Below are 72,089 nucleotides of genomic sequence, written 5' to 3' on the forward strand. Positions count from 1 at the left end.
TCTACCCACCACCAGTCACTCCCATCAGGAAACCTGCACAAGCTTCTTAGATAGCCTCATCCACCAGAGCACAGACAACAGAAGCAAGAAGAAGTACAATCCTGCAGCCTGTAAAACGAAAATCACATTCACAGAACGACAAAATGAAAAGGCAGGGGCTTCCCTGGTGGCGCAGTGGTTGAGAGTCCGCCTGCTGATGCAGGGGACATGGGTTCGTGCCCCAGTCCAGGGGGATCCCACATGCCACAGAGCAGCTGGGTCTGTGAGCCATGTCTGCTGAGCCTGCGCGTCTGGAGCCTGTGCTCTGCAATGGGAGAGGCCACAACTGTGAGAGGCCCGCGTACTGCAAAAAAAAAAAAAAAAAAAAAAGCAGAGAACTATGTACCAGATGAGGTAACAAGATAAAACCCCAGAAAAACAACTAAGTGAAGTGGAGAGAGGTAACCTTCCAGGAAAAGAATTCAGAATAATGAGAGTGAAGATGATCCAGGACCTTGGAAAAAGAATGGAGGCAAAGATCAAGAAGATGCAAGAAATGTTGAACAAAGACCTAGAAGAATTAAAGAACAAACAAACAGAGATGAACAATACAATAACTGAAATGAAAAATACACTAGAATGAATCAATAGCAGAATAACTGAGGCAGAAGAACAGATAAGTGACCTAGAAGACAGAATGGTGGAATTCACTGCCACAGAACAGAATAAAGAAAAAAGAATGAAAAGAAATGAATACAGCCTAAGAGACCTCTGGGACAACATCAAATGCACCAATATTCACATTATAGAGGTCCCAGAAGGAGAACAGAGAGAGAAAATACTTGAAGAGATTATAGTTGAAAACATCCCTAACATGAGAAAAGAAATAGCCACCCAAGTCCAGGGAGCACAGAGAGTCCCAGGCAGGATAAACCTAAGGAGAAACATGCCAAGACACATAGTAATCAAAATGACAAAAATTAAAGACAAAGAAAAATTATTAAAGGCAACAAGGGAAAAATGACAAATATAGAAGGGAACTCCCATAAGGTTAACAGCTGATTTCTCAGCAGAAACTCTACAAGTCAGAAGGGAGTGGCATAATATATATTTAAAGTGATGAAAGGGAAGAACCTACAACCAAGATTACTCTACCGGGCAAGGATTTCATTCAGATTTGATGGAGAAATCAAAAGCTTTACAGACAAGCAAAAGCTAAGAGAATTCAGCACCACCAAAACAGCTCTACAACAAATGCTAAAGGAACTTCTCTAAGTGGGAAACACAAGAGAAAAAAAGGATCTACAAAACAAACCCAAAACAATTAAGAAAATGGTAATAGGAACATACATATCATTAATTACCTTAAATATGAATGGATTAAATGCTCCAAGCAAAAGACACGGGCTTGCTGAATGGATACAAAAACAAGACCCATATATATTCTGTTTACAAGAGACCCACTTCAGACCTAGGGACACATACAGACTGAAAGTGAGGGGATGGGAAAAGATATTCCATGCAGATGGAAATCAAAAGAAAGCTGGAGTAGCAATTCTCATATCGGATAAAATAGACTTTAAACTAAAGAATGTTACAAGAGACAAGGAAGGACACTACATAATGATCAAGGGATCAATCCAAGAAGATACAATTATAAATATATATGCATCCAACATAGGAGCACCTCAATACATAAGGCAAATGCTAACAACTATAAAAGAGGAAATCGACAGTAACACAATAATAGTGGGAGACTTTAACACCTCACTTACACCAATGGACAGGTCATACAGAAAGAAAATGAATAAGGAAACACAAGCTTTAAATGACACAATAGGCTAGATAGATTTCATTGATATTTATAGGACATTCCATCCAAAAACAGCAGATTACACTTTCTTCTCAAGTGCACATGGAACATTCTCCAGGATTGATCACATCTTGGGTCACAGATCAAGCCTTGGTAAATTTAAGAAAATTTAAATCATATCAAGCATCTTTTCCAACCACAACATTATGAGAGTGGAAATCAATTACAGGCGAAAAAAACCCACGAAAAACACAAAAACATGGAGGCTAAACAATACGTTACTAAATAACCAAAAGATCACTGAAGAACTCAAAGAGGAAATAAAAAAAATACCTAGAGACAAATGACAACCAAAACATGATGATCCAAAACCTCTGGGATGCAGCAAAAACAGTTCTAAGAGGGAAGTTTATAGCAATACAATCCTACCTCAAGAAACAAGAAAAATCTCAAATAAATAATCTAACCTTACACCTAAAGGAACTAGAGAAAGAATAACAAACAAAACCCAAAGTTAGTAGAAGGAAAGAAATAGTAAAAATCAGAGCAGAAATACATGAAATAGAAACAAAGAAAACAATATCAAAGATCAATAAAACTAAAAGCTGGTTCTTTGAGAAGATGAACAAAAGTGATAAACCTTTAGCCAGACTCATCAAGAAAAAGAGGAAGAGGACCCAAATCAATAAAATTAGAAATGAAAAAGGAGAAGTTACAATGGACACCGCAGAAATTCAAAGCATCATGAGAGACTACTACAAGCAACATTATGCCAAAAAAATAGATAACCTGGAAGAAATGGAAAAATTCTTAGAAATGTATAATCTTCCAAGACTGAACCAGGAAGAAATAGAAAATATGAACAGACCGATTACAAGTAATGAAATTGAAACTGTGATTGAAAATCTTCCAACAAACAAAAGTCCAGGACCAGATGGCTTCACAGGTGAATTCTATTAAACATTTAGAGAAGAGCTAATACCCATCCTTCTCAAACTCTTCGAAACATTTGCAGAGGAAAGAATACTCCCAAACTCATTCTACGAGGTCACCATCACCCTGATACCAAAACCAGACAAAGATACTACAAAAAAAGACAATTACAGATCAATATCACTGATGAATACAGATGGAAAAATCCTCAATAAAATACTAGCAAACAGAATCTAACAATACATTAAAAGGATCATATACCATGATCAAGTGGGATTTATCCCAGGGATGCAAGAATTCTTCAATATACGCAAATCAATCAATGTGATGCACCACATTAACAAATTGAAGAATAAAAATCATATGATCATCTCAATAGATGCAGAAAAAGCTTTTGACAACATTCAATACCCATTTATGATAAAAACTCTCCAGAAAGTGGGCATAGAGGGAACCTATCTCAACATAATAGAGGCCATATATGACAAACCCACAGCAAACATCATTGTCAATGGTAAAAAAACTGAAAGTATTTCCTCTAAGATCAGGAACAAGATAAGGATGTCCACTCTCACCACTATTATTCAACATAGTTTTGGAAGTCTTAGCCACGGCAATCACAGAAGAAAAAGAAATAAAAGGAATACAAATTGGAAAAGAAGAAGTAAAACTGTCACTGTTTGCAGATGACATGATACTATACATAGAGAATCCTAAGAATGCCACCAGAAAATACTAGAGCTAATCAATGAATTTGGTAAAGTTGCAGGATACAAAATTAATGCACAGAAATCTCTTGCATTCCAATACACTAACAATGAACGATCAGAAAGAGAAATTAAGGAAACAATCCCATTCACCATTGCAACAAAGAGAACAAAATACCTAGGAATAAACCTAGATAAGGAGGTAAAAGACCTGTACTCATAAAACTATAAGACACTGTTGAAAGAAATCAAAAATGACACAAACAGATGGAGAGATATATACCATGTTCTTGGATTGGAAGAATCAATATTGTGAAAATGACTATACTACACAAAGCAATCTACAGATTCAGAGCAATCCCTATCAAATTACCAGTGGCATTTTTTTGCAGGACTAGAAAAAAAAATCTTAAAATTTGTATGGAGACACAAAAGATCCCGAATAGCCAAAGCAGTCTTGAGGGAAAAAAATGGATCTCGAGAAATCAGACTCCCTGACTTCAGACTATACTGCCAAGCTACAGTAATCAAGACAATGTGGTACTGGCACAAAAACAGAAATATAGAACAATGGAACAGGATAGAAAGCCCAGAGATAAACCCATGCACCTATGGTCAACTAATCTATGACAAAGGAGGCAGGGACATACAATGGAGAAAAGACAGCCTCTTCAATAAGTGATGCTGGGAAAACTGGACAGCTACACGTAGAAGAATGAAATTAGAACACTCCATAACACCAAACACAAAAATAAACTCAGAATGGATTAAAGACCTAAATGTAAGACAAAACACTAAAAAACTCTTAGAGGAAAACATAGGAAAAAAACTCTTTGACATAAATCACAGCAAGATCTTTTTTTGACCCATCTCCTAGAATAATGGAAATAAAAACAAAAATAAACACATGGGACCTAATGAAACTTCAAAGCTTCTGCATAGCAAAGGAAACCATAAACAAGACGAAAAGACAACCCTCAGAATGGGAGAAATATTTGCAAACGAATCAACAGACAAAGGATTAAACTCCAAAATATATAAACAGCTCATGTAGCTCAATATTAAAAAAACAAGTAGCCCAATCCAAAAATGGGCAGAAGATCTAAATAGACATTTCTCCAAAGAAGACATACAGGTGGCCAAGAGGTAAATGAAAGCTGCTCAACATCACTAGTTATTAGAGAAATGCAAATCAAAACTACAATGAGGTATCACCTCACACCGGTCAGAATGGCCAGCATTAGAAAATCTACAAACAACAAATGCTGGAGAAGGTGTGGAGACAAGGGAAAACCATTCATCTGTCGATGGACACTTAGATTGCTTCCATGTCCTGGTTATTATAAATAGAGCTGCAATGAACATCGTGGTACACGATTCTTTTTGAATTATTGTTTTCTCAGGGTATATGCCCAGTAGTGGGATTGCTGGGTCGTATGGTAGTTTTACTTTTAGTTTTTTAAGGAACCTCCATACTGTTCTCCATAGTGGCTGTATCATTTTACTTTCCCACCAAGAGGGCAAGAGGGTTCCCTTTTCTATTCCTGGCTAGCAGACTGATGCCTTCTTGCTAAGTCCTAACATGGCCTTTTCTCTGTACATGCACCCTCCTGGTGTTTCTTCCTCTTATAAAAAAATAGTCCTATTGGATTAGGGTTCCACTTTATAACTTCATTTAACCTTAATTACCTCCTTCAAATTCCTATCTCCAAAGACAGTCACACTGGAAGTTAGAGTTTCATCCCATGAGTTTTGGGTGGACACAATTCAGTCTCTAACATATACATAAAAGCATAGTAAAAGGATATACAGTTGACCTTTTGTATCCATGGTTTCTGCATCCACAGATATGATGTATCAACTGTACTACACCATTTTATATAAAGGAATAGAGCATCTGTGGATTTTATTATCTGTGGGGGATCCTGGAACCAATTCCCCACAGATAACAAGGGACAATTTTGTAATATGTGTGTGTACAATTTTCTGGACTTTTCTATGTGGGTATTCTGCAGAGAAATAAAATAACAAAAACATTTTACAGTCAAATGTTAAGAATTATATTAATAACTGCTGCTTCCAGAGTTCTATCTTTTAAAATTAATAAATGACTTTTAGAGCACTTCTAGGTTCACAGCAAAATTGAGCAGAAAGTAGAGAGATACATCCTGTATGTCCCCTATATCCTGTTCTGGCATGTGCATAGGCTCCCTCACTATTGACATTTTGCACCACAATGGTACATTTGTTAGATGTGAAGAGAGCCTAGAGAGGACCAGCAGAGGACAGTCCATACTGAGCAGTAAGGCAGTTGTCAAAGTAACCACATCAACAGGGAAGAGGACCTTGGATAGTTCAACTGTCAGACAATACCCACGGATCACTACAGCACATTCAGAGAAGAGATTCACAGAGAACTCTTCCATAGAGACTCATCAGGGGGACACTGGGAGGCTGTGGCATATTTGGGGTTTCATTTCACTGTAATTTTCCTGCTGCAGGGTAGAATTATTTATTGAATATTTTTAATAATAATGTTCTGCGACATTATTGTTAACACACTTGCAAGCTGGGATTCAGGATGGTGTCATATACGAGGCTGTCAACTGGTGAAATGACTCCAGGATTCTGGATAAGGAACTGATCTGAGTTAAGGCACCTTTCTCAAGTAATTGAGTTTTGTTCATTTCTTTCTCTTTTTGTTTGTTGTTTTTGTAATATTGTCACCTTTGATAAGGAAGATTCGTAAGTAGTGACTGCAGTTGCCCAAAGATATGAATCCCTTTTAATAAAATATTTTAACTACACTAACAGACTACTTATACTCTATACTACAGAATAAAATTCATTTTGACAGCACCCAGTAAATTGTACAATTATGTGACTTCTTACCTAACAAAAATATATTAATCTGCAAGTAAGAAATAAGTTTCCGTAAGAGCCTAGCATAATTTGGGAGTTGGCTGGCATTAGAGTAATCTGTCTAAATATATTGAATTTGTGCTATGCTTTTCATTCTCTGTTCATAAGCCTGATTTATGAGAAACATCATCTAGGAAACACTAATAGCCTTCCCATTTTACAGACAGAAAATTGGAATTGTGAGGAAATAAAATGCCACACCCTAATTCATCTTAGAAAAAGATGGAGAAATTGAATAATAAATGTAGGTGTCCTAATTCTTATTTAGTTTATTTTTAGTTTTTAGTGCCAGGCTCTGTCTTTGCTTGTATATTACAATAAACCACCTCAGAACTGCTGGCTCAGGGAAGCTATTTCAGAAAAATTTAATATCCACAAAGAAAATTAATATTGCTATCTTACTAGGAGGATTTGAATGTAAAAAGGCTTAGAAGACATGTATTGAACTAGCCACTCAAAGACTAAATTAAAACTAATAAAAGGGGGCTTCCGTGGTGGCGCAGTGGTTGACAGTCCGCCTGCCGATGCAGGGGACACGGGTTCGTGCCCTGGTCTGGGAAGATCCCCCATGCCGCGGAGTGGCTGGGCCCGTGAGCTATGGCCGCTGAGCCTGCGCGTCCAGAGCCTGTGCCCCGCAACGGGAGAGGCCATAACAGTGAGAGGCCCGTGTACCGCAAAAAATAATAATAATAAAAATAAAAGGGATTATTCAGGACATATTTATTTACTTAATGCCCTCCACTTAAAATCTTGATAAAGACTCAAACTCTGATCATATAAACGGCCTTTATTATTAAACTTCTGTTTCCTTTAAAAATAAAGCTTCCTCTATTTTATTATATCTAGAGAGCAGTAAATATGATTTAGATAAATGTAATATTTATAAGAACCAAAGTTGCATTTTATAAACTGTGGACCATGGAACACTGAACCTGTATATTGACCTTACTATATCAGCTATGAGTTCTGTGAGTCTCTTGAATGACTTTCAGGCTATTGCTCATAGGCAGCTGGAGAATTGGGGGCAGCTCTGTGATATGGGAGTGGAAAATACCATGCTTGTCCATACAAAGTTGTTTAGCAATGCTGGATTTAAAGCAGATGAAATAAGGTTACCAGGATAGGAGGAGATGAGATTTGAGCAGACATAAAAAGACAGGAAAGAGAGGGAGAAATAGGTTATTGGAATTGGAGAAGTTAAAGGAAATTTTAACTCTGGAGGTAGAGCCACTAAAGCCACTGTCAAATGAGCTAGAGGCAGCTGCCCCAGAGCAGCTTTAAAGGAGAGGCAGAACTTCTGCATTAGTTTATCAAGTACCTTTCCCTATCTCCCAATTAAAACTGAAAAAAAAAGAAAGAAAAAGCTATTGCCATGTACTTAGCATCATTTAAAGTGGCAAAAAGATTACAGCAAAAATAGATCAATGGAACTCCAAGTTAAATAATTTAGGGAAATTGTAGAATCTTTCCAAAACATGATGTTTCAATTTATATGATTAATGAAAAAATTGAAGACCAGGGGGGGCCTAGCACATTCTTCCTATAAAGAATTGCCTATAAAGAATTTCAAATTCAGGTTCCAGGTTTGTGACAGTGACAGGAGGAAGACACTGAATTCACCTCCTCCTATAGCCACACTGAATCTACAGCTATATATGAAGCAATTTCCTCTGAAAAAATCAAAAACAAAGCAAAACAAAAAAATGAGATGAATGACTCATACACATCTGGCAAAGGAAGAAAAAAAACACATTGTTGCAGGTAGGAGAGGCTGAGACACAATCTTGCTATAACCCCACCACTGGTGTGGCAAGCCAGAATGGAGAAGGAACTGAAAACCCCAGCTTCTCCCTGAGGAGCAAAGGGATTGGACCCCACACTGGGCACCCCAAATTTTAAGACTTGCACCTGAGAGACCAGACCCCAAAATGTCTACCTTTGACAGCCAAGGGGAGCCTAAGGAGACATGACTGCTAAAGGTAATGCAGTATCCTGGATGGGATTCTGGAACAGAAAATGTCATTAGGTAAAAACAACAGAAATATAAAGAAAGCTAATTTAGTTAATAATAGTGGTAACAATACTGATTCATTAGTTGTAACAAATGTACCAAACTCATATAAAATGTTAATAATATAGGAAGTGGGTGTGGGATGCATGGGAACTCTCTGTACTCTCTTCAAATTTTTTCTGTAAATATACAACAATTTTAGAATAGTTCATCTAAGTAATATAAAAATCCACTCTTCATTATAAGGTAGTGAAATTTTAGAATGTTAGAGATAATTAAATGGCTCTGAAATCTTCCAGAAGGAAAAAAAATATCAATTCCCATAGAAATAATAAAAAAGCAGAGTGGCATATTGGATTTCTCTAGCTGCAACATTAGAAATCAGAAGTCAGTATGAGATTAACAGATACAAACTACTATACATAAAATAGATAAGCAACACGGATTTACTGTATAGCACAGGGAACTATATTCGATATCTTGTAATAATCTATAATGGAAAATAATCTGAAATATATATATATGTATATATATATACATATATATATATATAAAACTGAGTCACTTTTCTGTACACCTGAAATACAATATTGAAAATCAACTATATTTCGATTAAAAAAGAAATAAATGAAACAATAATTTCACAATTCTGAAGGAAAAGAATTCCCAAACTAGCATTATTAAATAATCATACTGTCATTTACTGATAAGGATAAAATGAGCAGTTTATTAGACATGCAATTTCTTGAAAAGTTATTTGCCCTGAATCCTTTGTCAAGAATCATGATCATTCCATCAAAATAAGGAAGAAACTGAATGAACTGGAAGGCACTGGCTCCGGGATACAAGGGCTCTGACCCATGAGAGAGATGAAGGAAATTCCAGGACGACATTTGTGCAACAGACCCAAAGATCATCTATACTAGACCAAATCAAGAGGACAGAGGGCTTCAGGAGGAATATCTTTAAGAAAAAGAAAAGATGCATTTTATTAATTTCCAAATTTGTTAGCATATGTTAAGAGGTGATATATATTATTGCAGAGAGTTTGGTGATTACTGATAGAAAGAATTGAGAATTGAGCAAATAAAAAATGAGGCAGCTGTTAACTCCTGGAACACCAAAGGAATAAAGAAAGGAAATAAAATCATCACACACGGTTGGTTCAGTTGTGAATAATATTTATATAATCTTAATAAGGTAAACTTTGAATTGTGACCTAACCAAAATTATGATATAAAACTCATTGGAAAAATGAAAGAAATGAGGAAATTTGTTTGGGGTGGTAGTATAAAAAAATTATATACCCATCATCCATACTGTAAGACAGATACTATCTAAAACTGAAAAATAATAGCAAGATATCATTGTACATATGACATTTAGAAATTTAGAGGCATATATTTAAGGAAACAGCTAGACAGGTGAGAAGTGTTTTCCAATGAATAGTGAAACTCAGAATGGGAGGGACTTGCATTTTGGGCTCTAAGCCCATGCAGATCTACTTACTTTTCTACACTAGAAACATGTGACATTTTCATCAAGAAACCTAAATAAAGTTGAACATGTTGAGGTTAAAAAACCTAGAATTGTGTCAATCCTTAGAGAACAGATATAAATTAGAAAGGAGAATTTAATGTAATGAGGAAATGAGTTCCTTACATTTATCAGCAAGATGTATAAAAAATGAAATTAATGATATACGTTCATCACTTTTATCGTTAAGAAAAAAGGTGGTGGGAGATTTCTTTACTGGGTAACCAGTAAACAACTACTTAGGGCATCAGAACACTGTTTAGTGTCAATTCTTAATAAACAAGATTGTAAAAAACCTCCCATAATATGAGAGGAGCTTTAGGTCACAAGACTTGCAGCATATAATTCCGAATTGACAAGTCATTTTCTTTTTTGCAAAAGTTGAAGGAGTAGAGGAGAAGGGCAAGGAAAATGACACTGAAGAGTATTTTTTGTTGCTTTCATCACTAAATTGAAGAAGCGCACCTCTGGGTAAGGGAAACAAAAGTTCTGACCTAAAAAAATAACAGAATTGCATTTTAAAAGTTCCTTTTATCTCCTAAAATTTCATACAGAAATTTCAGCCTACTTGCATTTCCATTATCCTCCAACACAGTATACAACAACCAGAAATAAGTGCTATTTAAGATAATTATATTTGAAAGCTAAGGAGGAGGTAGAAGTAATTAAATACAGCTTCAAGGAACCACGAAGTTACATGAACCAGCAAAGTATCCAGAGAGATGAAGTTTAAATTATTAATATGTAACCTATGAATATATAGGTATATTATTATTTGCAAAATTATCTAGGTATTTTCTGTATACCCTTTTTGAATCATAAAAGCACTTCTCAGGAAGGTGTATCCATGCATATTCCAATATTCTAAAATTGGTTACACTGACTCTTTTTTTTTTTTTTTTTTTCCAGTAAGGAATGACTTTATTAAGAGGGACTATTGCAGCAGGCAGAAACGCCTATTGTTAGCCAGAATCATTTCGGGGAGGGAATGTAGGAACAAAGCTTTAATATGCAAAGGCCAGTGGCTGGAGAGGGAAGGAGGGACTCATAAAAAAACTGCTTTGTGGGCGGGGCTGGGATGATAGTGGGGTACACTGACTCTTATAACAATTAAAAAACATAAGTTACATTAAACAATTCCTTAATTGTATAATGGGTATACAGAGAAAAATTTTTTTCAAAAAATCTCCAGGATTGAAACTTTGTTTTGGAGAAATATTACTAAATGTGTGCGATTTTATTATGCACTGTCAGACTGAAGTAGTTTTACTGTTTTGAAGTTTATGGCACAGTTACTACCCAGATAGCTTCTATACTGGTTTCTGAATGGTCTCAAATATCACTTTTCTAAAATTCAACCCTTCTAATATCTATATTATATGATTTAGTTATAAATGGAAATGAAGACTTAGATGCATAATATGTCATCTTTTCATGGCTAGGTTTCTCTTCTTATCCATAGCTGTCCAGAGACAGAGGGAGAGAGTGGAAGGGAGTCAAAAATCTAATACAACTAACTACTTCCACAATCACTAAAACCCGAAGTATTTCATTATGTTGCTCCTTTTACCTGGAATACACTTCTCATCCACCCACTTTCCTATTACTGACGGTTTCATTACTTGACAAATCTTTTTATGGCCTCCCTCCACTAAGACCCTTCCCTGACTTTTCTCAGTGGTTTGTTAATGTCTTTGTATTTTAAGTTGTATTTTTGCATTTCTATCTATCTCTAACAAAGTGACCAGATGTTCCTCAAGAATAAGAAACCCACCAAGGTCACCTCCACACCCACAGTGCCTAGCAATATACCTGGCAAATCTGTTATTCAACTAAATATCTGTCAATAGAATGAAAAATTAAGTTAAAAATTATAAACATAATAGGTATCTACTCATGTCATTTTCCCACTTTAACTGTTGGGTTATTGGTGCTGTTCTTACTGTTTGTATGAGCTCACAGTAGAGTGCTACATTTAATCAGAAGGATTTGTTGCAAATATTTCCAAGGGAGAAACATATTAATCCTTTTTATGAAGGTCTAATGTATATTTATGACTTGTGAGAGTTTGGTTTTAAGCACCAAAATGAGTAGTATTTGTTTCATGGGCCACTGGTGCTGTAGACTGGTACCTGAGTCATGGGATGTAGTGAGTTAACTGTTAACTATTGTTTTCTCCCCGGTTCATTCTTTCCTGCTTTCTTACTCCTCTTCCTTTGCCTTGTATCAATGACATCTGTCATCATCGCTTATCTCTCTAACTAATAGTCATGGTGTTGACTGAAAAAAGTGCACAACGTGAGAGCTGTGAGTTAAGTTTTATTTGGGGCAAAATGAGGACTAGAGCCCGGGAGATAGCCTCTCAGATAGCTCTGGGGAACTACTCCAAAGAGGTGGCGGGGGGCGGAAATCAGTATATATGTGATTTTGGTGAAGGAGGATGCATGCAGTCAAGCACACATTTTGGCAGAGACTTGCTGCTAGTCACGGGAAGCAGATGTCACCATAAATGATTTTAGTGCTTTTCTAGATATGAGAAGATGCAAGAAATTGGGCTCATAAAATCTTCTCCTGAAAATACCTAACTATCTGAAGGTCTGTTCTGCCAGTTTTTCCCAGAGCACAGAGTGCCTCATCCCTGATCTCCACCCTGAACTCCTTTCAGGGTATGTTGAAGGTCAGCAACTGCAGTGGCTAGTAACCTCATTCTTACAGAACCAGGTGGCCAAGTGACAATTTTTCGTTGGCAGTGGTTATTAACACCATTCTGGACACTTAAAAGGCCACACAAGCTTCATAAGAGTATTAGAGTGTCTTGTAGGAGGATTTAATGAACTGTAGCAAGAATTTAGTGTACCTAATCGTATACCTTACCTTGGCACAGTCAATTTCATACTAAGCTCAAGGTTTTTCCGAATGAGCTACATGGGCCTCTTATATTTATGTCTGAGCACTTTGATTTCCCTGCATTTATTCTGTAGAATCTATGTTTGGTGAGGACTTAAGAATAAAACAGACAAGCTCTGGTTGTTTCCTTTTCCTACATGAAATGGAATGGTCCTTTCAATTCTATTATTTTACATTTACAAAAGAAACTACTTTAAATAAAGCTGCACCAATGTTAGCCATGTCTACATAAGGAAAATCAATCCAGATTGAATGCACATATGCTTTAACTTTCATCCCCACTTCATTCCATCTTCCTGTAGAGATTCAATGAGCTGTAAAGAAAGTAAATAAATGGGGTTAGTGTAAGTGCTTTCTCCAGTGACAGAGTGCTTCTCTGATGCAATTCTATACACTTACTGGCTCCACTGTTACCCTGCGCTGTGGTATATGGTGTTTTTTACATAGTCCAGTGTTGCTTGGAGTTCACCGAAATTTGTTGTTTTCAGGAAATGTACATATATATTAACTCAGAGTTCAAAGATACTAAAATCCTATATTTCACTATCAGTGCAAAGAGAGTACCACTATAGCTTACTCTTCACAGTCAGTCTCTTTTTGGTCAACTCTAATAACAGGGAAATTAAGTAGACATTCGACATAGAGTGGGAGCCACTCACTAGCTGTTTGGCTCGATTACAAGGTCAACTACTACTAAAATTGAGGAATATTTCTAACTAAGAGACCAAGAAACATATCTTTGCTCTCTTACATAGCCACCGAGTGTTTATTTATTTATTTTTTTACCATTTGCATTATGAAGCTAACAAGCTGTTTAGGCATCAAGGATGTTTAGTAGGTACCTATTGGTCTGATACCTATGAAAGAAGCAAGATTCATTCCTCACAGGCAACATACTGTGACTTCAAAATGTCCCTTCCTTGTAGGCTGCCTTTTGGTTGTTCCATCCTGCTTTGCTTTCTGATTTCAGTGGTGGGCCAGGGTAAAATTTACCACTGGCCTTCTCACTCAGAGCACCTAATTTAGAGTGTTAGGAATGTCCATGTTCATACTCAGTTCACACTCAGAACTTCCTTTCACAATATTGCCTTGTCCATTATATGTGCACACATGTATAGAGTCCCTACTACATTATAAGTTCCTCTAAAGATGGAGCTCCTGTCTAATTCATCTTTGTGTTCACTTCTTCATCAGAGCCTTGGAAAATTATTCATATATACTACACATTGAATATATATAGATATATTATATACATGTATTATACATTTATATCCATACATATTCCAAGCAGTACTGGATTGGTTCTAGATGTGCCCAAAGTAATGAACTCTATTAAAATATTCCCCCACTTAATTCTATGGTTTCCTTAGCATGTCTTTGCTTTGAACATTGTGTCACAATTATGATGTTTCTTTAAGTGCTGTTAATATACCCTGTATTAATTCTGTTTTGTTAGCTATGTTGGCAAGAGCTGCCTGTTTTCCTGTAATGCTTTTAAAAGAGCCCAGAGGCTAAAATGTAATTGGCAGATTCAGTGAAAGGCTTGAACATTGTTAAGTTGCATTGCCATGGCTCTCATTTGGGACTTCCTGGCTCATACATACAGCCTCCTCACATGTGATTTCTTATGTTTCAAGATGGTAACGCATCTCTAAACTGAAATCAATTTGTAAATTCAATTCATATTAAAAATACCAGGAAGCAAAAGCCAAGGCGCAGAATTAGTGAGGCAGATGTAATACAAATATAAAATATAAGTAATTTTGTTCTTGTCACCCTGATCTTCACACATTTTATCTATGTTTATCTTCCTTATTCCAGTTAAGAACATTTGAGAATAATTTAAGCAACAGAGAAGGATTTTATGCTCAGCAATAATAGAGGCAAGAAGAGGATCCCAAGGTGATATGACAACTAAGTGAAATGTGATATCCTGGTTGGGATTCTGGAACAGAAAAAGGACATTAGGTAAAAGCTAAGAAATCTGAATAATATATGAACTGTCAAAACTTTTAAAAAAGAAGACAAGAACTTCCTGAATCAAACATTATACCTCGCCTTGTAAATCTGTATTATAGATCACTGAGATGTTGTTAGATGCCACTTCAATGTTTAGTAAAAGCTATTCCAGTGATTTAATGAAGAAGAGAGAGCTCTGCTTTCTGTTATAAATGAAGGAAATTTTTATGAAAAGTATACGCTCCTATATTATATATAGCCTCCTTTTCCACTTTGATAAACATTAACCTATTGCTCCAGTAAGTTACAGTATGGACTTTATGGTATGAACAATTTCATTGCTTTTTGTCTACAATCAGTTTAGGAAGTAAGACAATGTTTCAGTACCTGCCAAAGCCCTGCCATGTATGGAACTTCCATTCCCATCTAAGAGCAATGCCAAGTCACATATTTTATGTTTCTCTGTCCCACCACTCTATAATATGTTCTTTTTCATTTCCTCTTAAAGATATTTGGCTTGTCCACTCACCCCTAAATCTTACCCTTCATTTAGTTTCTCCAGATTTCAGATTCTCAATCTATAAGAAAAATCAAACATACTTCCAGGGTGGAACAATGAACCTCTTATTATTTTGATTTATAGCTCTCAGAATCACTGTTTTTAGAATCTGCACAGATCATACTTTGCATTAAGAAACCAGGCAGGACTGTAGACTTACTCATGTCAGCTCTGAAATATTTACTCCCTCTATTCCTCTAGAACTTCAAATGCCTTTAGCATCCTTCTCTTCAGCCTTCTGAGGTCAACTAGATATCTACAGAAAAAAGTGTGTGGGCAACATGAATTCTGGCATGGGAAGCAAAAGACCTGGTTTTTAAACAAAACTAGAATAGAATTGGCTGTTTAACCTTGGGCCAATTCTGGTCCCTGGTATTACTTTTATGACCGATTGGCTGAACTAGGTTCCTACTAAATCTAACAATCTATGGATCTGGGGTGCAGAAAGTAGAGAGGAATACGATGAGAGGAGAACAAGAGTAAAATGTTGTTATCAGCAAGGGCAGAAAGGTGTAGATCAACTAGTTCACCTCTACTGATGCTCGAGTTAAGTCATCGCCACCTCGAAAAGCCTCTGTCGGCACACTCCTCAGCACAGCTACCAAGAAAGCCGTTCCTCATGCCCCCTACAAGAAATAAACTCTCCCTTTCTGATCTCACTTAGTGTGCTGTTCCCTTTATAATCAATGAATGGCTTCTACCTTTGATTGTAATTCTTCATGTGTATCTCATCTCAAAGTACATATTAAATAAGCGAAAAAATAAATTAATATATGAAAAATTATTATGTTCATCTTATTTGGGTATAGTAAGTAAATCAAAATGCATCTGGCTATGTTTTCCATGCCTGAGAAAATTAAAAGGTTGAACAAATTGTTTGAAAGGCAGTACAGAGTCTTCACAAAGCAGAGAAGAAAACATTAGTATCCAAGCAACCCAGATAAAATGCTTTTGAGTCTGGCAAGCTTAAAGTAAAAAAAAAAAAAAAAAGAAAAAGAAAATGAGATATACGCTTTAAGAGAAAAAGTACTGGTAATTATATCCCACAGGCAAAACTAGTCTCAGAGCCTTCAGTCTATCACTCAAACATTTATTGAGGTGCTGGGAAAGAGACAAAACTATATAAAACATAGCCCCTCGATTTAAGACAGTTCTCAGCTAATTAAGAAGATAAAACTGAAGACAAATAATTCTTTAAATTAGGTGGAAGGCAGATCAAGTGCCTGAGTACTGTATTAGCTCAAAGTAGCATGACTTTTCAAGGAGTAAGACCAGCTTTAGATCTGGCATGGGGCAAGGCACCAGAAAAGACTTCATAAAGAGGAGCAACTTGAATTCTACCTCGAGTAGAGAGATGATACCCAGGACTTGCCCGAGGGAAGAGGAGTAGTGTGTGTGTGTGTGTGTGTACACACATGCTTTCTTGTTTCCTTTGCTGGATATATTGTTTGCCCCTTTGGATCCAGGCTTAAGCTGCTTTCTGTTGGGAGAATGACCTGACTGGACTATAGCAGAGGATTCTCTCATGCTTCATGTTGGGTTTGGCTGGACAATGGGGAGCCCATGAACAAAATCAGAGGGTCTAGAAGGAGGAAGTCAGAGTATCTATTCCCCTAGATCCTGTATTGAGTGATTGTCTCAGGCTGACAGTGTTGCTGGACCAGAGTCATAGCTATTTTTAAGACAATCCTATTTACACAATTTTGCTTCCAATTTCTAGTAACTACCCTCCCCTAGACCTAAGATTAGTTAATAACCATACTGTTACTAACCCTAGGGTACTGCATTATTCTCTGTAGATCCTCTGTAGCTTGCCCAAATCTTTGTAAATAGGTTTTTAATAAAATAATTTTTGAGTTATTTTAATGTGAACATGCCATTGGTTTTCTACTGGAACACTAACTGATACCTATGGCCCTAGTGGTGAGTAGGGCTGGGACAAGGGAGTGTGCACACATTGTAGGACGATCAGAATACAGAGATTCTACCTATTGGGGAAATCAGAAGATGTTACCTTGGAGTAGGTAGAAGATCATGAACAGTTCATCTCCAAAACTGAATGACAGAATATTCAGAGACATCTTTGAATACTGATGAACAGGAGAATGAAGTTTTGTAACTTACTACCATTTTCTACACCTCCTTCCCTGTTTCCTGAGCTCCAGGTTTCTCACAGGTAGATCATGTGATTAAGCCTCCTCAGGCCCTTGTCCTCCACTCATCCTACTCTAAGATGTTCATACTTGAAGAGTTTTCTGAAACAAGATTATTGATATGGGTACTCAGATGTCATAAAATCAACTGAAATTATCTGTGAAAAATGTAGTTATATGTAAATTTTTCTTATTTTCATCAGATACATAACAGGGCCTATAATTCTCCACCCCCCACACTGTTTCAGTGGGAATGATTGTTAATTTCTGATACAAAACACATGAAGGAATGTAGTGGCATACTGAACACTGTACATATGTAGTGCACACATTTTGTAGTATTGGTCCACAACGCAGCAGTGTCCTATGGTGCTCTTGAGTCAAACTACCTGGGCTCTGATCATGAATCTAATTAGCTAGGTGACATGAAAATCTTTCTTAACTTTTTGATCCTAAACTTTTTCATGTATAAAATCGGAATAATAAAATACGCCTACAGCAGAGGAACATTACGGGAAATAAGTGAGATACTGTTCATGAAAACTCCTTGTTAACTCTAAAGCAATAGCACCCCATCCAGGAGATTTTTATTTTAAATGGGACTTTTGCTGTTTAACCCAGACAGTTAGCATCTAATGTTGGGTCCCAGGTCCCATTGTTTTGAATATATTTGTAAATTACTTTACATCATATCAGAAAGTGATTGCTAATTTAAACTGATCCTGAAAATAAAGGTCTTCTGAAATTCTTCTCATGACAATTTCTACAAAATTAATTGTAGTAATCTCATGTTATTTTACTTGAAAGTATTAAAAAAATTGGATTTAGCATTTCTGAAAGTGCTTTGTCAGGAGTAGTATGTATTAAGTCATATATTATCATTTTCTCACCCATTTCATGAAAGTTTATGAGGCATTTGAAAACCATATTTATTTTAGTGCCTTGGATAAATTCATTGTTTTGAATCTGAGATAAATTATCATTGTAAAGAATGAAACATAAAGTTCAACTTTTATTATTGTATTATTCTGAACAATTTGCCAAACTTCTTTCAGTTTCTTCAACTAAATTTTGGATATTAATGTTTAGTTCATACAAAGAACAGAGATAAATTCTGTGGATCTTCTTTAAGCTTCTTTTGCACCCCTCCCCCAACTGTGGAGAACTGCCCGTGGGCTACTGGAGCTGCTATTCAGAGTGAAAGTGTGAAAAGCCTGGGAGTTTATATTCTTCTCACAAAGATCTTTAATGAACGACTGACTGGTGCAGTGCCCTCATCTAAAATCAGGATACACCTGAGGCATAAGTTTCTAGACTTCTCCTGTAGGATCAGGAGATGCTAGCCTCCATAGGGCTTTGCCTAAATCCCTCCAGGTTGCCTTCTTTCCACTTTTTCCCCCTACTTACCCCATCCCCTTAGTAGATTCATCTAGGAGCCCTTTGTCAATAAATCACTGGCACAAGGATCCTCATCTCAAAGCCACCTCCCAGGAAACTGCCTAAGACATACAGTGTCCAGAAAACTGTATACAATTGACAAAGAGGGGTTATCATAATTATAGCAATACTAATGTCATTAGTTCTAAAAATAAGTAAATTCCAAATGTGCTTATTTTATTCTCATCAAATAACTCTTGGAGAACCTAGATTACTGTATTTTAGGATCAACTAACTGCATTCACCCAAGGCCATATACATATTTAATAAAAATATAAGTTCTTTGGCAGGAAGGGATATGTGGGAAAGTATCTTGACCAAATAGATGCCAAATGCCATATCTCTGAAAATCCTTGTGAAAACTCTCTAGCGTCTGGTGAAATGAAAGTGATTCCCCGTCTTTCAGTTCATGTAATTATCTTTATAGCTTTCTCTGCAGACTAATCAGATAATCAAACTTTGGGTTACATTTCTATACAGAAAACAAAACCACAAAGAATCTTTATGTAGTTAAAGACATAGGGCAAAATATTATTAGAGAATTGAGTGAAATGGCCATGAATCAGAAGTCCTCAGTCCTGTTCCAACTGTTGACTTCATATGCTCTTAAGCCTATTACTTAATCTAATTTTCTCAATATTTTATAAGATGAACTCTGCCCTTTATTTTAAAAGATAAACACATTTCAAATAATGATAAATTAAGTTTTTGTGCTAGCAAGTGTCACATTAAGCTTTAAGATGAATCATGATTTATGAGTAATTAAATATATTTGCAGATTGCATTACCCTGAAGAACTGCAATTTTTTTTTTTTTTTTTTTTTTTGCTGTACGCGGGCCTCTCACTGTTGTGGCCTCTCCTGTCGCGGAGCACAGGCTCCGGACGCGCAGTCTCAGCGGCCATGGCTCACGGACCCAGCCGCTCCGCGGCATGTGGGATCTTCCCGGACCGGGGCACGAACCCGTGTCCCCTGCATCGGCAGGCGGACTCTCAACCACTGCGCCACCAGGGAAGCCCAGAACTGCAATTTTTATCTGACTTATTGCATTGATTCTGATGAGGAAGGTTGAGACTTGAGCTGGACAGGGGCGACTGTGGGTTCTGAGTTAAGCAGCAAAGATTCAGTGTCAGAAGTAGTTTATGTTTCCCTATGTAGTTCAGCAGTAGGAACTATTAGAAACCCTTATTACCCAGCATTTCCTTATCTACTAAACAAGTCCACTCAGTTATTATTTGTACTCCTGAAATATCTTGTTTAACTTTCCTGAGACAGATAAATTTATTATTCCTATTTTACACATTGGCAAACTCAGTTTAACTTGCCCAAGGTCTTGTAACAAATAAGTAGTGGCAGTGGGATTTAAATGCAACAGTCTGAGCCCACAATTTCTGCTCTTATCCATTATGATATTCTGGTATGAGAAGAGGAGAAAGTGAAATGTTCCCATGGGAGAAGGGGTTGTGTGTTTACACAAACATTGGTTAGAGTTAGACTGGAAGTATCTATCACCTTGTTCTAATAATTCGAGTATGCATTGTGACATTAATAAAGTAACTTTTTTAAGTCTTAAATTTTTTCCTTTCTATGTTATGCCACATCCACAAAAAGCATATGGTGAGAGTGAGTTCCTGAAACTTGTAACAGGTTTCATATATTTTTCTTTCTTTTAAGAATATGAGGGCTTCCCCGGCAGCGCAGTGGTTAAGAATCCGCCTGCCAAGGCAGGGAACACGGATTTGAGCCCTGGTCTGGGAAGATCTCATATGCCGCGGGGCAACTAAGCCCGTGCGCCACAACTACTGAGCCTGCGCTCTACAGCCCGTGCGCCAAAACTGCTGAGCCTGCGCTCCTATAGCTTATGCTCCTCAACAAGAGAAGCCACCACAATGAGAAGCCCGCACACCACAACTCAAGAAAGCCAGCACACAGCAATGAAGACACAACACAGCCAAAATTAAATTAATTAATTAATTAAAAAAAGAATATGATTTATTCTATCACGATTATATTGTCAAACATTAAATTGTTCTATGATGTGGACATTTTTACTTATAGACTTAATGTTTAAAAAAAATACAAATTATTAAAAAAAAAAACAAATTCTTACTATACTCCCCAATGAAGTTTTGCAATTCCAAATATTGTGTTTCCATGGCACTGTACGCCAATGGGACAGAGTTTCAATATTTTTCTTTCTTTTGCTGTTTTTGTTTTTGATTTGTTTTATTATACGTATATTTTCATCAAAGAAACTGCTAAAAGGTTGCTAAGAGATATAAAAAGATTTACATAGGAAACCAAGAAGTGTCCTGGGAGGAAAGGAATAAAATGAAATGTCAGACTATCGTACCTTGAAATGGAATATGAAGTATTTCTGACAAATTGAAGTGACTTAATCTGAGGTCATGGCAAAAAAGACACTAGGAGCTGTAGAAGGTAAATTTTTCATGAGTGAGGGGATTCCAAACTAGTGCTTCAGATGCAATACCAATCCGAATTTGTCACTAGAGCTGTTGTGGTTTACACACGATGAAAATCCTTCCTGTTCCAGCCACCCTGGCCCTATGTAAATGTTGCCTTTGTATGTAAATGAAAAGAGCTGTTTCAGGAAAGAGCTCAGAATCAAGGGGTCCAGGCAAATAGTGTCAGAGTGGCAGGTGAGGTTGTAACAGGGAAGAGCCAAATCTGACTACATGTTGGATCTGTTTCTTTTACTTTAACCTTTGCTCTCCACTGCTTCTGTTCACTAAAAGGATACTGTCTGTATGTAATGGCCTGCCTCAGGGAACCTTGCCCCTCTGCCTGAATGTTAAACCGAAGTGCCTTTGTTCAGGGAAACATCCTGACCCTGTCCACCTGTGGACGGCTGCAAGAAAGAAGAAATTAATACATCCCCTCCCCGAGGCTGGCCATTCCAGAGGACTTTTGCAAATCTTATGGCCTCTTTACTTTACTTCCTCATCTCCTCCTCCTCTCTGTTCTATAAAAGAAACTGGCATCCAAATCCCAATAAGATGGGGTTTTTCTTTTGAGACATTGGTCTGCCATCTTCTCCGTCTGCCGGCTTTCCGAATAAAGTCATATTCCTTGCCTCAACACCTTGTGTCCCGATTTATTGGCCTGTCATGCAGCGAACAGAGCAAGTTTGGACTCGGTAACAAGGTCACAGCCTAGGAAACAATAGGCAAAAGGGTCTTTCCTTTTCTCCTGCATCCTGAAATGAAGCTGGATCACAATAAGACCTCATGACTCTTTCCTCAAATCACACATTTTAGAAGATGTGGACAGCACCAGATTACCAGATTGATGTTGATAAAAGAAGGAAGATATTTCAGAAGACATGTGTTGGGAAGTTCAGGGTTGCTTAATTTCTAAGGTAGATGTGATATTAATTAACATCCCAAGATAATCAAGGAGACACATAGATTACATTAGTAAGAAACAATATACTCTCTAAGTCACAGGTGATACATTGGACCAGGAACCTGAAGTCTTGGATTTGAATCTGAGTCCTACACTGAGAGCCCAACCATGCCATAGGTGAGATGCCTGCAGCCCTGTCATCAGTGTCTAAGAACAGACACTCCTAAAAGCAACAATGAGGGCTGCTCCAACCAGTATGTAACCTTTGCCACTACAAGGATTGCCAAATGAAAATTAGAGAAGCTAAAAACATTACAGGACCTCACATGGCAAGGGGAGAAAAATCCTTACCCATAAAATCTTAGCCAATGCATATTAAATGCCTGTAATATTCTTTTGATACATATTTAAGCTTTCTCTATACTTTATTAATTACTATACAGAGGAAGAAAATAATTTGCAATGCTTTATGGAGGAAAGCTCATCCTGAAATAACTTTTTAATTTGAATTATTGTGTCAACTAAATGTAGACATGCAGCTAGTAGAGTTTTATCTTAAATCAAGTTACGTGTGGCAACAAGTTTTTCCAAGAAAGTCTCTTATTACAGAAGAAAATAAAGTTCAGTAGGAGTTCTGACCTATGCAATTCACCAGCAGTTCCCAGCTTGCCTTAAGAGAATTCCATTTTGAATGGCCTCATGCTCCACTGAATGGCAAAACTTCAAAGGTTACTTAAGCTAGTACCATCAGCCCAACAGTCTGCAGAGAACTCTCAAGCATCAAAGCTAAGGAACTGTTGTGTCCTGAGAACACGGAGCAAACAGAATCAAAGAGTAGATATTCAAAGTAGTCAATTAAAGGTCGTTTCTACATAAAAAGAATTCAACAAAATAGCCATGTTTTACTTGTTTATGTACTAATAAATATCTGGACTAAACAGCTCATATTTCAATACATTACAATTTTCTCCTTATTCTCTGGCTCTTGACTGTCTCCTTTAAAAAGTGTTCAGGATTCTCTTGACCTAAAATTGTCCAACTATGGTAGAGACACTCAATTAAGTCTCCCCATTGGACTGTGAATGCCTTAAAGGTGTGGACTGGCTCTTAACGTTTCCAGTGCATAGCAGAGTACCTGGCATCAAAGCAGTGTTTCAATAACTGGATAAACTGAAATGCCTAGTTCTCCTCTCACCTTTGATTTCTTCTCTTCCTAATCATCCTTTCTTCTTTCTTTTCCTCTTCTGATTCTCTAATTATAAACGTTCCTTAAGATTCTGTGTTGGACCTTCTTTTGCTCTCATATATGGTATCTTTTATCAATGCCATTGGTAGTGATGGATCAAACTTGATATGCCATTTCTTCTAAGAAATCTTTCCATATCCTCCTCAATTAGATGAATTTTCCTCTCTCTTTTACCCATAGTATTTTGTACCCCAATGTACGTCAGCTCAGTTTATTTGGCCCTATATAATAGTAACTGAAGGACTTGACAATATATTTACATCAAGAATGACTACTGTCAGAAATTATAACCATTAATAAGCATTAATCCAAAATAATATAAACCATGTTGTTTACTGAATCTTAAATGAAGGTCCAGTTTTTAATCGGAGGGAACCATTTCAAACCAGAAAAAAAAATGTATATAGTTCTAAAATCACTGAATGAGAAAAAAATAGGGACTAAAAATTACTCTCTACAAGTAGAGTTAAGTTTATTTGATTATTACCTTTTTAAAGTTTCCCCATTCTGATTACTCTTTTTTCTGCTCACTCTCAGCTGACAACTTTGCTCCTTATTTTACTGAGAAAACAGAAGCAATAGGAGAGAATTTCCACAGGACACCATGCCCATAACTATCAAGGTACCTGTCTCTCTCTGCACATCATTCTTTCTTTACCTGAGTTATTATTGAAAAGCTGTCAGTGTCCCTATCTAAAACCAATTCCTCCACTGATGCACTGATCCCAACTCTTCTACTGCTCAGACAATTACTCCAGTAATTGTCCACACTGTCTCTTGAATCATCAGTTCCTCACTTTTCAATATATCCTTCCCATAACAAACAAACGTGCTAACCTACCTCTTATCATGAAAAAACAAGCAGTGAAGGAAGGAGGGAAAGAAGGAAGGAAGAAAGAAAGGGAGGGAGGGAGGGATGGAAGAAGAAGAAAGAAAAGACCTCTAGATTTCATGTGTACTATCATGCATTTCTCTTTTCACTTTAAAAATAAAATACCTATATATATTTTCTTTACTACTTTTCTCCACTTCTTTTACCCCTATCCTCGCAAACTTGCTTTAATCCAGCTTTGACCTCATTGCTCCACTGAAATAGCTCATCTCAGGGAGCCAAATGAATGCATATTGATAAATCTAATCATTAATTCTCAATCGTCTTTTTTTTTAACTTAATGTGCTGCATTTCACACAACTGAAACACCTTCTTCACTGGGTTTCACAGCTGAGGATTAACTTCTCCAAGTCCAGTCACTTGAAGACTGGCCTTCATGAGAGGGAGATGGCATCCTGGAAAAACTCCAAGGAAATGGGCTACAGTCAAGTGCTTAATGCAATGAATTCAGATGCTCCCTGAACCATGAATTTGAAAGACCAGAACAGGTGGGCTAATGTTCTACCACATCACACAGCTGCAACAACAGGTATGGACCTCACCTTTGCCTCCTGATCATACTAGGGGAGGAGCCAGTGCTACACAACCTAAAAGCTTCACACCCCAGTGGGCAGAATCCCTTTCTCTAAGTGTGGTATCAGCCCAGTGGGTCCTTGTGCCCTCCCAGTGAGTGATGTTTTTCAATTTTATTTGGTAGTATTTTATTTAAATGTTGTGTCTATATTCATCATAGTATTGGTATACAGTTTTTAAATGTTTTGTATTGTCTTTATCAGGTTTGATATCAAAGATAAATTGGCATGATAAAATCAATTATGGAATTCACTATCATCTCTGTCAGAGATGAATGGGAATTGGTATTGGGAAATGGGTAGTCATTTTCCCAAAATTCTCTGCCTGAATCTCAATCACAATTAAAGTGTATTTGAATCAATTTTCTTTAATCATAATCTGAAATTTTCTCAAGGCAAAATATTCCTTAGTATCCTCTGAGGTCCTTTAGGAAGCCCAGACTCTTGTTTTCATCCTTAAAGGTTTATTAATGAGTAAACAGTATAAATTTTATTATATTCACATTTCCCACTCTAAAATGCATGAAAACGGACCTCAGAATAAAGAGGTCTAAACCGTTATTTTTTGTGTGCCCTATTAATAAAGATTTCTTTCTTGGGTGCTTTTGGTTTCTCCCAATATCTCTCCTAACCCTGTCTATCAGTGTATATTTTGGGCTCAAGAATGGAGAACCAAATTCCATCTTTAGAAATTGTACCTATATTGGTAAAGAGAAGTAACAGGAGTAATTGATTGATATGTTTTCACTGGTGAATTAAAACCCTAAGCACTACTTTCCCTTTCAATATAAGAGTTTTGCTCTTATTTATATAAAAAATATATTTTATTGTTCCTAAGTGGAAAATTACTATGTAAAAATTATTTTTTCATTTAATTTTCTTTCATTCCAATTGAAACAGGTTTTATAATTCATAATAACTTAATCGTCACAACATAATTCAAAGAGAGTTTTAGTGTAGTTAAAAAAAAGCATTTCCTCTGTATTCTCTGTTATGCATCTGCTCATAGATAGGTAAGAGTTCATAAGAGAATTGTAGATTTAATATTCTAGTGCAAATAAGATGTAGTGTATCAATTTGGGGGCATTCAAAATAGCTCTAATAAGACTTGCTGAATCATTGAATTCAACCTTAACATAATTTACTTTAGGAAATGCTAAGTGAATGTCATTAACCACTCAGCATATTATATCTTAGAATGTCTTCAATCTTGTTTCCATTTTATTTTAAATGGTTGGAAGAAAATTGCATTATGAGTTTACTCAAGACCTAGGGAAAAATAAAAGAATTTCTCATAAATACTATGAGTCAAATTTAAAGACATATTAATACAAATATGCTTTTACTGTCACTGAGTAAAATGCAAACTCATTGCTTTGCTGTATTCATTGCGATGACAACCAAGTCAGCTATAGGCTTTGATTGTCTATTTAGAAGAGAATTACTTGGTAATTAATACTAGATAAATTTATTCATCACGATGAAATGAGGATGTTCATTCTAAATGAGATAATATTGTTTTGTCTTCATTTAGGATGTGACTTTTTAGTATGACAGACATAATGAGAAATGGGAATTACCTGGTCCTACTCCCTGTGGAGACAAGAACAGAGGACAGGACATAAGTTAACAAAGACTCAGAGGCTAACAACTAAATCAAAGAAGAGCAAGGTACTGCACTGAGCTGAGGGGGTAAAAGGGAGATGAGGGTGAACCAGGGAAAGGAGGGGCAAATAGATCAGTTCAAAGGCAAGGAAGAGCTGAATCAGACACAGGGATGTGAATACAAGGTCAGAAGAATGACAGAAAAACCTAGTAGTATAGAAGAGAAAAATTAAGTTATAGGAATTTAGGAGACTGTCGAGTTTATACCTAAGATAGGATATATTGTTCTCTGTATTAGTTTGTACACGACACATATATTTACAGAGTGTGTCATGGGGAACCCTCCAATAAATCATACTTTTATTTTGAATTATTTCATTCAACTTTCCTTTACCAAGTGTGGTTTATCCAATATAAGGTAATAAAGAACATTTTTAATTTTAGATAATCTTCTCACACTCACAGGCTCTCCGAAAATTCCAATATTTTCTGTAGGTGTACAAAAATTAAAGTAAAAATGTATAAAAAGTAATTGACAATAATCTTTTAATGTATTACAAATCTACAAATTAATGAAATTGGATGATCTTTATTTTACATGCATCCAACCAATTGAATCTTTGGAAATTAAGAATCAAGATGTTTGGGATTGTGATCTTTCATGTGTAATGATAAAATTTTTATTTTAAATCTTCTAATTAATTGATTAGCATGCTCACACGCTTTCATGGGCATTATTTTGTAATTCAAAATAACTGACTATTTTTCTCTGTAAATTACTTCATTTGTGATAAGCCATGTCATGATTTATTCGTTTTTATTTTTTTATTTTTTTTTTGCGTTACGCGGGCCTCTCACTGCTGTGGCCTCTCCCATTGTGGAGCACAGGCTCTGGACGCGCAGGCTCAGCGGCCATGGCTCACGGGCCCAGCCGCTCCACGGCATGTGGGATCTTCCCGGACCGGGGCACGAACCTGCATCCCCTGCATCGGCAGGCGGACTCTCAACCACTGTGCCACCAGGGAAGCCCAATGTCATGATTTATTCTTAATGCACGTTTCAAAAAGCAATAAAGATAATTTGTTCTTTTGTGACATCAACTTAAAATAACTACAATCTGTAACTACAGATGAGGTAAGAATGTACATTTGGAAATTAAAAACTAATGGAAGAGATAAAATAAACATATTTCAATTGAGATGGTGTGAAAATTAGAAAATGACCAGATAAGTATAACAGTTTGCACACTTAAAACAATTATTTTCAGTCACCAGTGCCATTTTTTAAAAAGCATCGTCATTCTCTGGCACCTAGTTGTGCATATGCAAGATACGTTAAGAAAACCATGCCTCTCGTTTCCTTAAAACCTCCCTCTCCAAAGAATACTTCATATGTTGAAAATGGTGATGGTGCAAAGAGTGGAAAAGGAAAACATTCTTTACTTATTTACAAATGAATGTTTGGAATTTCAATCAGAAGTTTATATCTCTCATGCAAGCTAAACAAATATTGTATATGTTATTTTATAATGTGAGATTGCATTTCTATTTCAAAAGATAAAGTAGACAATATATAATAGGATCTCAATAATCTTGACAATTCATTCTTTTACTCAACAAACTTTCTGAGTGCCTACTTCATACCAGTCATTTTTCAAGGAACTGAGGATACTGTAAATTACCAAGCAGATAAAATCTCTGAATTCGTGGAGTGTACATTCTAGTTTAAAAAGACACAAAATATACAAATACAGAATATGTATTGGCTCCATCTTCATGTTCACACTTTTTGTCCTCAGCAGTGTCCCTTCTAATTAGTTCATCCACTGAGGTCAATGTAATTATAGTAATTATATATTTATTTTCAAAAAAGTACTGTTTATTTTTAGAATAATTAGTTTGATATGATACTTTCTCAAATGTGTCAATAAATATTAGTTATATATATATATATTTTCTTTTTATTAATTCTTTTCCTTGGTGCTAATTATTCTGTTTTGTTAGCTTGGTGTTCTTACATGTATTGTCCTATCTCAAAGGAAAGGTCTAGCATGAATTCTGGGAGTACATGCCACCAAAAACTTCCACTTCAGAGAGAAATCTTTTTGGATTTATCTTAGGGGCCAACTCCATAGTCAGTCAAAAACTGTTTCTCTATTTCCTTCTATCACCCCAAACTCTCACCATTATTTGGAACTAATTTAGGCACTGATATGCTTTTCCTATAGCTCTAAATCACACTTGGGAGTATTAAGATAAATGTTTTCATATTGTTTAGAACTTAACATCAAGGTTTTATTACAAATTATACAACATAGTGCAAAACTCAATAGCTACAGAAAAGTAGAGGCAGATATAGATCTGCTCTAAACGCAAACTTTTAATTCATTTCTTCTGATGAGCATGCCAGACTTTTCCTGTTATTTATATTTGTTGACTCTGACCTGATAGTTTCTCTGAGGCTTTTTAAGGAGCTCAGTTCCCTTCTTCCCACCTAGTATGGTGTTGGTACGTTTCTCATCTATGTTTTTATGTATTACCCTGTGCTTAACGTATCCATATATGATATGCAATGTTTTCTTAACTGGTCTTAAATTTTACATGCATTATTTCATACCAAACAATTTTTCCACTAAACATTATATTTTTGAAATTTCTTCACAGGATACATTTAGCTCTAGTTCATTGCCTTCTTCATTCTCATAAATATACATTCTCATAAGTGAACTCACTGAATCAATATTTTCCAAATATCCAATGGGTGATGTAACAAAATTATGCAGGGTTATAAGACCTATTCAAAGTACAAGACAGAGCAATGGATCTTAGTATAAAAGAGTACAAAATGTTTATTGACATGGCTACAGAATCCACACTGTAAATGAACATTTAAAAAGTAATATTTATTGCGTTCTGGTGTAGCATAAAGAGGAATATCCATAATTATATGAAAAGGCTATTCAAATGTTCCTTCCTTTTCAACCAAACAACATACTGAATCAGCAAGAATGTAGATGTAATATGAGAATCTAACTGTTCTATTAAGCCAGATAAAGAGATGTAAGCAAGGCCACTCTTTACACTAATTTCTCTCTTTTTTGAAAAAAATTATTTTTCATTAAATATGTTATTTTAAGATGTAATGAATTTATTATGCTGTTTTAAAATAAATTGATGAATAATTAAACTTTTCTCAAATTTGAGAATTAAACTGTCCTTAAACTTAATTTCTCTAGGAATAGAGAATATATATATTCTCTATGAATATATATATAAATTCATATATTCTATAAAAGCAAAATTCTTAGAGGTCTTCAAATAATTTTTTAGAGTTTAAAGGTGTCCTGAGGCCAAAGAGGTTTGAAAACAATTTAATATAAGGGTATACACCTAGCAGTAAAAATAATAAGGTGTAGGATATGTGGCAATTTTCGCATATACTGAAAATTATTCTTCAGTACTCTTGTACCAAATATAATGCCACAAGCAGTTTGTAAGGATCCTTATTTTTCCATATCTCTTGTAACATTTGGAATACTGAAAAAAATTGTATTTTGTTTTTCAATATGATGAGTGTGAAATGATATCTAATTGTGTTACTTTTTTTACCCCTGCTTAGGAGGAAGGACATATTGCTTCTTAAACCAGATTACAAAGCATGCTCCAGCTCATAACAGCCCAGTTAGCTATATGAACATCATGTACTTGCTTTTCAAAGAGTACAAGTTTCTCTCCCCAACATGTTCATATACTGGAGCTCAGCAAAATATCTCCACAATGTGCGGTAACAAAGAATTTTGGATAGAACAGGGAGATGGCTTTGTGAACATGTTTCACCCTGACTGGATTATCTGTAGATCTGTTTTCCTTAAATACCTAGATAATGCAAGATTAGCTGCATGTCCTCACTAAAGTGATGTTTTGGCTTCTCTGTAACAGTGAAGTAGGTCAGACCACATTATTAGAGAAATTAATATGGTCTAGAAGAAATAGTACAGGCTGCAGAGATAGGAAACCTGCTTCTAGTTTCATTCCTTAATTCTTGAAAGCAAATATTAAGAAAAACAAAATAATTATTTTATAATTTAAAGTTGTTAAAATTGGTTGACTACATTTTAATAGGAAGAAAACAATAAAAATTTCAGGATAAAAATGTATGTGAGGTCAAATTAAAATGTTTAAAGGAAAACTCTACTAGTGTTTAAAAATAAGAAGAGAACTTGCAACCAATAAAAAATAATGGAAACTAGATATTTTAAAAGATTATAAATGTACAACAAAAAAATAAAAGAAAGATGGAATTTAGTATCACAAAAATAATGAGTCATAATCAGAAGAGTAGGATTTGTGGAAAAGATTAAAAGATAAAGGCTAAAATAGTGGTTAAGATTTAAAATTTTTAAAAATCAAAGTAAAGTAAAATATAAAAGATGGTTGATATTAAAATATAAAAAGTATCCACGTTTAAAAAAAACAAAAATCTTAATGTTAAAAAATGGGAAAATTTTATCATCAAAATGTACTCTTATTTTACACAGATAAACGATAGATGATAGGTAGCTAGACAGACATATATAATGTGTATATGCAGAGCATAACTTTTTAAGATGACTATTTTCATATTAAAATTACAAATTAAAGTCAAAAGAAATTTCTAGATTAGGTCTATCCTCCTTCTAGGCAGCAGAGAAAGGGAATTTTCTACTTAAACCTTCAGCTAATGCCCCTTTGTAAGTCCAGCTTACATTCTAGGTCATGAGGACTGATTCTACTCCTCTGTTCAGTCCCAGATACTGTGGTGTTCAGGTTTCCAAGGATGAACAATCTCTCAGTACAAACCCAGATGGCTAAACCCGATTATGCTTCCTATAATCTGAGGTCATTTAGAAATAGAAATAGCATCACTAATAACCTGAGGGTACTGACAGTGTAAGAAATTTACTCTCTATTCTGCTCAATGCACTTCTCCCTTTACCTGATCCTCAAAACATGTGGAAATCTTGGTAGAAATCAACTATCTCAAATTCAAAGCCGCTTCCAAAGGTCATCAATCAGCACCTGTGTTATTTTTCCTATGGCAGGAACTCAGTCTTATGTACAGATCATAGTCACTTGAAAGAGACCATGTTGCTGCAAATTCAGGACAAGAACTGCAAATTGACTGTTTTTATTTTAGTTCAGCTGGTGACCTATTTACATGTTAAAATGAATTTAATTTCTACTTATAGAGTAGTATAGTCTACATGGAACTTGTGTCCACAAATATTATAAATATAATATCCAAATTATTTAAAGAGCTGAAAACCATAAAAAATCTACTTAATGACACCTGAAGTTGTGTTATGAAAAAAATTCAATATGAAAAGATGCTCCACATCACCTGTCACCAGGGAAATGCAAATTAAAACAAAAATGAGATACCAATACACACCTATTAAAATGGCCAAATCCAGAACACTGACAACACCAAATGCTGGTGAGAATGTGGAGGAACAGAAACTCTCATACATTGCTGGTGGGAATTCAAAATGTTACAGCCATTTTAGAAGACAGTTTTGACAGTTTCTTACAAAACTAAACATACTCTTACTACATGATCCAGCAGTTGTGCTCCAAAGGAGTTAAAAACTTATGCCCACACAAAAATTTGCATGCAGGTGTTTATAGCAGCTTTTTTCATAATTGCCAAAACTTGGAAGCAACCAAGATGTGCTTCAGTAGGTGAATGGATAGATAAACTCTGGTGTATCCAGACAATGCAATATTACTTAATGCTAAAAAGAAATGAGTTATCAAGCCATGAAAAGACAAAGAAGAAACTTAATGCGTATTACTAAGTGAAAGAAGCCAATCTGAGAAGGCTAAATACTGTAGGATCCCAACTGTATGACATTCTAGACAAGGCAAAACTACAGAGACAATAAAAAAGTCAGTGGTTACCAGGGATAGGGGGCACAAGAGATGAACAGGCAGGGCACAGAAGAATTTTAGGGCAGTAAAAATATTCTGTATGATATTATAATGATGGATCTATGTCATTATACATTGTCTAAACTCACTGAATGTATAATCCAAGAATGAACCCTAATGTAAACTATGGACTTCGGGTGATTATGATGTGTTATTGTGGTTCATTTTTGTTTAAAAATAAAATGATGAATGATGAATACCAGTCTGATGAATGATGTTGATAATGGAGAAGGCTATGCATGTGTGGGAGCTGAGGACATATGGAAATCTCTATACTCTCCTCTCAATTTTAGTGTGAACCTAAAACATCTCTTAAAATATTGTCTTAATTATATATATATATATATATATATAATTCAAAATACAATTTAAAGTAATTACACTTTGTTGCTACAAAAAATAAAGGCAAAAAACCAATGTATGAATTCATTTAGCATTCAGTAATACATAAAAATTAAAGTATAATCACTGCATCAAATCATCTACATCAAAGAGTAGATGGTACGCTATGATTTTTAGACTATTCTAAATTTTAACTTACTAGAATTAAAATACTTCTGTGATTTGGTCATAGATATCCCATTTGTATTCCCTGGCCAAATTTTTCTCCTTCTCTCCCTGTGGATCTTCAGTTGTGTTCTGCCCTTGGAGAAGCACCCTGCAATGCAGAAGATGAGGATTTAACTGATTAAACCCTGTCAAAGATTAAGAGTCTCTGTATGTTCCAATTATGTCAAAATCCACTGGATCTAAGAGCTAAAAATAACACTAAGTCTCTCCTTGTCACTTGGGTTTTCCAATATTAGCACAAACAGATTTTAAGAAACAACCATCTGTGTTAGTAACTTGCCACTGATGCTTTTATATATATGTGTATATATATTATATATATATATACACATATATATGTGTGTATTTATATATATACACACATATATACATACATATATGTGTGTGTGTGTGTATACATGCACACAAAATAAGCCTTACCCTGGATAAGGGGAAGAAAGAGCCTCCAAAACGTTATTTTTGGACTTCAAAAAATTTGCTTAGAAATGTAATAGATAATATAAATGCATAAAAAATTGTACAATGTTTCTAAATGAACACAAGGATGTCTATTTAATGTATTAACAAATTTGTTTTAAAAATAACTGCAATAGGATTTATGGACTATATTTGAGGGAGTTGCAAGAAGTATTCTAAATCTGGGACTCTGTTTCAAGAAGATGAAATTAGCCCACCCGTTTATTTCTCTTGCCTTAAAAAAAAATTCATTGAAATATCCAAAGAAATTAAAAAAAATTTTTTTTAAAAACAAACCATAGTACTAATGGAAGATGTAAAGGACATCACTGATGCACCAAAGCACTGAGGAATTTCTGGAAGAGATACATAAGAAGGGATCAAATTGATGGTATAAAACAATAATTGCTGGGCACACAGCATGTGGCTTCATAAGCAGAAAGGGTCTCAGTGAGAAATAAATAGAAAAGTTTAACTGTCAAGTTCAGAAATGTTGGAGCTGAGGTACCAGAGCCATGGGTGGTCAGTGAAGATAACTGAAGGACTTGTGAAATCACAATAGTGTCCAGAATAACTTTACACAGTTCATGCTAAATATACTGAGACATTTTTCTTAACATGGGTGGTGGGGCCATGAAATAGCCAAGATAAAAAGGGAACATTGTCCTACTTAGATTTGGGCAGGCACAAGAAATAAAGAGAAAAACACATCGTGCACAGTATAGTAGCTAACTTCCCATGTCACCATGATAATTGCTTCCATAATTCTCATTGGCACTAAAGGATATAAGGGCACACAGCCACAACTAAAATCCCACCAGCAGAAGCTGGAAGATAAATGGGTTCGACCATTACATGGATTGGGGGTGAGTGGGAGTGAGTAAAAGAACCTGATGGGTCCTCCAGTTGAATACTCCCTAGCAACCAAATGTACTAAGCTGTTAAACGTCTGTGGACCAGGAAGGAAGGCTCCCAGTAAGTCAGTGCCCACTTGGTACATATAGAGTAAAACTTGCTCAAGAATTTCCAAAAACATTTTTACATTTCAAGGGGGACCCTCAGAAGACAAAAAACTGTAACTGAAAATTTTGCATAGGGCACCCCCCACCTCCTGCCTCTGGCAATCACTAATCTAAAATGAGTAAAGGGGATCAAAGGGTACAAAATTCCAGTTATAAAATAAATAAGTCATGGGGATGTAATGTACAGCATTGTTGCTATAGTTAATAATACTGTATTGCATATTTGAAAATTGCTAAGGGAGTTCTCATGACAAGAAGAAAAAATCTGTAACTACGCATGGTGACAAATGTTGACTATGCTCATGGTGAACATTTTGCAATATATGTGAAACTCGAATCATTATGTCATATGTCTGAAACTAATATAACGTTATATGTCAATTATATCTCAATAAAAAATTGCACAGAGAACTCACTCTAGTTATTAATATGTGTCAACACAAACTTTAATTACATGCAAACAAAATTCAACTAATTTTTTAAGGACAGGCTTTAAAAAAAACCTAGCTATATTGTCAATGACATTTAAGAGGATGTGATATCAATTAAATCATAATATTTCATCCATAAAAAGAGTAGGCTAAATAGCAAGGAACACAACTGCTTAATCATGAGGTAAAGAGTATGCTTAGTTCTGTAAGAACCGTCAATCTGCTTTCCAAAGTAACTGTACCATTTTGCATTCCCACCATCAATGAATGAGAGTTCTTCTTACTCCACATCCTCTCCAGCACTTGGTGCTGCCAGTGTTTTGGATTTTGGTTTTAATAGCTGTGTACTGGTTTCTCATTGCTGTTTTAATTTTCTAATGACATATGATGTCAAGCATCTTTACATATGCTTATTTCTTTTTGTATATTCTTTGATTAGTTGTCTGTTTAGATCTTTGATCATTTTTTAACTTGTTTGATTTTTTATTGTTGAGTTTTAAGAGTTCTATGTATATTTTGGATACCAAACTTTTTAATCAGGTAAGTGTTTTACAAATATTTTCTCCTAGTCTGTGGCTTGTCATTCTCATTCTCATTTGAATTTAAAACAAAAAACTTCACACAAATGTTTATACAACTTTCTTCATAATTGCTAAACTTGGAAGCAACCAAGATGTTCTTTAATAGGTGAATGGTTAAAAAACAAAACAAACAAAAAAAACCTGTAGAACTTCTATAAAAGAGAGTATTATACAGCAATAAAAAAAGAAATGATATTTCATTACAAAAAGACATAGAGGAACCTAAAAAGCATATTGTTAAGTGAAAGAAGTCAATCTGAAAAGGCTACATACTATATGATTCCAAATGTATACTATTCTGAGAAAAAGAAAAACTATGGAGAAAGTAAAATGATCAGTGGGTTGCCAGGGGCTCAGGGTCAGTCAGGGGGAGGGAAGAGAAGGAGGGACAAAGAGGTGGAGCACAGGAGACTTTAGGGCAGTGAAACTATTCTGTATGATACCGTAGTGGTGGATACACATCATTATGCATTTGTTAAAACCTACAGAATGTACAAACAAAGAGTGAACCCTAGTGTAAACTGTGGACTTTAGTCAATAATAATATACCAATATTGGTGCATCAATTATAAAAAATGTATCACACCAACACAGATGGAAATAATAGAAGACTGTGTGGGGGAGGGAATACATGGGAACTCCTTGTACTTTTCAAATGATCTTCCTGTAAACCTAAAACTGCTCTGAAAATATAAAATTCATTAATTTTCAAAATAAATAGCCTGCCTTATAAAAATAATAAAAATAGTTCTTTTTCTTTAAAATTAACACTTTTTTTTTTTTTTTGGACCACGGCATGGGGCATGTGGGATCTTACTTCCCCGCCAGGGATTGAACCCGTGTCCCCTGCAGTGGAAGAATGGAGTCTTAACCTCTGGACTGCCAGGGAAGTCCCCCAAATTAACACATATTGTTAATAGAGATTAGAATACACCCAACTTAAAATCAAAATGTTGTTTAGGAGTTGAACTCTGAGACTTTGTCAAGAGCAATAGGAAAAAGAAATTAAAACAAAAACATAATAGCTCTGTTGAGGTATAATTTACATATTATAACATTCACCCATTTTAAATGAATAGTTCAATGATTTTTAGTTAATTTATAAAGTTGTATAACCATTACCACAATTTAATTTTTAAAACATTGCTATCTAACCCAAAAATATCCCTCATGACACTCTGTAGTTAATCCCAGTTCCCACTCCTGGCTCTAAGCGATCACTGATCTGCTTTCTGTCTCTATATATTTGCCTTTTCTAGACATTTCATATAGATGGAGTCATTCAATATGTAGTGTCTTGTGTCTGTCTTCTTTTGTCTAATATAATGGCTTTGAGCTTCATCTACGTTGCTGCATATGTCAGTAGTTTGTTCCTTCTTCCTTCTGAGTAGTGTTCTATTATATAGATATACCTCATTTTGTTTATCCATTTAATAGTTGATGGATTTTGAATGTTTTTTTCATTCTAGCACTGTTATGAATAATGATAGTATGAACGTTCACAAAGAATTCTTTTTGTAAACATTTATATTTTAGTTCTTTGGACAGATAATAAGAAGTGTAATTGCTGGATTTTATATTAAATATACATTTAATTTTTAAGAAACAACCAAACTGTCTTCTCAAGTAACTTCAACATTTCTCATTTCTACCAGAAGTATATAGTTTCCATTTTTTCCCCATATCCTTGTCATCATTTGTTATTCTTTCCAGTTGGTATATAACAGCATCTCATTGCAGTTAGAAATGAAAAACTTGAGAGAAAACCAGGAAAAGAAGAAAAATTAAAGACATACAAAAACATCTGACAGGATTTTCATAAAATGAAACTGAACACAATGAAAAAAGAATAACAAAGATGTGGTTTCAATGACAAACACTGAATAAAGAGAAATGCTCATATACCGAGATATGTTTTTGGTGAAATTTACCAACTCCAATGATAAAGAAAAAGGTCATGACAATTTCTAGACAGACAAATATTTTACCTGAAATAAAGATAATCAGATCAATATCAGTCTTATTACTTACCATGCTAAATTCTGGGAGACAATATAGTAGCATTTATGGTATGGAAGACAGATGATTTTGAACTTAGATAACCAGCCCAATTACCATTCCACCCGAAAAGGCAAAAGAAAGTCCAAGTCCACTTGTTTGGGAAAAAAATAGAGAAAATATTATAGCTAAATTAAAACATAAAAATAAAAGTCAGAATGTAAGAATCAAGAAATGGTACCAAGGCATAAATGTCATATAAACAAATAATTGCAACAATGTGTAATACTGCTACACACATACGGTGCTATAAGAATACAAAGGAGAGACATTTCAACAGTGAATATATGAAAGTGGTCACAATATGTGAAGATTTTTATATTGCAAATTAATTCCTATAAGAAATCATCCACAATGAAAGAAACACTAAAAAGCTAAGTAGACAAAACAACTCTACCAGGTGAGAATTTTAATCTGTGCCATCCCTAAATAAGGATGGTGGGCACGTGAACTAACTGTCCACAGTGGCCCAGATGAAAGTTATATATCAACACGAAAGCATGAAATTCTACTTACTGAAGCCCATCTAGCAACTGCTGCCTCTGAATGCCCAATCTAACAGCAATAGAGATCAGTGCTGAGCCCCTGATATGGCACTGTTCCTCAAGGATTCCAATTTGCAACCAGATGGTAAGGTGACTACAGCAAGCCCCTTTCCTCGAAAAAATCAGAGATTTTTTTTTTTCAATGAGGATAAACATCTATTCCAAGTGTTGGTTGGTCTTTCTTGTCCACAGAGTCTCAGTCAGCACCACTATCTGGAGGCCGATTAAATGCCTGGTTCACAGGCAGGGAATCACACACAATATAGTATCTGACCAGGAAGTTACAATGGGCACATGACCATCAGATCCACTGGCCATATCACAGACTACACCATCCCAAAGCAGGCTGGTCTCACTGATCACTGGAATAACCTTTAGCACAGCTAAACCAAAGCACCACTTCAGAGGCAACACTTGGAAAGAATAGGGTGCAATCCTTTAGGATGCAGCACATGCAGTAAACCATAGACTTCCATATGGCACTCTGTCTCCTATACAAATAATACAAAAATCAAAGAGGTAAAAGCAGATGCGGCCCCAACTGCCAGCCTGCTCAGTGATCCACTGGGGAAATTGAATCCCTGCAACTCTGTTGCTAAAACTTTAGGCTGAAGGTTTAGAAGTCCTGGTCTCCAAAGGAAGCATACTCTTTCCAGATTGCACAGCAGTGAATCTACTGATTTATAAACCATGGCTGACAGCAAGGCACTTTGTATTCCTGTGTCCAGAGAGCATCAGTCAAGAGAAGTTAACGTTGTGGGAGGGGTAATTTATCAGCAGGAAAAAGAGGGCTTCTTTTACACGCGTGGTTAAGAAGGAATATATCAAAGTGATCAGTAGAATCAAAGTGATCACTTGAGTACCTTCTGGTTTTGTAACTTTCCCTATCTTAACTGTGAATGGACACACATAGCAACTCAGTCTGAAAAGAGCTTAATCCTTCATAGGCATTTCCAACTACAAATGTATTGCTCATTTAATTTCATTTGGAGGACCCAAATTATCACAGGAGGGATAATGTCTTATTTGTTTTTATATTTTCAGCACTTTGGAGATACAGAAGTTATATGTATCCTATTTTATACATAGAACCCTACAGAGGGTCTGGCATACATATTCAGTACATGTTTTTTGAATGAATGAAATCAAGAAATGCTCACTGGGGACTTCCCTGGTGGCACAGTGGTTAAGAATCCACCTGCCGATGCAGGGAATATGGGTTCGATCCTTGGTCTGGGAAGATCCCACATGCCACGGAACGACTAAGCCCAGGCACCACAACTACTGAGCCTGCACCCTACAGCCCGCAAGCCACTACTACTGAGCCTACGTGCTGCAACTACTGAGCCCACGTGCTGCAACTACTGAAGCCTGTGCGCCTAGAGCCCGTGCTCCGCAACAAGAGAAGCCACCGCAATGAGAAGCCTGCACACCACAACGAAGAGTAGCCCCTGCTCACTGCAACTAGAGAAAGCCCACGCGCAGCAACGAAGACCCAACACAGCCAAAAAAAAAAAAAAAGAAATGCATATTGAATTAATTAGAGTCATATCTAAAACAGTAACTATAATATAATAAAATAAAATGTTTAGCTTATAACAATTGCTTTTGGCCATAAGTGCATCTCAATGAATATAAATTGTAAATACTTTAGTAATTTTGCCATATGGGAAATATGTATATGGAAATAGATTGGTAAAAGTAAAGGTAATTTAGCATCAAAAAACATATTACTTTTTATAAACAGGTTACAAATATTCTTATATGTTAATGTTTTTAAAGAATGATCAAATTCCCTGTACTGAAATTTGACAACTTGTGATTTCCCCAAACATTTTCATATTCTCCTGGATAAAAATTGATGTTATTGACATTTTAAAGTTATCATGGCCACAAAATTTCTGTAGATATTAAATACTGTCATTAAAACCAACAAGAAAGCATAAAGACTAATAAATTATAATCTAAAATAAATGATGTGGCACTAACTTAATATAAAACCAACAAAAATTTAGTAGTACTAAGTAGACAAAGTTCAGTCTAGCCTTTCTTGGACCTATGGTTATAGAATCAGTGCTCATTTAAGTCTGACAGACAGGATGAGAAATGTAAATACAGTCTCCCTCGTTATCTGCAGGAGGGATTGTTTCCTTGACCTCCTTGGGTACCAGAATCTGTGATGCTCAAGTCCCATGGTTGGCCCTCCTCATTAGGGGTTCTGCATCTGCAGATTCAACCAACCACAGATGCTAAATATAGTACATGGTTGAATCAGTGAATGTGGAACTCACGAATTTGGAGGGCCTTTATGACAGCATTTGAAGGGGAGATATGTTGCATGAACGAGGTTGAATAATATGTGCAGGGCCACTCCTTCACTGCCAGTCTTGCAAATCATGTATTTTACATCACTAGGTAAAGGTTTTTGGGTTCCTGATATCTCTGTATTCTCTCTCTTTCTCTCCCTGTTTTCCTCCCCCGATTCCCCTCTCCCTCCCTCTCTTCTCACCCCACCACTTTCTACCCTCAGCCTTTCTTCCTATGTTTCTCTTCTTCCCAAACATCAATATGAAGTTATGTATTAAAGTACATGTAAACACTAATTATAAAACTATTCAATAAAATTCTTAATAGACATGATGGTTAATTTTACATGTCAACTTGACTGGGTTATAGAGTGCCCAGACATTTCATCAGACATTATTCTGGAAGTGTCTGCGAGGGTATTTCTGGATGAGATTAACATCTGAATCAGTAGACTGAAGAAAGCAGACTGCCCTTTCTAGTGTGGGTGGGCCCCATCCATTAGTTGAAAGACTGAATAGAATAAAAATGATCATCCTCCTGTGATTAACTCTTGCCTGACTGTCTTCTAGCTGGGACTTCAGTTTTTTCCTGCCTTAAGACTTTAACTGAAACATTGGCTTTTCCTGTGTCTTAAGCCTGCTGGCACTCAGACTGGAACGACACCAGTTCTCTTGGGTCTCCAGCTTGCCGACTGCAGATCTTGGAACTTCTCAGCCTCCATAATATCACACGAGCCAATGCCTTACAATAAATCAGTCTCTCTATCTGTTTCTGTCTCTGTCTCTCCAGAGAGAGAGAGAGCGAGAAAAAGAGAGAGAGAGAGAGAGAGAGAGAGAGAGAGAGAGAGATCCTTTTGGTTCTGTTTCTTTGGACAGCCCTGACTAATACAGGGGAATTTCCAGGTTATTAAACAATAGTCGGAAGCATTTTACACAGAAAATACATACTAGATTCTCTCTTCAAACCTATAAAAAATGTATAAGAGAATAATGCGTGCCCCATACTGTCCTCATTTTGCTTTATCTAGCTTTGAGCTTCTAAGCCTATGTCTGTCCAGGCACAAAGCAACCATGTTGGGAAAAGCTAGTGTATTTGTTTTCTATTGCTGTATATCTGATTATGACAAGCTTAGTGGCCTTAAACAACATCTGTTTATTACCTCACAGTTTTATAGGTCAGGAGTTCAGGCACAGTGTGGCTGAGTTCTCAGCTCAAGGTCTCATCAGGCTGCACAGTGTCAACAGGGCTGCATTCTTATTTGGAAATTGACAGCGGATCTGCTTCCAAGCTCTTTGAGGTTGTTGGAAGAATTAATTCCCTTGGGGTTGTAGGTCTTAGCTGTTGTTTTGCTAGCTGTGGGCAGGGGACAGCTCCCAGCTTCTAGAGGCTGTTCTCAGGCTGTTGTCTTGCTAGCTGTGGACAGGGGACAGCTCCCAGCTTCTAGAGGCTGTTCTCAGGCCCTTGCCAAGTGGCCTTATCCAACTGAGCAACAGAGAATAGCCTGTGTATCAAATTCCTCTCATAATTTGAATCTCTCTGACTACCCTTTCCAAGACCATCCAGAGAAAAACTCTCTGCTTTAAATGGCTCATGTGATTAGGTCAGGGATATCCAGATGATCTCCATGTTTTGAGCCTAACTGTGACTGGAAACATAACCTAACCACAGGAGCAAAATCTATCACATTTACAGTCCTGGGGATCAAATGGGTTCTATATACAAGGAGTAGGGAATTTGGGGGGCCATCTTTGAATTCTGCCTATCATAATCAGTTAGAGGAAAAATGACAGTTTTTGAAAATTACCAACAAATGAAACCTACCTTATTTTCACAAGTGTCTTTCAAAACAAGTCATTTAAAAAATATTTTTGTGAATAAGTTTGTTATTTTTTGTGATGATTCTTCATCATTTTTTCATTTCATAAGCTGCTTACATGCAGACAATTTCAAAAATAATTAGGAAAAACTCAAGACTAAGTCTAAGGTTTATCTGTATAACCTTTAGGTTTAATCTTTCATTTTTGGACCAATTTACCCCTAGCCCAACTTTTCAGATTCTCTGCCATGAGATAAAGCTTATATATTACTAATATAAAATATCCATGCTTAACAACAACAAAAAAAAGATTTTCGTACTTGAATGTGCATAGTCCAGCATGGCATTTTACTCAGAAAAATGCTAATTCTAAAATAATATAAATTGTCCACATACATTACCATCAATAGCTATAAAGATAATGCTTGTATCACTCTGTATTTTTATTATGAATCTTATGTAAGACACTTTAAAGATTCGCTTCTTGCCTTCAAACTATTGCTCTCACACTTCCCACTCCCAACTCTGAGTCATATTCATTTTTATACTAATCCTTTTAACTGTGAAGTAATTTATTTGAGCTGACATTCAGGTACTTCAAATGTAGTCATGTATATAGCTTTAAATAAAAAAAAAAATTACCAAAGATGGTACACTCATTCTAGACTTTGAAATTTTACATAACTGGCTACACTGGCTTTTCCTTTAATTTCTTTCTCAGCTCCAATAATATGTTTTTTCTCTGAAAATTTATACCAGCTGTATTCTTAAATAACACTGGAATTTCATACTTTGGATGGTTATTACCAAACTGCAATTCTCAACTGGGAGAAGAGTCCTAGATCTGGGTGATGGCCCAGAGCTTTAGATTCTCTCCAACAAAGAAATCAGAATCAACTCTGGCTAAATGTCATCCCAAGGTATCTTCCAATATTGAATTAGGAATATATCCACTAATACCTTACAGTCAAAGACACCAGCAGTGAACAACTATGACCATACTATGCGATACCAAATGTGCTCAAATTTGGAGGAGTTTCATGTGGATGGCATAAAATGATTTCTTTATATCTGATCCTGCTAATACTTTACACATCTCTGGAAATGTAAAAGAATAAACAAATCTTTTTTTTTTGTGAAAATGGACTAAATCATTACAATTCTTTGTTTGGAGGCAAAAGAGGTTAGGCTACAGATGCTGCTTAGCTGGTTGTAAGCAGAGTGAGGTGAAAAGATTGGTATTTTCATCTTGATAGCAGCTGCAGAGCACTGTGGGGCATGTTTCTATTTACATAAAGATTAGTTTAGTTATTCTAGAAGTTTTGGCACTGGTAACACAAGAGTGAGAAATCCAAGGAACTCATGACTGTAAAGTAGAAAGATTCTTTTAAGTATCAGTTAACAGGACAAATGGAAGACAAATAAAAGTTTCTAGACCTTGTGAAGCCTGATAAAAACCTACTTAAAATACTATTTTTGTCAAGGGACATACATAGTTTAAAGCAGAAAGGCCAAATTTTCTATCAAGAAATGAAGGAATGCTATGCTATGTTGTTCCACAGGGGAAGATAAATCTTTAAGTTTATGGAGGCAAATAAAGATAATATTGGATTAGGAAATGCTTAGCAATGCTGCTGTTTAATTAGAAGTGGAGTAATAAATATGTATTGCTGTTCTGATTAAGACCAAGCAGCAATTTATTTTTACTGCTTTTGACTGTACAGGCCCAATAGCTTTTAATTATTTACCCAAGTTTCCTCATTTGTAAAATGCCATAACATTTATTCTAGAAAAAATGTCTTTTGTCATTATCAGCATCATTATTTTAAAAAGTTTCTATGATTGTTTTTCTCTGGGCACTACGCCAGGCACTGAACAAAATCTGTTCTGAAAGTCATAGATAGGTTGTCTAGTTACTCATAAGGGCAATATAGAGCTATGCTGACAGGGATTGATATTTTTAAAGTGAAAGCCAACATTCAATAAAACATATATTTACTTTATAGTTTAAAGGAGAAATGCTTTTGGTGTTGTAATGTAAATCCAAAGCAGACCTTCCTGAAAAGCCAGGACATCAGTTATAAGTACAGATAACTCCTACCTCATGGAGCTTGCAGTCTAATGGTTTGTGAAAGTGAACTGACTCAGAGTTGGGCTGAGAGGGCCATGGAGGTGACTTGGAAGCTTTCTGAAGGATGAAGGGCATGAATCATATAAGATGAGGCCTTCCTCAGAGGAATTCATTCAAAACTGCACCTAAAAGAAGTGGAGAGACAGACCAAGAAACTGAGTTGTTGGAGAGGGTAGGCAGGAAATGTGCTTGTGAGAGGTTACTTAAAATATATTCTAAAGTATTCTGGAGTTGATGAAGAAAATATTTCAAAAATCTTACAAAATAAAATGGAGGACTGTAGACTCCTGATTTTCTACATAGCCCCCTTTCCCACCAATCTATTCTGAAATCATCTTCAAAGTCTTCAAAGTCCGTTCATTGGCTCTCATTGGCTCTGTTTACATTCATGTGACATTCACGTATCGTGTCAACATTTGGATAAATCTGTCTCTCTCAATCAGTCAAACTCTCTCTTTATATATATATTTACCTATTTATTCAACCATACTATAAGACCATCAAAACTTGTGCCTCTGTCTTTTAATATATACTTCACTGAGATAGGTTCTATGAATATAGAACCTATCTCAGTGAAGTATATATGAAAAGATTTCAACAAATGTTTATTGGATTGGATTGTTTGTACATTTATATGTAAAATAACAAAAAAATTTCCCTTGGTTTTGCCATAATATGTTCAACTTTCTCAGATTATATGTATTGATTTTTACATTTGGGTTTCCAAAAAATCATTTTCCAATGAAAAGGAAGCATTTATTAAATCAAACAAGTGATATAATTGAATAATGATCCACCTTCTAAAGTTTCAAGGCTCTCTCTATCAAATAGATAACACATAATTCAGTACTTCTAGTGGAGATACCATAAAGTTTAGTTTATGTAAACCTCAATCTGTGAATCAATCTATGTTTACCTTCTTTCTTGGGGAAGGAACACAAAGAGACATTTCCTTGGTATTGAACACTATGGATGGCTTCACGGGATGAAAAACAGGTAGAGAAAAACAGTAGCATACATGGCTAAAGGATCTGTGGGAAGAAGAGGTCTGCCTTTTGAGTGGTCAAGAAATATCACAAGCAGAGAAAAATGATAGTCAGGAATTCATGTAGGCTGATTATAGGGCAAGGGGACCTAAGCAAGTTTCTGAGATGGAGTGTGTTTTTTCCCTCTGTCTTGGACAGTTCATCTTTATGTCACCAGGACCCAACCAGTTTCCCTGGATACAACCATTGTTCACGTGGGGAGGGGCTGAAGGACAAGTGGATCTGCATTTGCGCTCTTGGTCACACACACAAATGCAACCTAAATTTAAGAAGCAAGTGCATGTTTTTAAAATGTGCTGTAACCCTGAGACACCTATCCTAGTAATCAAATGATCTTTATAGCTCTAAAGAATAAAACCACTTCTACTAAGCAGCTAAAATTTCTCCCTTTATCACTCTACCCTTAGCTCTGACCTCTTCCTCATTCTCTGAATTGGAATCTGCTTTTTCTTCTTCATCTTACAGATGTTATTTGCCTTAGTTCAGGCCCCATCATCCTTGTTACGATAGTTTTTTGATTTTAAACTAGTTTCTCTGAGTTCATTCTCTCCCCAGTCCTGTATACCAGTTGCCTGTCTCTCCCCTGTCTCTTCCACCAGGGTGACTTTCTGTTGTGTCCTTTCATACTTAATAACTACTAAAAACTCTATCTTACCAATTGGAAAAAGTTAATATTCCTTAGCATAATATACAAAGCCCTTTCATATATGGTCCTATATTCCTCCCCAAACTCATTTTTACTCATCTTTCCACTATCACAATTCCAAGCTAGAACTGGGTGTACATAGCAGGAGGCCTGATACTCCAAACACACTTGCACTTCCCTCCTTGTGCTGTTGACTACCCTCTTCAGGTTGCCTAGAATTGCCTCCACCACTTTGTCCTCCATTTTGTTCCTTTGAAGCCCTTCCTAACTTCCCCAAATGGAATGAGATATACATTATTTTTCTGCACCCATTGTATTTTGTACATAGCAATATTGATTTATAGTTATTGAACTGCCTTATATTTTTTATCTCTCTTAGATAGTAGCCTCCATAAGAACAGGGCTATCTTAGTCATCTTGGAATTCTTGATCTCTCATGTAATAGGTGGTCAAATGACACTGAACTGAATAATTCTTTTTTTTTTTAGTTTGAAATGTGACTAATCTTATAAGTTTCTTAAATACTATATTCATATCAAAGATTCCTCTAATTTTTTTTACCAAAACATTCTATATTATTTGAAAACCAGGCTCCAAAGTCACAATGACAACCAGGTAGAAACTTTCTAAAAAGCCTCTGCCACTTTACAACCCTAGGACAACTGAAGTTTGTGACAACTCAGGAAAGTAAGCCTTGCCCACTACTGGACTCTCCAACTCAGAAAGGAAACATTGGTCTCACCATAGTAAGAGTGTCAAAAAGATTCTAAATTTCAGATGCGGGAAGGGTCTGCCTCTGATTTTCAAACACTCTAGGACTTTACTACTCCAAGTGTGGGGTACAGACCAGCAGCATTATCATCATCATGTTGTTTCTTAGACATATAGACTCTCAGCCTCCCTCCAGACTTACAAAATCAGAATCTGCATTTTTACAAGATCCTTAAGTAATTCACATGAATATTAAATTTGAGAAGCACTGCTCTGGGAGAGACTAAAATGTAACAGTTAAACCATATTCCTGTGCTCCTTAGAGATAATGCAAACTGAACAGAAATCCTAGGGTGCCCAAGAAGTGACCACACCTCCTAAAATTCCCATTATCCAGTATGAAATACTTCATGGTTGCCCAAACCAGGACCAATATCCACAGAAATTCCCTTAGAAACACCTATTTCTGCTAGAGGTGGGCAGTTGTGAGAGGACAGAGAGGTGAGGGCACTCTTGCCCAACAAAAGCATGGACGGTGCACAGCTTTTGCAAGGACAATGTGATCCAATTCAGGGGGCTTGTCATTGGCACGATCGTTCTTGGAGCTGTGCCTGAGGGTGCCTGGCACATTATAATCTACGTAGATAGTGTGTCCCTGGTTGGAATCAAACAGATCTGCATTTAATCCCCCTGATTCTCGGGCACATTACTTTACAACTTTTTTCTCCTTCAGTTTCTCACTTATAAAGGTAAATTAATACAGACTTAGCTAGCTTATTGGGTCAAGCAAGAAGGGTCAACAAACGCTATATACTATTCACCATATGCCAGGCATTGGGAATATTAAGATACAAGAGACTGAATTGCTATCTCAAGGATTTTATTGTCATCACAAAATGAAATCTGGTGCCTACATTTCAAGTTTTGTTTCATAAAATGCTGGCCACACACAAAAATATTCCATTGGAGAAAAGTTTATATGGCCAAATAAATCTGGAAAGTACTGTTTGATCACAGTAAGTTCGTGTGTGTGTGTGTGTGTGTGTATGTGCTTATGGGTAAATGTTTATGAATATCCCAAAGTAATACTCTGAGAGTACTCTGTGTCTCTCAGACACAGAGCTTGCCTAGCTCATACATTATAAACTGTTTCTGTTCCTTTTTTCCTTTCACTAAATAACCTATTTATTTCATTTTTATTTACTTCATCTATCTCATAGACTCAACCTTTATTCAAATATGTCCATCTTCTCCCTGACCCCAGAACTATGTATGACTAGGGAATAACTGTAAAAGGTAGTCTCAGGAAAGTTTGGAGTTTCAAGTATCTACTTGCCCAAGATCAACAAGGCTCTATATTTTAAAGCATGGCTAACTGGTCCCCAATTTTCTGCCTCCACGGTTCTTTTCTCAAAGACAGTCTGAATTCTCTTGTTTGATATCCATTATATCTGACTAGTTTCTACTGCCTCAACTCACAAATCTGGAAGTTTTCTTCATTTACATAGTAACTGTGCCTCTTGGAAACCAATCATCTTTCTTCTGCCTTAGCAAAAAAATCATTTGTAAACTTAGTCTTCTACTCAACGTCCTCATAGAAAAAGTGAAATAGTAGTAATATAATAAAATCATTTACATTTAAATTGTACACTTGATAATTTTGCGTGAATGAAATAACTCTACAAAAAAGTAAGATATAAGAACTTCTCATATTACTCTGTGTCAACTCTCTTGGAGCTGAACAAGACTGGAGGTAAAACTTGAGCCCCAGATAGTCAGATATCATAAAGACTTATATAACAATAATGGAATGATATTTTCTCATTTTCTTTCTCGATTAAAAAATATTTTTTGTTTAAAGGGGTAGCAAAATGCTTTTAGTGTTAGATCCAATTATTATATACTCATTTGCATTATCAATTCAAGATATAATTAAACAGGTTCATTTTAAAAGAAATGTTATGTTCAATGACATAACATTATTATTTACAGTGTCTTTAAACAAATGAATGCAGGCAAAAGTTAAGATTTTGATTAGTCTTGTAGTAAAATTCCACATAAACTAGCTCTCTTTTCTTCTGGGTTAAAGTTGTTATGAATCCAGTCATTTCAATTAATAATTAGATGGGATAGATTATATCTATTTGTTCACAGATTAGGACATAGCTGTTGCAGTTTTAAAAACTGCTTTTGATAAACCTTCTCTCCAAGATAAAGACAGTAGAGGTTGGGGACAGCTACTCAGAAGTGAATTTCCAACCCACCTTGAGATAATATCACAAGTGAGGCATTAGGAAGCAACTGACCACAGATGCAGCCAAACAAACAAACAAACAAACGAAAGCAACTGAGGTTATCAATCCTTCTCCTTCCACCCCTCCTCTTTCTTTTTCAAATTTTTTTTCTAATACCATCTGAGGACAAAAGCTTGGATTTCGATTAAGCCTTAATTGTATCCAGGAATCAATAAAACTGACCTGGTTAAAAAAAAAAACTGATACTATTTTGGTCAATGACATCCCTGGTGTGGCATGTATGGCATCCATCTGCTACCAAACTAAATTTTAATACTACTATATAAAAAATACATAAACAACAAGGTCCTACTGTATAGCACAGGGAATTGTATTCAATATCTTTTAATAAACTATAATGGAAAAGAGTCTGAAAAAGAATATGTATATATATGTATGTATAGCTGAATCACTTTGCTGTACACCAGAAACTAACACAACATTGTAAATCAACTAAACTTCAATTTAAAAAATATCAAATATTCTACTTCTTTCTCTGAAACCATAGAGTGTATAATTTTCTTGACTTAAGATATTACATTCTAGAGCCCACAGTTGCCTTGAACTATATAACACCAAAACGAATTACTGTCAAATATAATTTAACTGTGTTCTTTCTGCCATGCTGTATTCCTACTCTTTTATGTTGTTGTTGTTGTTGAATCTTTTTCCTATTCTCTACTGTGTTTGAAGGACTTGAGGAAAATACCAGGGAGAAGGTTATATTTAAAGTTATGAAGAATAAACAGAAAATTGCATATAAGAGTAGTTCCAAAATATCACAAATCTCCAGAATGCCACAAAATAAAAGTCTGTGCTCCTTAGCCTAGTGTCTTAGTCAGCTTGGGCTGTGATAAAAAGATACCATAGACTGAGTGGTTCATAAACAACAGAAATTTATTTCTCACAGTTCTGGAGGCTGGAAGTCCAAGATCAGGGTGCAGCCTGGTCAGGTTCTGGTAAGGGCCCTCTTGTGGGTTGCAGACTACCAACCTTTCCTTGTAGCCTGCCATGGTAGAGAGTATAGAGAAGCAGCAAACTCTCTCATGACTCTTGTAAGGGCACTATTCCCATTCATGAGGGATCCACTCCAATAATCTCATCTAATCCTAATTATCTCTCAAAAAGCCCACCTCCTAATACAATCACATTGGGAGGGTAGAGTGTCAATATATTAATTTGGGTGGGGGGATGGAGTGGACAAACATTCAATCCCTAACACTTAGCATTCAGGAGCCTTGACAAACTTGCCCATTCACCCTCCATTCTTATACCCTTCTAAGTGAAGTTTCTTATCTAGCCAAACAGGCCAACTCACGGGTTCTTAAATATAACTTTTACATGTCTGGCTTTTTGTCTTTTGTGTCATGCCCCCTGCGCAAAGCAACTTTCTTCTGCCTCCTTCCTAGCCAACCCTTAAGTCACAGCTTGAATCCTACTTCCCCTGAGAGGTCTTCCTCCATTTGCCCCAACATTCTTTGTTATCAATGTCTCTTATTTGACACATTAAATATCTTAACTTACAGTGTTACTTATTCTTTTATGTTTAACTTCTGTGGTCTTTCAACTATCAGAGTCAGATAAGTTCTTCTTTAAAGAGCCAAATAGTAAATATTTGAGGCTTTGTGGACAGTTATAATCTAGGATATTATATGAGCAGTCATAAAACAGAGAAAAAAAATTCCAAATTGTTTGATGAAATTTAAATATAATAATAATTGAGTACAAATGTGTGTAACACAGATCTATTAATGAGAAGAATATAATTATTTGTGGGAGAAGACAAGATTTTGTTTATTTGGGGTTCAAAGTTAATGTTTCCTATAATCAAAATTGATAACAAATATTCATCTATTAATGCTGATCTATAATAAGATTTTATATATTTCATCTTTAAAAATGTCTTTTCACATAGATAGGTATTGCCAAATACTGGTGATACTGATTTCAATCCACAAGCATGTAATTTTAATTAAGTATATTCATCATTTGGAAGGCATTTATAGAATTCTATTAGGCTCTTCTCTTGATATTTGCCTTTCAGCATGTCATTGCATTGTAGATTAATCCCTCCAACTGAAGTTTAGGTGGGTACTCCTCAACTGCAAAGTTAAATAGATGTTGAAATACATAGATTTCATTTGCACTTGTGTTGAAGCTTGAAAAATGTTAACGGAACTGTGGTTTGAGCAAGTACATTCACTATAGTTTGAGTGGGAGTGGAGATCTTGCTTCTCATTTTAACTTTTGACAGCGCAGGAAGTGTATAAAGCAGCATGACATTACTTGTGATTCAAAAATGTTAGGGGTAAGACAGGAATAAAGACACAAACCTACTAGAGAATGGACTTGAGGATATGGGGAGAGGGAAGGGTAAGCTGTGACAAAGTGAGAGAGAGGCATGGACATATATACACTACCAAACGTATGGTAGATAGCTAGTGGGAAGCAGTGGGAAGCAGCCGCATAGCACAGGGAGATCAGCTCGGTGCTTTGTGACTGCCTGGAGAGTGGGAAAGGGAGGGTGGGAGGGAGACGCAAGAGGGAAGAGATATGGGAACATATGTATATGTATAACTGATTCACTTTGTTATGAAGCAGAAACTAACATACCATTGTCAAGCAATTATACTCCAATAAAGATGTAAAAAAATAAAGATTAAGTGTTAATAGTTAAAAAAATGACTTTATTGTGAATTTCACATATAAGCACTGTTTTGTCTCATAATTTTGGTTAAACTCATTAAGAAATATTATCAAGTCTGAAGCAAAAACTAATTTCCAAAGTCATTTAGTATTTGATGATAGTGTTTGAGGGTAGTTCTTCTCCCTCAGGAAAATTTCACGTCATCCTTGAGCATCACAAACAAAACAGAACAAAACAAAGCACATTGTTAGGCTATCGAACCCCTCTTTGGTAAAGCAAGTCAGGATATGCAAGTCAATAAGAACAAATGAAGTTCATCACTGGCACTACTTGTTCAATAACACATGATACATTCTAATATTTTCCATAAAGTACCTGTTAATAATACAATGGGTAAATCATAGGTTTTACACTCCTTACATTTTCCACAAGCTTTATAAACTTGTTCAGCTATGTCCTTTTCTGCTTCACACATATTTTTAACACCATGAGTGTTAAAAATCTTAGCGGATTCCACTTAAATGTGTACTGAATTAGAGTTTTCTAAACTTTGAAAGTATTCTCACAGACTATTCATAGAGGGTAACGTTTCAGTCACATCAATCTCAGCATTGCATTCTTGAAAAAAAAGGGGGCAGTGTTGGTAACATTGAGGATAACACTGCCATATTCTATTGCTTAGAAGCAATTTATAAATACCGCCACACTAAGGGGAGGGGATTATGCAATGACATAGGTCACTGTGGATCATATAAGAATTCTGCCAACTAAAATTAGTTGTTCTTATCTTCCAGAAGCAAATACTTCTTGGAACAAGTAGCTCAATTTATTTTTTTTCCCAGTCCCTGTGCTGTTTAACACAGAAAGAGGAAAGCATGCTTCTTCCCAGAATTGTTTCACCCAGGCACAAGAATGTATGTTGGTTTTAGTTCTCAAGTGTCAGAGGCTTAACATTTCCTACTTTTTCAGTTAAATTCTCTCAAAGAAACTAGCCAGGGCCTCCGTTTTTCTATAGTTCCTATTACATAAAATACAATATAATATACCTGTGACTAATATTTAGTGTTGTATATTAGTTTGAATCATATAAACCTATTTATATCTAACCACTTTGCTTTCCATCTAATACTGTAAAAGTTTATTGGTAAAGAAAACTCTGCCTTCACCTTAAAAATCACTTCGACACTAAGTAGTGACTTGTGTACATAATGTGTGCTTGCTTGTCTATGGGTTAATTTTTATCTTCCAACATGGACTGGAAGATCAAAATTAATCAATAAGAAGTCTTTCTTTTCAGCACACTCTATTTCTCTGTTGCTCATTTGATGCAACTTGCTACCCTTCCACTCTAACTTCTTTCCATTGAGTCTCTCACATTTCTTATTCTTACTTGCACTTTAGTCTTAGATTCAACAGTCTATTATTAAAACCATTCCCTTGTCCTTCTATCCCTTTAAACCCCAATCTTAGCATTATACAAAAGCCAACCTACTTCCTACCTCTCTCTTCACAGTTGAATATAGTTGGAGAAAGCACACAGTCACGCTGACACATCTCATTTTAAATCCATGACCACTAAACTGAAGGGACCCTTTCTTTGGTCATTTCCTTCTACCACTTTTTTGAACAAATATTTAAAAACAACCAAATCTGCTTTCTCACCTCTCTTCACTCTCAGTTGGTAACCTTGCTTTCTACTTCACTGAGAAAAGCAGTGAAAACATTCACATGTTCCTTCTACCACATCTATAAAACCAAGTTCATGAGTTGTAATGAGCTCTGCCATCATTACTAATATGTACAAACTCTCTGTGTCTCTATCCAAGGCCAAACCCTCCACTGCCCCATTGCCAACTCAAGAACATTACTCTAGCAATTTTCCCTTTTTTTCACATTAGAGGATGCCTTTTTTTCTCTTAGTCAATCATTCCTATCAACACATAAGGACTTCTATCTAAAAACGTAGTTTCTCATATTTAAAAAAAATGAATTTAAAAAATTCTCATTCCCGGGCTTCCCTGATGGCGCAGTGGTTGAGAGTCCGCCTGCCGATGCAGGGGACACGGGTTTGTACCCCGGTCGGGGAAGATCCCACATGCTGTGGAGCGGCTGGGCCCGTGAGCCATGGCCGCTGAGACTGTGTGTCTGGAGCCTGTGCTCCGCAATGGGAGAGGCCACAACAGTGAGAGGCCCACGTACCGCCAAAAAAAAAATTCTCATTCCCTTCTAGCTAATGGCCCATTTTTATACATCATTTTATAGAAATTTGAAAATTTTTATATACTAACTGCCTCAAAGTTTTCTATTCCAATCCTCACTCCTACCCGTTGCAGTTAGGCTTTACTTCCTATCAATCTACTAAAGCAGTTACTAAATGATTGTCTCTCAGGTTCACCCTTCTGTATTCAACTTTGTACGTTGGTGCTGGGACTCTGCAAACTACATTTCCTGCACTGCCTGCTGACTATAGGATTTGCCAGTATGTGTCGCTAGTGATAGACTACAAGGCTGGAGGAAGAAGAAATGACTTGCTCTTCCTGTTTGCTATCATGGGTTTCCTGTGTGTGCTTCCTTTTTTTTTTTTTTTTTTGGTGTATCATTCAAGCAATGATTCTTCACTCTGGCAGTAGCAGTTCCTTACTGTAACAGCAGTTAATTTACTTTGCATTGTTTTCACCTCTTAAAACTAGCTTCCTCTCACCACCACCCAGAAGCTTCAGCACTAGCCAGCTAGATTCTCCTTCTCAGAGTCAGGGCCAAGTCTAGGGTGAGGTCAGCAAGGAGCTAAAACACGCATTTTAAGGAAGAACTCCCTCTTAAGTTGTGTACTTGCCATTCAGGGACATGGCCTTGACTGCAGTAGACATGCCAGGGCTGGACAGTCAACATTCTCTGTGGGTAGGCCACTTATAGAACTAAGCCCTAGGTGTGATTTTGAGCTTTTTGCCCTCCAGCGGCGAGAAATCACAGTTGCTTTAAATGCTGTTGAGGAAGCCCTTCCACATCACACTTTGCCTTAGATTTTCATTGTCTTTTTCCAGTGCATAAATGGCACTCGGCAACAGCCATGTGATTTCTCCATCCTTATAAATGCTGCATATTCTGAATTCTCAAAATCCTGAGATACTGTGCCAGCAACTTCATTCCCTTCCTTTAATATCCCATCCCAGTGAATGTTGTTGCCGCACCTTGATAGCATGCCAGAGTTATCATTTTTCCACCTGCCACTAGTGACAGGGCTCCCAAAGTCAGCAGCTGGCTAAAATCAAAATCCATTTTAGAATCAGATTCCTTAGACCACACCCAGCATCAACTAAGATCAGATTTTCCTGAGATGGAAATTTGCATGCAGGACAGAAATCTGGGAATCAACATTAGTGAGGGGATAAAGAAAGTAGAATTGGTTAGAGGGAGGAACTGAACCTTAACAGCCACAACAGAGGCCTCGGTTGAACCATACAGAGCACTGAAATTGGAAGGGTTGTTTCATGGTGTCACACATTGAGCCAAGGGGGCTGGGCCTCTACAAGCAGTATCTACAGTCCTTGGTACTGGTTGCCACCTCTGAGAGGCCAGGACTTTGGCAAGGCAGCCCGAGGGCAATTCCAAACAAGGGATTCAGTTCAGACACATCAGCAGTCAAATCTCCCAGCAGCAGGGGCTTGAGTGCCTCAGTTCTGAAGGCGAGATCCAGTCAGCTTATCACAGCATCTGCTGCCATTATTAAATATTACACATAATATAGTAATTTTTATTTTATAAAGATTTTAGAATTATTAATGACAATTAAATGTTAATGACTCCATAACTATGACACTGAATTTGTGGAAGTTCATAGCTTCAGTGTACGCTTATCAATCCATATAAAAAGTAATCAGCTAATTAATAAATGATGTATTCATACATATAAATATATGTATATGTATGTATAAATAATACATATAATAATACATATAAATATGTATTATTACAAATACATATGCTAATATTTAACATATCTCCATTGGAAATTTTAGTAACTAGGAAAGAGAATCCTTATCAGAATGACTTCTCTTTATTTTAAAATCAATTATGAACAAATATGTAATTGCCACTTCCAACTTTTCTATTTATTTATATTCAATTATTGTCATTTCTTTCCGTGACTATGGATGACTAAGAGAGTTTTTCCATCCTGGGTAACCGAATTGAAAATATTCTTAACTAATTTTCATTTGCATGGTAAAAGCATATCATTGAATGACTATTTATTCAGAAATAAATTAAGAAAGTAATTAACATAATTAAATAAGCACTGGTATTCAAGAATTCAAAGAGAGATGGCTTACACAAAACAAAGATTTAGAGTTATGAGAAATACATAATCCATAGTATTAATTGACCATAAATGTGACTTTTTGATGTTTAGCAAGATATTATGATTCTAATATATTCAAAAATATTTACAATAGAGCATATTTTCTATTTAAAAATCCTAGTATCAGCAAGTATAATCATAAAGTAAAAATTTGAATATATAAAGTAGTATAAGTATGCCAATCAGTCTTACTGTGCATTCCCAGGCCTTGTTTAAAGGACAGTATGCAAATCAGAGAAAAGGCAGGCTTTAGGAATTGCTTTGGCATGATTAACCACATCATTTGCACACTGAATCAAATCATCATGAAACAAGAGAATATATTGTCAATGTCCACCTGCTTTCAAAGTTTTCACACATTTTTTGGGGGAGCTGAAACATTATGTTTTCAGGAGATAATTGCAGCAAGGAGCTGAAAAAGATAAGTAAGCATTTCTAGTAATATGTTTATGTAGTACATAATAATTAATGGAGAAGTGGTAATATAGAAAACTCAAAGTGTTTTTCTCAGATATTTTTGATTGATTAATTGATTGATTCATTCATTCATTCAATAAATATTTCCTGAGTACTTTTCTTCTGCCAGACATTGTCCTAGGCATGAGGGTACAGCAATAAACAAAAGCAGATAAAGTCCCTATCTCATATACAGTTGAGAGACTCAAGATATTACTGCAGTTTTTCTTCATCTTACATCTGGATAGTTTAATAAAAGACTATTATTTTAAAATGAAAAAAAACTTAAATGGACTAAGCTTATCCCTAAGTGTTCTAAAATTTAAATAAACCATGAAGGAACAGTCGTGGTAATTTCTGTGGATACGTATACGGTCCTGCCATCTTACCATGCAACTCCACTGAATCTAGTTCATGTCTACACACTGTGTGGCTTTCAGTTCAAAGTTCAACTCACTAACTCCAGACTAGATGAAGTCCCTTTGCAAAGTATTATCTTAGCATTCTATACTAATCCTGCAGCGCATTGGCAAAGCCTGCATTCATTAACTTGCATTATTATTTAAGTATTATCTGTCTCCCTTAGTGGAATATGGCTCCATGAAGTCTTGGATAGTAAGTGACTTGTTCACTATTTTAATCCAGGGCCTGGAACAGTACTAAACCCATTGTTGCTATTTAACAGATACTTACTGACTGAGTTAAATTTATTAACAATTCACTAATATTCAGATCTTTAATATCTAATATGAGATGGACTTTGGTAAAGTAAAATTTGAGGAAGATAAATTTTGCCTTCAAGATTCCACATTCTTGCTTATCCTCCTCTTCATGCTTTTTTGATTTCCAGATACCAGGCCCCATCACTATCATATTTCCTTGGAATTTGATAGACTGTTATTTGATCAAAATATGGTCTCAAAAAAGTTCTTTAAATCATTCAATTAAATTATACATTTACATGTAAGCTTTAAAGATGACTATTAACAAGGTCAAAATTTGGTTTATGCAAAAGGAATATATTTCAATTTGCTAAATCACATGCTTACAATTTAGGGGTTAACATTCAGGATTAGAGAGATAAAGGGTTTCATGTTTTTGTTTTATTTTGTAAAAAAGGAGTAAAAAATGCCAACTTTCCTACTATTAAGGCCACCCCTGAAAATGAGGACCTTTTATCTACAGTATCATACGCTTCTTTTCTACTTGCAAATTTCTTTTTCTTTTACCACCTTTAAACATAATTCCTCAAAACATTAATAATCATAAAAATTCTCATAAAATGAGGTAAAAAAAGGTTCACTTTTTAAAATTCATTCCCAATTATTTTTTTTCACTTTGAATCATTTTGAATGGAATTATTTCCTTAATTTCATTTATGGATTGTTCATTGAATGTATATACATACATAAACAATTCATTTTTATATTGATATTTTATTCTGTGACCTTGCCAGAACTATTAGTTACATTGTAATTTTATTCTGAATTACTCAGAATTTTCTACATATAGGATCAAGTCATCTGTACATAAGACAATTTTATTTCTTCCTGTATAATCTAGATTCTTTACATTTACTTTTTCTTCCTGACTGCATGGGCTAGAACCTCTTATACGCTGTTGAATAGAAATAACAATAGTGAACATGATAATCTTATTCCTGATCTTAGGGAAAGACATTATCTTACAACATTATTTATGTTAGCTGTAGATTTCTATAGATGTCCTTTATCGGACTGAGAAATTTTCACTGCATTTACAATTCATTCAAAAATTTTTATCAAGAATAGACATTAGGTTTTGTTAAATTATTTTCTGTATCTAGTAAGATAATCATATTTTTTCCATTATTCCATTCATATGGGGTAGTGCATTAATTTATTTTTGGATGTTAAACCAACCTTGCATTTCTGGGATAAACCCCTTTTGATCATGCTACATAACTATTTTTATATGTTGCTGGATTCAGTTCAATCATATTTTGTTGAAGGTTTTTTTTTTCATCTACATTAATGAAGGATATTGGTTTGTATCTTCTTTCCTTGAGATGTGTTTGTCCAACTTTGGTATCAGGATAACGCTGGTCCATAACTACTAACAGACTGAGTAGTTATGTATTCACTCTCCTCTAACTTCTGAGTTGCCAAAGTATTGCTTTTATTTGTTTTTTAAATGCTTGACAGTATTTATCAATAAAAGCATCTGGCCTGTATTTTTGTGTGTGTGGTGATTTTTAATTTCTATTTCAATTTCTATTTCAATTTCAATTCCTTTGTTATAAGTTTACTCCAATTTTCTATTTTTTGAGTCAGTTTTAGTAATTTGAGACTTTCTAGGAATTTATTCACTTCATGTAGGTTTACCAAGGGAAATACAATTTTTTTTTCTAATTTTAATGTTGGCCTGGAAACATCTTAACATTATCACATTGTGACTATTTTTTTAATTTATTATAACAGCCCTGACCTATGCACCTTCCTTGAGCCTAATCATTCAGACCCAGGTGTGATATTTAGGAAAAGAAAGAAGCTCTGGGGCAGAAAGGACAGGGAAGGTAAAGCTCAAATAAAGTATAAGACTTAGAAATTTTTGATATTTTACAAGTTGGTAATAAATGCCATTTTTAGATTTTTGAGGTATTTCTGTAAAAACAGCCAAATGGGACAATATTTCTTGCTTTAAAAGAAAATCTTCAACAATTGGGATGACTAAAGTTAAGTGGAGTTTAGCAAGGAAGGTCACGATGGTAGGTAGTAAGAGTCTTAAAAATGATCTGCCTACAAGGGTTAAAGGAAATACTGAGAAAGATTTTTTATGATAAGTGGGCTCTAAAAAGGTTACAGAAATGACTCATGGTTAAAATGAAAAGATAGTATGAAAGTCCGCAATTGTAGAACTTCAGCTTTTTATAAGATGGACTCCTTGGAATTAACGCAATAATGAATAAGTTCTCAGAAAAGAAGTCTGAGGAAAAGAAAAAAAAAAAAATTCAGTCAGGAACTAGCAGGAAATCAACACCATGCTTTCCTTTGTGTCTGTGGCTCTTTTTACTACAACCGAAATTGCATATTGATTAAAGAAAGTAGTGTTTTCTTAAACATTATGAGACAGGAAGGATAATAAATAGCACCTTTGGGTTGACTAAACTTCTTTTTAGCCTAGTGTGGTCTGCATTGTGTTTGTTTTTTTAACCTTACAAAGAAAAATTTTTCTGTTTCAAGCCCCTTTTTCCTCTCTCCTAATGTCAGAGATTTGGAGCATAACCCAAGCATATAAACATGAAACCTTGGTAAGGGTTTGGTTATAAAGTCATTTCTTTGAAATTGCTCTTGTTAATGAAGATATCACAAAAGAAAAATCAATGGAATTCATTCTTACCTTATAAATCAAGTGCATAAAAAATAAACCATAGGGCTTCCCTGGTTGAGAGTCCACCTGCAGGGGACACAGGTTCGTGCCCCGGTCCGAGAAGATCCCACATGCCGCGGAGCGGCTGGGCCAGTGAGCCATGGCCACTGAGCCTGTGCGTCCGGAACCTGTGCTCCTTAACAGGAGAGGCCACAACAGTGAGAGGCCCGCGTACTGCAAAAAACCCCAAAAAACCCCCCAAAACAAAAAATAAACCATAAACAATATTAAAAGACAAAAATCAGACTAGAAAATATTTGCAATAAATACCATAAGTATATATACTTAAGTGTTTAGCCGTAATGTATACAGTTATCTTGCAAGTTCAAGAAACATAAATTTCAAATATAAAAATAAAGAAAACAAATTTTTTTTTTTTGCGGTACACGGGCCTCTCACTTTTGTGGCCTCTCCCATTGCAGAGCACAGGCTCTGGACGCGCAGGCTCAGCGGCCATGACTCACAGGCCCAGCCGCTCCGCGGCATGTGGGATCTTCCCGGACCAGGGCACAAACCCGTGTCCCCTGCATTGGCAGGCGGACTCTCAACCACTGCGCCACCAGGGAAGCCCAAGAAAACAAATTTAATTACCAAAACTTAATCAATTAGACAATAACTACTTGAAAAAAGTTTCAATTTCCATAATAACTAAAGCAACGCAAGTTAATAATAATTTTACATATCAAATTGGAACAAACTTTTAAAATATATGACGTGATGGAAAAGACAATGATGTACATTATAGGAATAGGAGAGTTAATTGTGATAACCTTTCTGGAAAACCATATATATATAATATAGAGTCTTTAAAAATAGAAATAGTCGTATCCTTTGAGCCAGTAATTTCATTTATAATAAATTGGCCTAAATAATTATTAACATGCATGCTCAAAATTTATGAACAAAGATTTCCTTCCTGGAGTGTACATAATTTTTTTAAAAATCTAAAAATTTCATATAAATTTTAAAAATAAATTATGGTACTTCCAAATCAGTGAATACTATTTTTCAAGAAATAACATGAAATCTACAATAATCATATATTAATTTTATAATTAAAAAATACATAATATTTAAAGCCATGGGAGGGAATGTAGCAGATGGCAAACAGTTGAGAATTTGAGAGGGAAGCATAATGTGCTGGAGACTTTAGAACGTAGAATAAAAGGTGTTTGATAGAAGAGGGAAGAAATGAATAGGCTTCCTACATGATGAGAATCAGAGAAAAGATTAAAGGGGTAACTACAGAAAGCCATCTTCATTATTGTCCTAAGACAAGTACAGGTATAATTGGAAGAGAAATTCCCATGCCCTCCTTGGATATAGGATATTTTTTTCTTTTAATAGTGTTTGAGCCAGATGTGAGTTTGTTTTTGTTTTTTTTTTCCGGTACGTGGGCCTCTCACTGTTGTGATCTCTCCCGTTGTGGAGCACAGGCTCCGGACGCGCAGTCTCAGCGGCCATGGCTCACGGGCCCAGCCGCTCCACGGCATGTGGGATCTTCCCAGACCGGGACACGAACCCGTGTCCCCTGCATCGGCAGGCGGACTCTCAACCACTGTGCCACCAGGGAAACCCCAGATGTGAGTTTTAGAATTATGTCCACCAGCACATGGAATCTAACCCTTGAAAAAATTTTTTAATCATTAGTGATATCCTCTTCTCACTTCACAATAGAGTTGTGACTTTCAATGGCTTTCCGTAAGTGCACATGCAAATAAAGAATGATAAAATAGAAATGTAGAATATAAACCAGGAAAATTTTACTAAGGCAATAAAACTAATTTAGGGTCCTTCAACAATTTATATAACACTACATTGTGAAAAGATACAAAACAATCAGCCACGATTTTTATAAAACTTCATAAACAGCAACTTTACAATAAATCATAATTTCACTTTTGACAAGAATGGTGTTTATTTTGATCTAAGATGAATATGAAAATGTTGACTTCCAGTCTTTAAAATAGCAATGACAGTGAGTGAGGAGAAAAGGCTCTGGGTTATCACGTAAAGCTTTCTATTGATACTATATCTCTACTACTGCAGATGATATTTTTACCAGAGACAATTCATTATTTGGGTTTAAAAAAAATAAAATTTTGAGGGTGTCATTTTGTTAGTTATTCACATCTTAATACAAATTAATCTATCCCTCACTGTCTTACTATAGGAGAAACTCGGAAAGGTATGAAAACATAGGACAACTGGAGAAAAGGTCATGGAAAAATATAAAATTGGCAAAACAAAGACAAGTACCATCTACTATATGATTTTATTTCAGGCCATACCTGACCTCTTAAATCTATTAAATAACACAAATAAAACCCTTTAAAATAATTTCTTTAGAAGACTACTGAATTTGAAGATCTGATACAATCATTTCAAAACTGTCTTATGCCTAGGGAGCTATAAAAATACCTGCTGAGTCATGGCAATGAGGCATCACCACATGAAGTTTAAAAAGACTGATTCTTTTTATGATAGTCTTTTGAAAAAAATCACAACCTTCAAAAGAGTGTTTTCATAATGTTGACAGGTGTACTGTGATTACTCATCAGGCCATGAGCTTCCCATTAAAAGGGCTTTTCCCCCCCATGGTTAAGAAACCTGGCCATGAATATTTCCATTCCACTTACAAGACAGATGCTAATTATCAGAGCTCATTCATTAAGCTTTTAAGAATTCATGGCAGTGGAGTGAAGAGGAAAGATGTGAATAGGGATATAAAATTCAACTGTTTAATTTGGTTGGCCAGTCAAATCGATAAAAATAACTGGTTCAAGACACAGCATGGTGGCATGGAAAAAGCATGGGCTTTTGGATGAAAGAGTTATGGGTTTGAATCTTCTTTTGTAAAACACTAGTTTTGTAAGTTTAAACAAGTTACTTAACTTCTCTGTGACCCATTTTTTTCATGCTAACTCAGGATGAAATAATGTACAACTTGTAGAATTCTACTGTAGTATATATGTAAATAGGTGTACACACACACACACACACACACACATCTCCATCTCCCAACCTGTCCTCAAAATGGAATGAGGACATTTATTCGATGGTATCCTTTTGGTGTTCTCTGACCTTCTGAGTTCCTTTTTGGAGAGATATATAAACCCGAATGAAAGAGCAAGTCTTCTTTAAAGCTACTACAAAAGCTGTGATCATTTAGAGGTAAGAGAACATAAACTGAATGAAAAATGGTGGGCATTCGGGAGGTCAATTAGATAATTGTTCTCCCACTTGAGCAAAACTGATACCTGAACCAGGCCTGAAACAGTACCCTGATTAGACGGATAGACAGGTGAATCCGAAGAGAAACTGGCAGTCATGGAAATAGCAGGGTGGAATATACAACAGATTTTAAGGATCAGAAAATTCTTGTAGTGACTTAAGAATATGTTGTTATTTGCCTGGAATCTATGGGAAGGAAAGAAAATTCTAGATAAGGAAATTGCATGAGAACTTGGGGACACATCCTACAGCAAGTGTTATTCAAGCCTGTGACTGTCTGATTACGTGGCTTGAATCTGAGAAAAAAACAGAAAGTCAAGATTTCTAAGCCCATCTCTCAGAGGTCATAAGAAATCCACACTTGATCATTCTGCAGCAATTTCTAAGGTTTCACGAGTCATTGCTTCAGTGGAAGAGCTCTCATTATAAATTTCTTAATTTCCTAAAAGCTGCCAATACCAGTGGGAATTTTAAAGTCAAAAATTACACTTTGTTAAATCTTTATAAATGTGTGTGGGTGTGAAATTTTTCTATCCTTCTCATTAAAAAAAGACTTGGTCAGAAATTTCAATTCTTCCAAAAGTGAATCATATATGAAGTCAAGGGAAAAAATGATGTAGTTGTTTTCAAAGATCACTTGAAAAAAAATCAGGATAAGTCTACTTTTTCCTATGCCTCTATATGGAGCTAATATTAAGTAAAAGTGTTTTCTTTATTTATCAGTTGACATATCTTTGATTTTCAGTTTTAATAATTATCCCTAATTACTAAGAAAATTTGTTTAAATGAGGTTGTTGGATAATATAAGAAGCTTTATAACACACGTATCATTTTTTTTCCTCATTCTATCCATTCTCAAGAGCTCTAGCTGTCTAAAGGGGGGAAAATCAAAAGAACACTCAGAAAATATTTGAAATATTCCTTTTTTTCTGGATTTTTAAATAAATATTGATTATTAAGCAGAGTACAGTTGAAATGATAATGCCGAATTAAATGCATTTTCATTTTCCCTTACAGATGTGGAAAACATAGTCTTTGCTGTTAATTAAATTAGAAAATACTTATTTGAAGATTTAATGCCAAATATATTTAAATAGATTTGAACTTTTTGCTTGTCATATTCATGAAGAAAAACTAAGTGCTTAAAATGTAAACATCAAAAATGCACATACTTCATAATCAAAATAGCCAGGGGATAGTGCTATAAACTTATACTAATCCAGCTTAAATGCATGTGTGTAGGACTATCAAAGTATTTTTAGTATCTTTTAAACTGTACTCTGTCTTCACCATCATGTACTTATTTTCCTTAAAATATATAAATTAGGATAATCATCCAGATAGTATTTTATCTATTTCCTATATTAATGTCATTTGGAAAACTATCTTCAACATTTCCAAAGAAACTTCTGTGTAACTTGGTACTTAGTTTCTCTCTCTCTCTCTCCCTCTCTCTCTCTCTCTCTCTGTCTCAATGGATCATTACTGCTTTTTACTTGTTGTGGCAAAGTTTCAAAACTAGTGTCTATCATATTAGTTTTCTAGGGATGCCATAACAAAATACCAAAGACTGAGTGGCTTAACCAACAGAAATTTATTTTCCTATAGTTCTGGAGGCTAGAAGATCAAGATTAAGGTGTTTGCTGGTTAGAGTTCTCCTGAGGCCTCCCTCTGGGACTTACAGATGACTTCTTCTCTCTGTGTCCTCACACGGCCTTTTCTCTGTGCATGTATCCCAGGTGTTTTTCTGTGTGTCCAAATTTTCTCTTCTTGTAGGGACAACAGTCATATTGGAGTTGGGCTTACATTAATGACCTCAGTTTAAAAACTTAATCACCTCTTTAAAGGCCCTATCTTCAAATATAGTCACATTGTGATGTACTGGAGATTAGGACTTAAACATACAAATTGGCAGGAGATAAAATTCAGCCTGTATGCAGATCTTTAGAAATACATTGTTTGCAAATAGAATTACTTTGAAAAACGTTGTTTAAAGGTAAACAATTCAGAGCCAAAAAAAATGGTCAAATATTCATGTGACCTGTTAACTTGAATAGTTGAAATAGCTGGAGGGAAACAAGTATTTTAAAACAGAAATTAATCATAACCACAAATATCATCTAAAGAAGAGAGATAATTCAGGAGAGTTTTAGTGTAGCAAAGCCTAGTAAAATACTTAGGTGACTTTCTTTGGATATAAAAGGAAAAGCTCTTCCCTCACCCATTTCTAAAAATAGAGAGAAAAACAAAGATAAGTCCATAATACTTTGAATTAGAAAGTCAAAGGTGTTCAGGAGTTGTTCACTGGACGCATGAAAGATACTGTAAGGGCTCTGGAAAGGAGGAGGGAAAAAGTGAGGAGAGAGGTAAATCTTCACTGCAAGGTGTCATCAGAGGAACAATGCCATTAGAATCCCTCTTGATAAGGAAATAACTAAAGCGATTCTAAGAAGAATGGTATCTTATATCAAATATGAAGTTGTTTTCTTATGTCTGATGCAATTATTCTCTGCCTCCCCCAAACCTTTAGTAAACCTTTGTAAATTTCTGCTACACACAAGCACGTTGGAGTAAACTGACAAAACAAGAGAAGGGAAGCAGATGTACATCACAATAAAAAGTGTGATGCTGAAAAGGAATATTAAGTTAGGGATCAGCTATGAAGACATTTATGATAAATTAAAAATATATAATGGTGATGATGATGATGATGATGATGTAAGCCCTTTCAGAAATCTGTGGAAATACTGGAGACAAGTTTGGGATTACATGTGTGGGACATGGGATGGGATAAAGCCATATTACTCTTTTGTTAACATAGAGGATGGCCTCAAATAACTGGAAAACTTGTAGGCATCTGTGTTACATTATTCAATCACAGAAAACAAGCAATGGTGTTTTATTATGAGATTTCCAAAATATGAATCTCTTTCTTCCTTCTCCGTCTCTAGACTATTAGTGAGATTTCCCTTTCCATGAGAATTTTTTTAAACATTTTTATTAGAGTATAATTGCTTTACAATGGTGTGTTAGTTTCTGCTTTATAACAAAGTGAATCAGTTATACATATACATATATCCCCATATCTCTTCCCTCTTGCATCTCCCTCCCTCCCACTCTCCCTATCCCACCCTTCTAGCTGGTCACAAAGCACCAAGCTGATCTCCCTGTGCTATGCGACTGCTTCCCACTAGCTATCTATCTTACATTTGGTAGTGTATATATGCCCATATATACACTACCATTCTCTCACTTTGTCCCAGCTTACCCTTCCCCCTCCCTGTGTCCTCAAGTCCATTCTCTAGTAGGTCTGCATCTTTACTCCCATCTTGCCCCTAGGTTTTTCATGACCACTTTTTTTTTTTTTTTAGATTCCATATATATGTGTTAGCATATGGTATTTGTTTTTCTCTTTCTGACTTACTTCACTCTGTATGACAGATGCTAGGTCCATCCACCCAAAGCAATCTACAGATTCAATGCAACCCCTATCAAACTACCACTGGCATTTGTCACAGAACTAGAACAAAAAAATTCACAATTTGTATGAAAACACAAAAGACCCCGAACAGCCAAGCAATCTTGAGAAAGAAAAACGGAGCTGGAGGAATCAGGCTCCCAGACTTCAGACTATACTACAAAGCTACAGTAATCAAGACAGTATGGTACTGGCACAAAAACAGAAATATAGATCAATGGAACGGGATAGAAAGCCCAGAGGTAAACCCACCCACATATGGTCACCTTATCTTTGATAAAGGAGGCAAGAATATACAAAGGAGAAAGGACAGCCTTTTCAATAAGTGGTGCTGGGAAAACTGGACAGCTACATGTAAAAGAATGAAATTAGAACACTCCCTAACACCATACACAAAAATAAACTCAAAATGGATTAAAGACCTAAATGTAAGGCCAGACACTATCAAAGTCTTAGAGGAAAACATAGGCAGAACACCCTATGACATAAATCACAGCAAGATCCTTTTTGACCCACCTCCTAGAGAAATGGAAATAAAAACAAAAATAAACAAATGGGACCTAATGAAACTTCAAATCTTTTGCACCGCAAAGGAAACCATAAACAAGATGAAAAGACAACCCTCAGAATGGGAGAAAATATTTGCAAATGAAGCAACTGACAAAGGATTAATCTCCAAAATTTACAAGCAGCTTATGCAGCTCAATAACAAAACAACAAAAAAACCCAATCCAAACACGGGCAGAAGATCTAAATAGACATTTCTCCAAAGAAGATAAACAGATTGCCAACAAACACATGAAAGGATGCTCAACATCATTAACCATTAGAGAAATGCAAGTCAAAACTACAATGCGATATTATCTCACACCAGTCAGAATGGCCATCATCAAAAAATCTACAAACAGTAAATGCTGGAGAGGGTGCGGAGAAAAGGGAACCCTCTTGCACTGTTGGTGGGAATGTAAATTGATGCAGCCACTATGTTGAACAGTATGGAGGTTCCTTAAAAAACTGAAAATAGAACTACCATATGACCCAGCAATCCCACTACTGGGCATATACCCTGAGAAAACCACAATTCAAAAAGAGTCATGTACCACAATGTTCACTGCAGCACTATTTACAATAGCCAGGACATGGAAGCAACCTAAGTGTCCATCGACAGATGAATGGATAAAGAAGATGTGGCACATATATACAATGGAATATTACTCCATGAGAATCTTGACTGTACTTATTGGTCATATGTTCCTTTCCATTCAAAACCTAATTTTTCACTCAATATTGCATTTAGGAAAGCATTTTTATCTTTGTGCATTTTCAGTCACCTCAAAACTTTTTAGAACTATATATGTTAATAGCCTAAGAATATAAAATAACTAGATACATGTATATGTATAACTGAATCATTTTGTTGTATACCTGTAACTAACACAACATTGTTAATCAATTATATTCCAAAAAAAAAAAAAAAAGTTAAAAAAAAAACTGCTGAGTGTAAAGGAAGCAACGAATGTAAATTCTGTCAAGTATTATGGTTAATGTCTTGGCATTTTATCTTTTTTTTACTAGCTTTCTTTCCTAGTATAACTATGTAAAGCTATGTCCATCAAAAAGGGGACCATATAGTTTATTAGAAAGAAGAAGCCTAAGGAAGACAGAAGAGGAAAGCACAATGAGACAGGAGTTGGAAGTAGATCGCAACAAACCTTTATATCTTTATTTAATCAATTCTCCTAAATTCTATTCACATGTTTCCTGTTTATTTCTTAATTAATTCAAAACAAGTGCCACTTAGAAAACGATTTTGGAAAGTTTAAAGTGGTAGAAATAAACCACCCTAATATGACCCCATATTTTCAATTCCAGCATTAAACTGCCTAGCTGACTTTCAGCCTTAACATGTCCTTATGGAAAGCCCTTTTCAATTCAGCACAAGGAAGTATGAATGTGAAAGATTGTATTCTGAAAAAAATCAGTGAGATGTTTTGACAGCACCATACAAAACGACAGTCGTCAAGCCAGTGCTATTGCCTGAACAATTGTGAGAAGCCTCATGGATGACTGAATATTACAAAAAACGATGGGATGATGTACCCTTGCACAGAGTGGAATTTTTGAAGGAAATCACCAAGTAGTGCATGATGTCTCCAGAAATAATATTGTTCTTGAGGTGTACTGTGGCTAACTGCACCTCTGAGAAAAACATTGGTACTTAATAGTAAAAGCCTCCTCCCTCATATGGGGCCTAAGTACATATCCTTCACATAATTCTACTTGATAAGCAAAGGACACACTGTATTTCCACTGTCTTATACATGGGCCATCAATGACAGGTAAAGGAGTTACTCTAACTTTGGGTGCCTGTATTGACTCAAAGTTCACCCTCATAATCAAAGCATAAACTTCCATTTTCAAAAACCTGTACTTGTATAAATACACCTAAATTTGGTAAGATTAAAAATCCTCTCCAATTCTTCACAATTTTCTAGTTCAAAGAGACAAAGATTCATTTCAAATCTTTTCAGCTAACTAGTAAAATGATTGCAAATGTTGACTTTTTATGTCTATTTTCTAGGTAAACAAGGTAATTCTACATAGTAGAGTAGGTACAGTCGCAGAAAAAGACAATATGAATAAACCAAACACAAAACAATAACAGGTAGCTGGACAAAACCTATAGAAATTGAAATTGAGGAAAGAATAACCAAGATTTAAGCCTTCATTTAATACTTGTATATGTGTATGTTTGTGTTAATTAAAGTTTTAAATAAATTACTCTAGATATGAGCTCATTTTTATTTTGGGGTCTTTTTTTACTTGGGGTTGTTTTATTTTGGACTCATTTTTATTTCTTTTCCTTGTACTCTCTCATTTCCAATTTTTCAATAATTAATCTGTATTGATTTTAATCAGAAAAATGTTATTTAAAAGAAAATCAGTCTTACATATTCATAATAAAATGAGTAAATATTGGATTTTGCATAAAATTCTACATTACTTTAGAGAAGCAAACTAATCTCTTTATTCTCTATTTTCTTTTTACTTTTATACACAAAAATATTGAAATTAAATATTAAAAATGAAATGAAAATTAGTTAAAATTAGTTAAGGGCTATTTTTAAAAGAGGAAATTTAGGCAGAATGTATGACTACCCCACCCTATCTCCACCCTCAACCACATACAACTGTATGTTGAGGCAAGTTAAATAAATGAGGGGAGAAAAACATATGGTGATTGATGTTGTACTCAGCAGATTGATTAGAACAGTAGGTGAAGCCAAATTTTCATTTGAAACAGGCATCCTCTCCAAAATATTACTGATTTATGTAATTTGTGATACTCTTTCCTGATTATATGGTAGTTCATTTAATATATAGTAATTTTTATTGTGCATTAAGTGAACAATAAACTCTTTATAAACAGTTCGCACTTTTAAACAAAAGTAATGTATCTTACGTGGCTTATTTTATATGGCATGCTTATACAAATTAATACTTGATGCAGATGCTAGGGATTAATTAACTAGCCATAAGAGTGATGAACTTTTCCACTGGGAAAGAGGGGAAAAAAACAGATTCTACATTCATTAAATATTTATTTACTAATTTGGGTGGATGAATTTCCTTCATATTTTTTTTTCCTAAATGACATAAGAGGCCTTTATAAAGTCAAACTGTGTGGAAACAAAGGGTAATAAAAGCTAAACAATGTTGTTCATGAGCCCAACAACCAAGTAAAGTATGTAAGCTAAAGTTCAACCTCAGGTCCTTTGTCTGGAATCTATATTCACTTTTCCCTCTGTCATACTACATTAGGCACCAGGAGTGTCAAGGGCAAGATATGGCCTCAAAGCAGGAGTAACTGATTGATAAAACAATGAATATGATACAAGAAGTTACCAGACAGACTAATGGATAGAGGATCTAATATAGGAAAATTATATAGCAGCCCAATTATATACTTCTTAAATTTTTATTGGAGTACAGTTGATTTACAACGTTGTGTTAGTTTCTGCTGTACATCAAAGTAAATCAGTTATACATATACATATATCCACTCTTTTTTAGATTCTTTTCCCATATAGATCATTACAGAGTATTGAGTAGAGTTCTCTGTGCTATACAGTAGGTCCTTATTAGTTACCTATTTTATATATAGTAGTGTGTATATGTCAATCCCAGTCTCCCAATTTATCCCTTCCACCCCTTTCCCCGCTGGTAACCATAAGTTTGTTTTTTATATCTGCGACTCTATTTTTGTTTTATAAGTAAGTTCATTTGTACCCTTTTTTAGATTCCACATATAAGCAATATTGTATGATATTTGTCTTTCTGTGTCTGACTTACTTCACTCAGTATGACAATCTCTAGGTCCATCCATGTTGCTGCAAAAGTCATTATTTTGTTCTTTTTTATGGCTGAGTAATATTCCATTGTATATATTTACCAATTCTTTATCCATTCCTCTGTTGATAACATTTAGGTTGCTTCCATGTACTGGTTATTGTAAATAGTGCTTCAATGAACATTGGCGTACATGTATTGTTTTGAATTATGGTTTTCTCTGGATATATGCCCAGGAGTGGGATTGCTGGATCATAAGGTAGTTCTATTTTTAGTGTTTTAAGGAAGTTCCATACTGTTCTCCATAGTGGTTGTACCAATTGTTTGTGTACATTCCCACCAACAGGGTAGGAGGGTTCTGTTTTCTCCACACCTGTCCAGCATTTATTGTTTGTAGACTTTCTGATGATGGCTATTCTGACTGGTATGAGGTGATACCTCATTGTAGTTTTGCTGACAAAAACAAAATGAGGAGAGGAATGAGTTCCAAACAAAAGAATAAACTAAAACTCCAGAAAAAAATCCTAATGAAACAGATAAGTAATTTATCTGATTAAAGAGTTCAAAGAAACAGTCTTTATGATGCTCACTGAACTCAGGAGAATGGACAAAATGAGAACTTCAACAAAGACTTAGAAAATATTAAGAAAGAACTAACCAGAACTGAAGAATACAATAATTGAAATAAAAAATACACTAGAGGGAATCAAGAACATATTAGATGATACAGAAGAACGTATAAGTGATCTGAAAGATAGACTAGTGTAAATAAATCAGAGCAGCAAAAAGAAGAAAAAAACTTTGTTTTAAATGATAAGAGTTTAAGAGACCTTTGAGACAACATCAAGTGTACTAATATCTTCTTTATAAGGGCCAGAAGGAAAAGATTGAGAGAAGGGGACAGAAAACTTATTTGAAGAAATAATGCCTCAAAACTTCCCTATCCTGGGGAAGGAAACAGACATATAGGTATGGGAATC

This window comes from Globicephala melas, chromosome 3 (assembly GCF_963455315.2).
Source record: "Globicephala melas chromosome 3, mGloMel1.2, whole genome shotgun sequence".
Taxonomy (NCBI): Eukaryota; Metazoa; Chordata; class Mammalia; order Artiodactyla; family Delphinidae; genus Globicephala; species Globicephala melas.